This window comes from Ipomoea nil, unplaced genomic scaffold (assembly GCF_001879475.1).
Source record: "Ipomoea nil cultivar Tokyo-kokei standard unplaced genomic scaffold, Asagao_1.1 scaffold0276, whole genome shotgun sequence".
Classification (NCBI taxonomy): domain Eukaryota; kingdom Viridiplantae; phylum Streptophyta; class Magnoliopsida; order Solanales; family Convolvulaceae; genus Ipomoea; species Ipomoea nil.
In genome coordinates, this window is record NW_017616704.1 from 3,748,698 (window position 1) to 3,820,786 (window position 72,089).

The following is a 72,089-nucleotide window of genomic DNA, read 5'->3' on the forward strand; positions in this document are numbered from 1 at the left end:
TATCAACACTGCTTGCTACACACAAAATCGAAGCATGATCCATAAGCAGTACAAGAAGACGCCATATGAGCTTTATAAAGGGAGAAAACCAAATATTGGTTATTTTCATATTTTTTGATGCAAATGTTTTATTCATATTAATGATAAATTGCATCTAAAAGCTTTTGATGAGCGTGCAGATGAAGGAATTTTTCTAGGATATTCAGCTACCAGCAAGGCGTTCAGAGTTTTGAATAAAAGATCAATGGTGGTTGAAGAATCCATACACGTGGTATTTGATGAAAAATCACAAATCAAAAATGATGCTCTGGGCGAAGAATTCGAACAAAATGGTAACAAGTGTCATATTGATTTTTGTGATACTAATGATACGTGTGAAGATGATGTTTTGCAGGGAATGGATGAGTTGGAAATTAATTCTCTAGAAAATCCCATCCCTCATCCAGAAGAAGTAGGAAATTCTTTTAATAATGATTTTTGTGGTGATACCTCACGTGGGAATGAGGATGCTGTACGGGTTGGAGATCCAATTAGTGATCAAGTTGCATGTGAAGTTGGTAATTAATTTCAAGAAGAATTAAATGATGAAATTCGAAACAACACTGCCAGCTCACAACAAATGGATCCACCCAGTACCATGCACCCATTTCAACCAGATTTAAGATGGCTAAAAAATCACCCTCCAGAATTAATTATTCGGAATATCCATGAAGGCGTGAAAACAAGATCATCTACCATGGAAGCATTGTTCACGTGTTATCTATCTCAAATTGAACCAAAAGAAGTTGACGAAGCTCTAAATGATCCGGATTGGATAAATGCTATGCAAGAGGAGCTCGATCAATTCAAAAGAAATGATGTTTGGGAACTTGTTCCAAGACCGGCGAACCACAATGTTGTAGGAACCAAATGGGTCTTCCGGAAGAAAGCAAACGAAGAAGGCATGATTGTTAGGAATAAAGCAAGGCTCGTTGCAAAAGAATTCTCTCAAGAAGAAGGAATAGATTTTGATGAAACTTTTGCACCAGTGGCCAGACTCGAAGCAATCAGAATTTTCCTAGCCTACGCCGCACACAAAGATTTCACCGTTTATCAAATGGACGTGAAAAGTGCATTCTTGAATGGTCTACTCGAAGAAGAAGTTTATGTCGAACAACCCCCAGGTTTTGAGGTAAAAGGCGAAGGTGATAAAGTCTACAAACTTAAAAAGGCATTGTATGGGTTGAAACAAGCACCTAGAGCTTGGTATGATACTTTGTCAATGTTTTTGATAAGCTGTGGATTCACCAAAGGCCTTGTTGACAAAACTCTATTTAGAATTCAAGATGGTGATCATATTTTATTAGTGCAAATATATGTTGATGATATTATTTTTGGAAGCACTAACAATTCTTTGTGTGAGAAATTTTCGAAGCTTATACAGAATAAATTCGAAATGAGCATGATGGGTGAATTGAATTACTTCTTGGGCTTACAAGTCAAACAACTGAAAGAAGGAGTATTCATCAATCAAGCAAAGTACACCCGTGACTTGATAAAGAAGTTTGGCCTTGATGGAAAATCATCGATCAAAATTCCAATGAGCACATCAATAAGGCTAGACAAAGATGAAGATGGAAAGGATGTCGATCAAACAAAATATAGAGGAATGATTGGTTCTCTTCTATATCTTACTGCAAGCAGGCCGGACATTTCTTATGCCGTGGGAGTGTGTGCAAGATTCCAAGCAAATCCAAAAGAAAGCCACCTCACCGCAACAAAGAAGATCATACGATATCTGAAAGGCACAATCAATGTTAGATTGTGGTATCCAAAAGGTACAGATTTTACTCTAACGGGTTTTTCAGATGCGGATTTTGCAGGTTGCAAAATAGACAGAAAAAGCACTTCCGGGACATGCCAGTTCTTGGGGGGAAGGCCTGTTTCTTGGTTCAGCAAAAAGCAAAATTTCATCACAACTAGTACCGCCGAGGCCGAATACATTGCTGCAGGAAGTTGTTGTGCGCAAATTTTGTGGATGAAGCAACAATTGAAGGATTACGGAGTTAATTGTGATGATGTTAGTATTTATTGTGATAATACTAGTGCAATCGCTATCACTCACAATCCGATGCTTCACTCAAGAACCAAACATATCGACATTCGACATCACTTCATAAGGGATCACGTTGAAAAGAAAAATCTGAAGATCGAATATATCCCTATGGAAAACCAAGTTGCTGATATTCTCACGAAGCCTTTATGCGAAACGAGATTTTCTACGTTAAGGCACGAGTTGGGAATGATCGAAATGAGCTAAGTATCACTGGACTTAATCTCTCAATTTAAATTGATACTTGTGCTCAAAATAAATTGTTTTACGTGAATAAATTGTTTTATGTGTTTATATGCATGATTTTATTCGAAATGTTTATATGATAAAATTGCAATATGTGTTAGGAATTTAATTATGTATTTGCATGTGTTATTTAACGTGAGATCATATGTCATGCAAATTAATTTGATAAAATGTGCAATTAGTGTTTTATTTGATAATTAGTTTAAAATTGCATAATTTAATGTGTTAATCAATGTATGAGTATGTGTTCATGTTTTTAAAATTAATTAATCTGTTTGCATGAACAATTTGTCCAAAAAAAATGTGTTTTACCGTGTTTATTTAATTATATATGTGCATAACGTGATTTAATGTGTTTAAATCTTTTATTTTATGTGTTACATGCATATGCATATATGTTTATATAACTTGTTAAAATACTTTTTGTTAGTTTCTAAAATTTTTTAGAATCTGATTTGCATGTAAAAATATGTGAAGTTGTTTCTAATTATAAATTTAGAATATATGTGTTAATTTTGTTAATTTCCAAAATTTGTGTGTTTTAATTGGGAATTGCCGTGTGGATGTTTTAATATAATTGGTATGTGTGATTAATTATTTGTGAAGTAATTTTTGCTACTAACGAGATGTTTGAGTGTGATTATATCTGTGGTACACGTTTTTGAGAAGGAAATCAGGAGATAAAGGAGGAAAATTAGAGTTTAATTGGGCATCAAACCTCCACCCATAAACTCCTATCCTTTCTAAACCTCCACCCAACCTAAACCTCCTCCACCCAACCTAAGCCTCCCCCCATAATCCTCTCCTAGATCAAATCTTTCCAAACAGATTTACCATCTCTCTCTCAAATCGGCACCCCCATACCTCCTCTCAGCTAAAAAATCACAATCGTCTCCCACATAGCAATTAAAACCTAACCCCTCATTAAACTCTCCCCTCTAAACCGTTGCCCATCAAATCTCTTCCCATCCACCGCCATCTCGACCAATGAGAAGCCTTGCCGCTATCCATCACATCACGTAAACTCTAAATGACGGCAAGAAGAATTAATTCATCATCGGCAAGTGAACCGATAGTCTTCCTGACCGCCCTATATATTGGGAGACAGCCGAGAAATATTTGTTATGGAAGATTTTGTTGTTTGAACTCTTTTGCAATTACAAGATGGTGTCAAGTGAATCTCAGGAGAACGAGATGAGTAATCCAAATCAGAGAACTTGGGAGAAAGTTCTCAAGCAACCCCGAAGGGCAACACGAACGGACGGACGTAAAAAGGCTGGAGAAACACCAAGCAACCCTCTGGTGTTAATATCATAAGAAGGAGAAGAGCACGAACCAAATTCACCTCAAGTCCAAGCAGTTGCAGAATCACCACCGCGTGAACCTGGCTTCATATATGAAGAAGACGTTGGTGAAGAGAAACCGTTGGCAGAACAAGAGAAAGTGGAAAGAGCCTCTTCCGAAGTTTCCACCAAGTCTGGCAGTTCTTGCACCTCTTCCACAAGAAGTTCCTGCTCCTCCACCGCCTCCTCAGCAGATGCCTCTCAACCCGTTCATCCGACCTCCTGTGGACTTTACTAGGTTTTTCAATCAAACCTACTCATCTTCAAGCTCTAACGGGTCGATGTTCGAGGAAAGTGAGTCCAGTGGTGACTCAGGACCAGGATACGCTCCTTCACCACCAGGAGGTTATGACTCAGAAGATTGCATGAGTACTGGTTTCTCTGCCTGTTGAAGAAAGTGTTCTGTTATCTCTATCTCTCTCTCCTTCTCCCTAAGAAGGAGATAAATAAAATTTTATGGATGTTTTTGCTTCTGTTCTCTCTATATCTCTCTCCTAAAAATGAAAAATCCCTACGGTATATAAAAAGATCAAAAGTTTCGTAGCGAAAAAGATACACAAAAAAAAAAAAAAAAAATTACGAACAAAAGCAAAAAGGAGAATAAAAGAAATAATTAAAAATTCATTATGGCTACAAGAAGGGATAAAAGAAGAAAAGAATTAAGAGGAGAAGTGTCAGTACGAGAAGAAGTAAGAGAACAAATGTCAGAAGAAAGAAGAAGAGATATACCAGTGGAAGTTGCAGTAGAAGTTGCTACTGAGAGTAGACAACAAATCACAGAGAATTTATCCAGTGTATTGCCAGTACACCATACCGAGTCTACCATGCCTACCATGGACCCTGTTCTAGAAAATGAAGATTTTTTTGCAGACAATTACACGAGAACAGAAGTCTTAGAAGAAGAAATTGGTGATCTCAATCAAGAAGCCGAATCACCTGAAGAAGAAGGGATGCAACTTATTGATACAGTTGTTCTCACAGATCCGAATAGAAGTCCATTTGGATCCCCTCAAAACTTTGTGCAGATGGATGATCAAAATAATGACATATTTTCATCTCTATTTGCAAAAGTGGCCGAATCCAGTGATGTTGTTTGCCAAACAATTGGAGAAAAGTTGGTTGAACAAAACCAAATACTAGAACAACAACACACGGATACACGAGTCAATATGAAAGAACTCATAGAGCATCAACACAGTTTGAAGACTCAGATTGACAAAGCAGAAAGAGTCTTGAAAGGAGAAGTGACGAAAGTATTACTTGAAGTAATTCAACTCATGAAGAAGGAACGTGAAGCTGCCGAAAAGATTCACAACGAACGTCACTTGCGACAAATCAAGGCGATTCAAGACCAAGAAAGCCGAATCAACAAACTTGAAGTTGAGCTCGCAGTTACAACAAACAAGCTGGACAACGTACAAACCGTTTCCATTGAAACGCACAATAGTGTTGAAATTGTGAAAGCAAATCAAGACCGAGATTGTAAAACCCTTGCATTTTTGGTTGATAACGCCAAAAGGGGGGAAGAAATTCTCAGTCACTTGGCTTTGCAACAACAAGAATTTATTCTTGGAAGCCAACAACAGCCAGTAATATCTACTCAAGGTAGAGGCTGAAGCCGCGGACAATCCTCACAAGGACCATCTCAGATTGGTTTTGCTCATTTCGCGAGTCCTAGTCTTGGTACGAGTACATCGAAAGTTGCTGAAACTCGTGGCTGGTTTGAATGCTCTAAAGGTACCGCCACTCAGACAATAATATGGACTAAGGAAAATCTACCAAGCATGATCAAGAAATGGCCTGCAGCGGATCAAGCCCAATGGATCTCGGAGAAGAATAAAGAAGAAGAAGAAGAAGGCAAAAGGAAAAGAACCGAGATGTGGTATGAACTAAGAGATTTCACTGGAAATATGGGCATGAATCTTGGAGAAGAAAGAAGCTTCGAAGAATGTGTCTTATGGTGGGAAGCTGGAGTTCTTCCGGGCGACAATATCAAAGAAGTTTTTGAACATTACATGGCCGAACAACTTACAAAGAAATTTCAGAATGCAAAGTTCAAAGATGATTTCTTCAAGCTCAAAGAACATGTCAAGGAAATTTTGAAGAAAGACTCTGGTGTGAAGAAACCCAGAAGGTAATCTGAAAAATCTCTTAAGCTGATGTTTCTGCTATTTTCGAACATCTGTTGCGTTTTTCTCTATAAATTCGAAATATCTCAATAATAATTTCCCATGGTCTTTTTTGAGTTTAGAATTTTATTTGTTTGATGTAATTAGACTTTCGTGAATTAAGAGACAAGAAATATGTCAAACGCACATCAAAATTAAAAAAAAAAAAAAATTAATGATGATCAAAAAATAAAAATAATTAAAGATGCGTTTAGGAGCTTGTCTAAAAATTAATTCACAAATTTTCTTTTGATTGTGTCTAGAAAACCATCTGTTAAACTCATCTTGGCTTTGTCAAATAAAATTGATCAAAAAGATTATTTTTCAAAGACTTAAATCCAATGACTGAGTATAGGTTTTGGCATTATCAAAAGGGGGGAAATTGTTAGGAATAAAGTGTAATGGTTTTGATATGCCAAATATGTATTCATAGATCCCCCAATTTTATTTCATAGGTCTAGTAGAGTCTTAGACCATGATCGGGAAATTATTTAAATTTGAAAAGAGAAAAACAGAGGAAGATGCATGAAAATAGAAGAAGAAGATATAAAGCCTAAAATCAAGAATTTGTCTGGAGAAAATGACAAATTGAAGAAGAAGATGAATGATACAATATTCACGTCAATGCTACTCGAAGAAATATCCCAGAAGAATTTTCATGAAAGAAAATTAAGATTGGAAGAATGCATGAAATTGACTTGGAGATCAAGCATCTATGGAAAGAAAGGAGTACATCAAAGAAGATTGGAGATTTAATCAATAGTTGTACGGACGAAGTGAATGATGCTTGATATGTTATGCGAAATGGCTCAAGTTCGAATCTCATCATCAACAATGGCTTTGGGCCCAGAAATTGGGAAGCTCCTTACATAGGAATTGAAATTGGGAGGAATTGATTCTCAAGTCTGGGAGAGTTTGAAGTCTGAGAACACCCACACATGAGAATGAAGAAGATGAAAGAAGAAATTCTCACAAGGAAAAATACTAGTTTAACTAGTACGGGAAATTAAAGAATATTTTTAAATCCCAAAGAAACAGGGACCACTTCAGAGCTAATCAAAGAAGCCGTTCTACACCCCTAGCTAATCAAAGAAGCCGTTCTACACCCCTTTCTGACATCTTTGCAGAAGATAAGATAAGATCTCTGACAAAAAGATACAAGATTTCAAAAATGAGAGCGTCTCTTTCCAACGGACAGATTCTCATTACCAGCTATAAAATGATGAAGATATGGAGATTTGAAGATCACGAATTGGTGAAGAGCAGAGAGCAGAAAATACGAACTCATCAAGGGGAACGAATAGAGCAATAAAGCTTAAAAGAGCATAGAGCAAAAATCTCATTTGGTACAGAGCATACCAAAAATCTTCAAGTGAGAAGTGAGAAAAGAAAAAGAACTCAGAGAGCTTCAAAAGAAAATATTCTGAGATTTCTTAAACAGAGCAAAACAGAGCAAAAATATCAAGTGCTTTACTTGATATATTCAAAGAGAGAAAATACTCAGAGCTATCAAGAGAAATCATTCCAAAGTGTTTATCTTCATCAAAGAGACCTGAGCATCATTGAAGATCAACTACAGAGTCTCAGAAGTTGGAAGCAAGACAACACTTGTTTTGGAGCAAAACAAGAGAAGGGAGGAAAGTAGCACGGAGCAGTGAAATCCTGGATTGTCACACGGAGCTGTGAGATCCGAAGCAGCAGTGTCGGAGGCACTGGGCGTGATTAGTGCGGGCTTTGTGATCAAAGCACTAGATCACGGGATACGTTTCCACCGGAGTGTGGAAGACGGGGGGAAAGTAACGCGGAGTCGTGAAATCCTGGGATAGTAGCGCGGTGACGTGAAACCCGAAGCAGCAGTGTGGTGTCACTGGGCGTGATTAGTGCGGGCTTTGTTGGTCCCGAAAGGGTGGCGAGAAGTCTAGAGGGGGGGGGTGAATAGACTTCTCTAATTTTTTAAACTTTCTTCGAAAACACACAGGGCAAATAACACTTTGGTAATTTTAACTCTAAGTAACAAGCATCAACAAGATAAACAACTTAGAGAGTGCAGCGGAATAGATAGCGGCAAAGTGTTATGCTTAATTAGTGCGGTGCTTAAAGAGAATTGTGTGTTATCATCAACCGGTTCCCTTCTTGATCTTCTATTCTCTCGAAAAGAATTTCCTTGTGGTGATCCTTTGTTCTTTCGCATGAACTTCTTGAATTTCCTAACAAATAAGGAAAATTGTTCGTCAGATAAAAAATCGTTATTTACTACTGACCTTGATGAAGAAGGTTGTTCAGCCATTAGTGCGGATGTTCGTTCATCACGTTCTTCTTCAACTCGTGTCTTCATTTCGAACTCATACGCCTTAAGATCACTAAAGAGTTTATCCGTAGATAATGTCCTTAGATCTCTATGATCGTGCATTGCGGTCACCTTCATATCCCAATTTGTAGGTAGTCCGCATAACACTTTGAGCGATATTTCCTTCTGGGTAATGGTCTTTCCTAGATCCGTGATTTCTCCAAGAATTTTGATCAATCGAGCTTCCATGTCGGTGATGCTTTCATTCGGTAGCATTTTGAAATCTTCAAACCTCTTCATGGCAATGGTTAGTTTGTTGTCTTTTTCTTGCTCATCGCCTTCACCGATACTAATGAGAGTATCCCATATTTCTTTTGCTGTGGTGCACTTTCGAATCTTTGGGAATATGGCGTCATCTACCGTTTTGAACAAAATGTCCTTGGCAATATTGTCCAAGTTATTTCGCCCTCCATCTTCCTTTGTCCACTCCATTTTTGGCTTTGGAATATATCGTGGAGCATTTGGATCTCGTGGGGTAGCGGTATTAACTTCCATAATTTGGATAAGACCATTTGTGATGACTTCCCACATTTCATCATTTAAAGCAGATAGGTGCACCTGCATACGTATTTTCCAATCATCAAATTTATCAAGTGAGAAAAGCAAATGTTGAGCAAGAACCATATCTCTCTTCATCTTGAAGTTTCGAGATCTATCTAGCAGTCAAGAAATGACTCAAATAGACAACCGCTCTGATACCACTTGTTGGTCCCGAAAGGGTGGCGAGAAGTCTAGAGGGGGGGGGGGGTGAATAGACTTCTCTAACTTTTTAAACTTTCTTCGAAAACACACAAGGCAAATAACACTTTGGTAATTTCAACTCTAAGTAACAAGCATCAACAAGATAAACAACTTAGTGAGTACAGCTGAATAGATAGCGGTAAAGTGTTATGCTTAATTAGTGCGGTGCTTAAAGAGAGATTCTAAACATGCAACACGTTAGAAACACTTGATATGGTTCAAGGATAATGTACGCAAAGTTTGGCTTGCATGCAAACGTGGGAACTATCAAACCCAGACAGATAAAGATATGCGATAAATCGTAATCGGGTTAGTTCGCAGTTAGAATAAGCATGCACAAAATATATGAGCAGTATATAAATAGAGAGAGAGATTTATAGTGGTTCAGAGGTGGTGTAATCCTCCTAGTCTACTCTTCTCCTTTCACTTCAAAGAGGAAATTCACTATTCTTTGATCACCCAGATACAATAGTGAATAAGTGTCCACCGACACTTCTCCGAGTGCTTCGCATAAAGCTACACTCCTCCAAGGTTTTTCGCAAGCTCCTCTTGTTACTCCGCCTTCCCGAGTACTTCGCACCAAGCTGTACTCCTACACCACGAGAACTGCGCACAAAGCTACGTCCTCACAGGGTTTTCACAAGCTCCTCTTGTTACTCTGCCCTTTACAACGAGTGTTACGCACAAAGCTACACTCAACAAGGGTTTTTCACTCTCTCTAGTTACTCCGCCCTTTTTACTCAGTAGAGAAATCTACAAAGAGATAAAATTTCCCTCTCACTCAGACTTGAATGTAATTCTATGAAGCTCTGTTCCCCCGCTTTTCGGCTAATCAGAAATATAGCTTGTATCTTTCGCTTGTATGTCTTAGCCGTAGTTCAAGTCATTGAATTCTTGTTTGTCTTCAAGTCTGCTTGGGCAATTTATAGCCAATGAAAACTATTTGCCCGTTGATCAACTTTCGATCTCGATCGTCCATTTTGAATTGTAGTTGATCCAATAATATTGTCAACTTGATCTGAAATATTAGGTAGAAGTCATTTCTCCTTTTGTCAGATGATTTGAATAATTTGCCCGTTGCCGTGTCTTGAATTTTGTAGCCTCCAAAATTTGAATAAGTTCGGCGCGGCAAGCTTGATATTTCTTGTCCTTCATAAATGCTCTGACATGTCAAGTTCATCAAATAATTTATTTGCTGATTCTTGCTTGAGTATAAAACAATTTCTCCGCGAATCAGCCTTCTTCGAGCGTCTCCGGTTCCACCGTAAAAACTTGATGTTCAGATGAAAATATATCAGATATTTTCTCCTTCATGATCCTTGTAAAATAATATACTGGAACCTCTGTAAAAACTTCATAGTTGTTTAGGGTGAGATGCTCTGTTTCGATTTTAAGCTTGGTCCACCATACTTGGTGTGTTTCTCCATCTGGTCCATGGCTCTTGTGAGACTTGTGCATTCACAGTCTCCATGTTAGCTAGTCTCCCATACGACATTAGCTAGTCTCCCAAGCAAGGTAAAAATGCTTCACTTGAGATTCAAACTTAAGATCATTTGGCATAGCTCACACGCATTTCTTCCACCTCCTCTAGCATGGTTCTTAATGACTTATCCGCATCATAATTGTGTTAAGCTATAATCCCGCTTAACTTCTTCAAATAAATTATGATCTTCCAGACTTGTACATGGGTTGCATGATATAGGTGCACCATACTCCGTAGACTTAAGCTGACTCAAATAGAATAAAAATGGGGACTACTTGATTTTTTAAAAATACATTCGCCTCATCAAAATTTACAATATATTCCTAACAGGCTTTGTGATCAAAGCACTAGATCACGGAAATTCATTGTATCTTGGAACCAAGGAGTGGTAGATATAGTGAATTGCTCTTGGAGATAAGAGCAAGTGGAGTAGGAGGATTACACCACCTCGCGAACCACTATAATTGTCTTGTGTTCTTTACTGCTTTCTTTACTTACTGCTCTTTACATAATTGCTCTACACGAGATATACTGCTCACACAATCTCACACACACTTTATGTTTATTTATTTCCGCTGTGCACCATACTCTAACAATCTAGTTAATAGTTTTGGTTTATCTCTGGCTTAGCAATTGTTGTGCTGTGCGAAAAAGTTTGAAAGTCTATTCCCCCCCCCCCCCCCCCCCCTCCCCCTTCTAGACTTTCACCTTACCTCTTTTGGGACCAACAGGTTTAGGTGCGGGTATAGCTTCTCGTGCGGTTGACGCACCTTTAGCATTAAAATGGCGCACCTTAAGTACACAAATCACGCACCTTAAGCACACAGACAAAGCACCTTAAGAACACAAACCACACACCCTAAGTACACAAACCACGCACCTTAAGCACACAAACAAAACATCTTTAGAACACAAACCATGCACCTAAGGTTTTAAAATGACTCACCTTAAGTTTCACACAACTGACGCACCTTAAGTATACAAATCATGCACATTAAGAAGGAAAATCACGCACCTTAAGTTTCAACAACTACTCACATTAAGCACACAACCCAAAAACCTTAAGCACAAAACTCATGTACCTTAAGCACAAAAATCATGCACCTTAAGCACAAAAACCACGCACCTTAAGAAGGAAAACCACGCACCTTAAGTATCAACAACTACTCACATTAATATTTTGTAGGAGTGTAATATGATTCTGTATGAACAAGTATAGTGGTGTTCGAAACAAACAAAAATAAATTTATTGTTTATCGTCCTCAAGAATTGGGGATTGAGTTAGCCAATGAAGATTTAGACACAAGCACTAAATGATTTGTGGAAGCTAAGCAAATGGATTGGGGGTTGGGTTAGCTAAAGAAGATCAAGATACAAGCATTGGACGTGGAAGTTAAGCAAATAAGAACACGAAGGAGATATGATAACCATAGAAACGACCTAGCCCGGGGGCTAGGCAGCCGAGCAGTTTGGAGAGCATTTGTTCTTAACCTTTTATGCTCGGCCTCGACGTGGCTCGACCGAGATCCTGAGCCCATAGTATAAGCATCTACCAAGGAATACTGATAACACGAGCCCGATTACTATTGGCTAATAAGATATATTCCTACTCGTGGGTGCCTCTCCCTAGCCTCTAGGACCGCCGAGTACATGGAGAACACGTGGCATACATGTCTTCCTCCCGGCATGTGTCCAATGTCCCCTCCAATCTTCTATAAACACCTCGCTAAATACTTATAGAAGGGACTTTTGGTAACGATTATGAGCTCGGGAACCTCAGGCCTTCAGTCACAATAACCCGAGTGATTGTTTTCAAATATATGAATACCTATACCTGAGTGAATTTACCGCATCATTTTCAGAGATTAGTTACCCTCATTAATCGATTCACATTCACGTTATTACTATCTAATACCTCTGCTCTGAAATGTAAAAGCCCACAGTTCCAGCAAAACCTCTATAATATATACATTTTTATAAGCCAAAAATTAACATGGGGTGGTGGCGCAGTTGGCTAGCGCGTAGGTCTCATAGCTTCTTAGTAATCCTGAGGTCGAGAGTTCGAGCCTCTCTCACCCCATTAGGCTACTTCCACAACGCATTGCAAAATAGAAGCATAAAAAGAATTTCCGTTGTCGGGAATCGAACTCGGGTTTCTTGGGTGAGAACCGAGTATCCTAACCAACTAGACTACAACGAATTTATTATTTTATGTTGTCATTTTTAAGTATATGTATGCTAAAGAAACGTAAGATAAAAGTTAAAACTACAATTTCAAATCCTGTGATTACAAAACTGCTCCTCCTTATCAGACCAATAAATCAGTAAATATACCACCTGAATTAAATATTGCCACGAAAGTCATGATCTTATGCAGACTAAGTCATAATACAGATGCATTCAAAATAAAAAAAAAAGTCATAATACAGATTATTATACTTAATAATATATTCTTCATTGCTTAAAGAGTTAAAGTGAAGCGGCCAATTATTATATTAGCCGGGTTATAAAAATATCACACTTGTATAATTGTATGAGATCGTCTCACAGATCCTTATTCGTGAGACGACGGGTTGTGTCGGGTTGAATCTACATGCAACTGTTATATTTATATGCACAAATGTCCGCCACTAGAAATTTCGTGTTTTCCATCCAACGAATGTTTGGACGGGAAACGCGATATATTGGTCAAAAACGAGGCTTCTGTCTAACATATTACATACTGACCAAAAGGAAGGTTCGGAAAAATCATTGTCGGAAATTCCGTCCAACGAACAAAAATTGGACTGAAATTTCAGAGAGTAATTCATCATTCTAAAACCTGGGAATTTCCGTCCAATCACGTGCATTGGTCAAAAATTCCGTCCAACTACGTGCGTTAGTCGAAAATTCCGACCAACGTTGGACGAAAAACTCACATATTATATTTTGTCATTTTCCTAACAACTGTTGGTAGGAAAATCCTAAATCATATGGCATGTTTTTATTATTTTTGTATTACCATAATTTTATTTATACTTATTGTTAATAAATTATTTGTCATCAACAAATTAATGGACACACTAAATTTCAAACTCAAAATACATTTAAAAATCAAAATTATTTACAACAAAAACTATTGTCATGTCCATAGTACTTCCAACAACAGACTATTACCGTAATAAAAAAAATAAAATAAAATAAAAAGTCACGAAAATATATATTGCTTAATCAATACTACTTAAGTATGCTAGCTACACCAAAATAAGTCTCCAAATGGTCTACCTTTCTCTTTACAAACTGCAGGAATTATAATAAGAATCATGTTGCCCAAGTTCCCTGCTCATATGAAAGCAAGAATTTATATGTTATCATGCACACTCTAAGAGAGCGTTTGGTTCAGTTATATAAGACAACTAAGGTTATATTTACTTCGTAATATAAGATTATCATATTTGCAGGTCCGGCCCTGGACAAGGGTAGGCTAGGCCCTTGCCCAGGGCCCACACTTGGAAAGGGCCCACCACCTCACCCCACTATGTATATGCTATAGAGTGGCAATTTATATCCTGCACCAGGGCGCGCATTGCATTGTGCACCTTGATACAAAACGACGTCGTTTCAGTTTTTTTTTTTTTTTTTTTTTTTAATTTCGCTACCCTGTGTTGGCGGTTAATTTTCTTTAAAAAAAAAAATCTCAGGTTAAAAAATGTACATTATTTTATATTAAAATACACATAATTGTATACATGAATGTACATAATTGTATAACAAAATACACATACTTTAAAAAAAAAAAAAGAAAAGATAATACATATAATCTAACATAATAAATAATATACATAAACTTTTAACATAATATACATAAATTTTCTGTTTCGGATGTACATAATTGTATAAAAAAGATGTACACGATTATATAAAAAATGTACATAATTGTATAAACAAATACACATAATTGTATAAATAAATACCCATAATTTATAAACGAATACACATAATCGCGTCAACTCCCTACATGACTTACCAAAACGACGTCGTTTTGGGAGGCGTGGGACGCACAGTGTTATACGCACCGCGGTGCAGGGTATAACGATTGCTATAGAGTTATTGTATTAGTAATTAATATATATCATAACTTAATTGGTAGGATTCCATGTTTGCATGCAAAAGGTTAAGGGGCGAACTACCATGTGTTATTTTGTGACCTTTATATTTATTTTTCACTCCCTACTATTTAGAAGATGAATTTAGATATATTATTATATAGTATTAAAATTGTAACTTATCACCCAAAAATAAAAATTTTAACTTATATAATTTATTTCTATTTTTAATTTGTAATTTTGTGGTTTTTTTACCTTTCTATAATTATAGTGAGATTTATAATATAGATTGATTTGTAATTTATCTCAAATTTTGAATCTATTTCAATTCAAGTAATTTACTACAGCATGCTCATCAAACGGGTAAACCAAAACGATTCCAACGAATCTCAAAGACTCACATAAATCCAACGAATCACAAAGTTGGACTATTAGCATGATTCAAGACACCAAATCCTAACACGGATACTTAGGACCTCGTTCTAGACATACGAAACATCAAGGAGACACACAAAAGCTCAACAATCCAACAAAGGGAGGCCAAAACATCACAAACCAAAGGGTGAAACCACGGGAAAACAACACCCGCCATAATCCAACCGGTGTACCCCGCGGGTGGAACCGTGGGTGGGTACCTACCCGCGGCTTTGCCCGCCGGGTACACATCTCCACCCGCGGGTGGGGCGGCGGGTGGACAAGTGCCCGCCGTTCCGCCAGCGGGGAACATCCTGTACACCATTAATTCCCTTTGGGAAATTTCATCTCCAAGGTCAAGTTCAAGTCCAAAACACCAAAAATCTCACATACAACAAGGAAATGACTTGAATCCAAGAATAGATCAAAAGATAGCATTTAAGAAGCCTAGATACAAGCTCTAAACATGCATTATCACAAGATCATGCATCAAATCTCACATTAACACCAAGAATCATCAATAGAAGTCAATAATCATCCATAACAAGTAGAAAATAAGTTTTGTATAGCATGTGTTACCTTTGTAGACCAAGAAACTCTTCCTTTCTACACTCCTAAGCTTCAACCAAATCTTCTTACACAACCAAAACCACAAAGAAAACACTAATCTTAGATAAAGACTAGGTAAAGCTAATTAAAAACACTAACTAACCCTAGATCTTACCATTCCTTAAGCTTGGGAGATGGAAATGTGGAATCTTGCGAGGTTTCTTTGCAAGGATGGAGATGGTTCTTCTTAGCTTGGAGAGTATGCTAGGTTTTCTTTTTAGAGAGAAGGTAGAGCAATTGTAGAGAGAATATGGAGAGAAAGATCTTTCTTGTCTAGTGTGGGAAGAGAAGGGGTGGAGGGTGAAGGGGGATATCTTGGGTAGCAAGATAGGTTGTAAAATGTCTAGAGTAACCTTCCTTGTCTTCAAAATTTGTTAGGAAGAACCCAAGGGCTAGGTACAAGGCATAAGGCACAAGGTACCACTTGTTGACCAAGTCAATTGACTAAAGAGTCTAGTCAACTTAGGTCCTCCGACTATTGATTAAGGAATTTGCAAGACAAGAAGGAATTAATTAAGAAATTAATTCAGGTTTAAGGAATGAATTTTCGGGGTGTCACACTTGGCAAGTGAAAACTAGGACACAGTGGGACAATGGCTTGAAAACAATTCAATTGTTGTTGTCCTTGATTCCTTTCAATCCTTTGATCCCATTAGCCATCGGGTATAACTGTCAGTCTATCATATCATTAAACTTTTAGCCCTTTGCATTGATTAATTGAATCAATAGTGCATGGGTGTTATAGTCTTCTAAACATCTTATCTGGACATCTGGTATATCACTCTCCCTTATTCTCATTCTGTTTTTTTATCATTAGTATAGTTCAATAAATACTAATTGGTTATAACCTAACAGGGTAGCTCAAGTGGCAAATGAGTTCTTTTTGTGGGAGAGATTTTGGGATAACCTGGGTTCGATTCCCACATGTGACGATTCCCTTTGGGCTAGCTTCTGTGCCTTTCGGAGTGAACCGGGTTTAAAACGAATGGCTTTGGGTTGGTATGTTGCTCATTAGTTTTAGGTGGGTTGGTATGTTGCTCATTAGTTTTAGGTTCTATTCTAAAATTGAAGTAGCAATTTGCCTCCAATCCTACCTTGACATGAAAACATAGCAATCTAAGCCTTTTTCCCTTTTTTTACTTAACTGTGAAAGTGTAAACGAGTGAATTTGTGATGGTTATATTTAACTGAGTGAATTTGTGATGGTTATATTTAACTTGTGTTTTGACTTTGCACAGGAAGATGATGAATGTTGATTGCTTGCTGAATGATGATTTCTTCTTCATGTCTGTCATTTAGCCATTTGGGCATTTAACTTTTTTTTTTTTTTTTGGAAAACAAAAAACCAACTCATATTAAATATTCAAAAAGTCATCAAAATTGTTGTGTTTGCCTATTTGGGCATTTAAGTTGTAACTTGTATTTTGGTTAATTGTTCTGCTTGCCTATTTGGACACATTTGGTATTTTGGTAGTAATTATGTAAATTGTAAGTTGTAGCCTGTAAGTTACTCGTACTAAATATGTAAGTTTTAAATTAAGTTTGTTGTTGTTTTTTTTTTTTTTTTTTTTTTTTTTTTTTTTGGAATAAGGCTCAAATTATTCATAGAACAACGTAACGTGAAAATGTAATTGGACCACTCAACTAAAAAAAGTGCAATTAAATCATTCAACATTGTAAAATCATGCAATTTCTCCCGAGTGACTTGCAGTAGCAGATTACCAACAAGTAATTAATTAAAATTTTTAAAAAGAAATTAAAAAATTATTTTAAAACAAAAGAAATAAAAAAGAAGAAAAAGATACAGAGACCACCAGATCAGATCCATGGAGACTGTGGGCGGCGACTGCGAGGCGAATGGCGACGACATCAGCAGTAGGATGTTCGGCCATGGCGGTGGTGCTACTCCGATCTCCGGCTCGGCTCGGGGTGGTAGCGCTAATGGCGGTGTTTTGGGTGGACAAGAAGGCGCAGGAAGGACGATGGCGACAACGCTTTCTCTTCTCTTTGGGATGCTCTGCCCTCCGTCGCCGTCGTTGGCGGTTAGGTCACTCCAATTCCTTCCTCTTCTTTAACGTTTAACTGCTAGCTTTTCCTCTTCTTTTTTTTTTTTTTTTTTTTGTTTTTGTTTTTTGTTTTTTTTTTTTTTTTTGGGTTGCTACAGTATCTATAATTTTGGTTAATCGAGAGAGAAAACAGTAGTCTTGTTGATGATATGTGTTTTTTTGCTGTAATTTAGTATTTATGTCCGCTATTACTAGTTTCCCAGTATTTGATGATTGTTTTTATTAATGAAATTTAGAGTTTTGAAAAATCTTTAGTGTTGTAAGGCATAGTTGGGAGAGATTTTCTTCCTCGATAATCTGTCCTAGCAATATATGTATCTTCACGGAAGGCGCCTGTAATTTATGTTGATTTAAAAAAAAAAAAAGCTTTGCAGGGATTGTTACAAGACGGCCATGTCTGTGTGCCCGCCTAGTCCCGCTTAGATTCCGCCTAGGCGCTAGGCGTTGTCCAGACGCTTGACTAGCGCCTAGCACCTACTGCAATCATGCTTGGGACAAATTGTATGTTTTTACAATGTTAAATAGTCTAATTGCACATTTTTTTAGTCACGTTACGTTCAATGGTTAATTTGAGTCTTATTCCAAATTTATTTAAATCCGAATACATCTGAAATCTGAATCCAAATTGTCTGAATCCGATGTTTCAAAATCTGAATAGATTACCCTTTAAAAATTAACGAATAGGACTTAGAAATTACAAACCGAAATCCAAACGAGTGGGCGGTTCCAATATCCGAACCGCCCAAACCCGTCCGATGCATAGGACTACTTAATACTCCCTCCGTCCCATTTTATGTGTCTAGTTCGATTATCGAGACTTGACTGAAGTTATTTTTAATTCAATTTTTAATAATATTAAGTTTAGTACTATTATACAAAATTTATATATTTAGAAACTACACTAAAAGTATTATTAAACACAAAAAAAAAAAAAAATCAAATTTTAAAATAAGTAAAAAATACTAAAGAAAATAAACAAAAAAGAAAGAATTGATTTAACCAATGAATAGTTTCTATACTATAGATCCATAATTTCTATACTATAGATTCATAATTTATATACTATACATTCATAATTTTTATACTATAGATTCATAATTTCTATACTATAGATTTATAATTTCTATATTATAGATTCATAATTTCTATACTATAGATTTATAATTTCTATACTATAAATTCATAATTTCTATACTATAGATCCATAATTTCTATACTGTATAGTTATCAAATTATGATCATGTAGTTATGTGATTTGTGAATATAGAGTTTAACAATTGAAAATATGAACATTTGAAAATTATGAACATAGAGTTTTGTAATTGTGAATATAGAGTTCAACAATTATGAGTTTATAATATAAAAATTATGAATCTATAATATAAAAATAATGAATCCACTTTCGTATGCATCATGTATGGTGCACACGGTTACATAAAAATAATTTACCATGAATAATAAGTAGAACAAATAAAATGAGAGAGAGAGAGGGTAGTAGTTATAATTGATCTAAGTGGTTCATGAAGATTGGCCCAAAATGATGTTCAAATCCACTCGAGCCCCGTTTGAAGTTCAAGAAGGGTAACTTTCATATTTTACTATTCAAACCTACACCAATAAAAAGAAGTAAAGACGAGAATAAGGAAAGTTGTCTAATCATTTGCCACATATCTTGCCCAAAATATTCTCACTCCGTAAGAAATAACCTCGTACAAGTCTTGTATACTATATGATATCAAAAATTACAAAATCAGTACAAAATGGTTGGTAATTGGTTTACCCTGGTGTCATAAAACCCACACAAAAAAAGCTTGTACATATTAAGCTTTAGCCTTCATGAAGTTCAAAAGAGAAGCATTTTAGTAAAAACAGGCTACAGCTGCAACAAGCAACAAGCAACTGCACAATAGTCTACACCTAAGAGTATTTTAGAGGTGCAGTAGCCAGCCATATTAGGGACTCCCTGAAACCTCCTCTGTCAGTTTCGCCTCATCTGCAATGTGGAAGCCATCGATTTTGCGCGTAACTTCTTCTGCAGAGACCTTCACTTTTCCGTTTGCTGTGATTGCATCAGTGTCATCATTCGTTAAGGGGCCTGTCTGCCATATTCTGATGGTTCCGTCTTCGGATCCCGAGGCATATGATTCCCCAGTTGGCGCAAAGCGCACGCAATGCACCGGACCATGGTGACCCTTGTTGCATGCTGCAATAAACCAAGTATGCGTGAGCATGGAAGAAATTAAATGAAAATTTTCTGAATTGGCAAGTGCTTTAAAATAATATCTTTGGGTCTTTTGAGAATGAGAAAGTAGTTACTTTTAGAAAAAGAATAAATAGAAACGAAAAATTTTGTAAAAGTATCTAGATATTAATTTACTCTCTCAAGACACTCCAACTCATATAGTACTCGAGACTTTTTAGTCAAGAACTTGAGAAGCAGATGATAAGAAAAGGAAGGTTAGAATTCCACTTCTATAACTCTCTACTTCTATTTAAAGCAGGTGAGTGACCTAAAATCTGAAACTGACATGGTAGTATTTTGACCTAAGGTTCAATTCGGTAGCCCCCGCCACCAAGAAAACCCAAAAAGATAAGCACCAAAGGCCATACTTCTAGAGGATTTGCAGGTAGAACTCTTTATTGAGCCAGTAATTAAATTGCAAAAGTTCAAATGATTATATAAGACGAAAACAAAATAGACAATTAGACTAGGCATATGTTGTATAGCACGTACCAAGTTCTTCACCAGTATGGAAATCAAATACACGAACCCACATGTCTTCTCCCCCAGCAACAAATTTGAATCCATATTTTGGTTCCAAAGTAGCAGACTCCACCGTACATGGCATGTTGTAACTCTTCACCAATCCAAAGCTTCATAAACCAAAAAGTAAAAATTAAGATTAGGAATCCTGCAAAGAGGATAAATGGGGGGGCAAGGAACAGTGTAACTCACTGATTAGCATCCCAAAACTTAACACTGAACCCATCGGCAGTAGTTATATAACGACCATCTTGACTCACTTCAGCACTAGTAACAGGTGATTTTGTCTCTAGTGTGCGGACTATGTCGCCAGTTCTTACATCCCATAATCTGCAAAACCCAAGTTTATACTTGTAAGACTAAGGGAAGTTTCAAGACCTGCAATAGGGATTTTAAATCAAGATTTTTCTGAAGAGCATTCTAAAGTAACAAAGGGTTGACTATAAGCTGCGTTCCGACAACAATATACTGCTTTCTAACACTCGAACTAAACCAAAATGAAGAGGAAAAGATCTAGAGATGCTACAACATATTTACTCAAGTCATTTATAAGAATTAAGGGCCAGACAATCTCTGGTCAGTGTTTTATAAAATAATATACCTAACACCTCCCATATCAGTACAAGAACTTAATATTGTTTGATCGCTGTGGAGCCATGAGACGGCTCTCACTGAGCCTGGAGACTTAGCCACCTCTCTAGGAGGTGCATCTGGACGGTTCAGATCATATATTCGAAGAATTTTCTCAACTCCACCAGTCAGTAGAAAATTAGTATCCTGAACCAGATAGGTAAAACAAATTAGACAAGATATAGTAAATAAATGATCATGAAACAGAAGGATCCCTTCTACTCAGATCCACCAGCTGCGGAATGCACCTTATGCTACAGTCTTACAGTTATCCTAGATACATACCTCCGAGAAAACACAAGCTCGAACAATGTGCTTGTGCTCAAATGAGTGCAGTTCATCACCGGTCAATGCATCCCAAATTTTCCTGTGTGGGAAGATTAGAAACAAAGACTGAGATAGACAATAGAGGAACATGCTATGCCACTTAACACCATATATATATTTCTTCAATCAACATGTCAGCAAAGGATAATATGCACGTTAATGAGTTCTGACAACGGTTAAGATACCACTACTATTTATTTTTAGACTATGGCATAGATATTTCTGTATCAAATTTAGCTTATATATAATCATTATTCAACTTATTAAGTTCCACATACTATGGCATACGAAAAGCATGTGATACTACACTGACCCAACTTAGCTTGTGTATATGTATCAAATGTCCAAAAAAGACAAAGCAGTCTCACAAAACAGGGTTTTAACAAGAGAACTGTTTGAGATAATAAAGAGATTTAAGCAAAATGCATGATATGCTAAATGTAGAAATTGATAACAATGACTCCATAATGTGCAGGATTCCTAATCCAGACTACTTACACAGTTACACATGGTCCTAAAGAAGAAAAGCACACACAGTTATACCCCAATTTGGGGGCATCAAGAGCAACATCAGGATACTAAATAGATGTAAGAAAATAAAAGACACATTAACTATAGGGAAAGTATAAAATGAATTCTTCACATTCACAGAACAATGCAGAAATTGCAACATACGCAGAAAAGTCTGCAGAACCAGATGCTGCACGCAAAGCATTGGTGTCCAAGCAGCAACTCCACACTGCACCCTTGTGCCCTTCGAACGTCCCAATCCAATCTCCAGTCTCACCATTTCTAAGCATTGGCTTGGAATCTGAGTCATGGGAGGAAAGATAATATGTTTATATTGCATTATTGCTTACTGTTGGATACCCAAAGATCTAGAAAGGTTCCACTTATTTTACTTATTATTATCAAAATACAAAATCAGATCATTATCTTAACATTTTAGGACCACCACTGCCAATAGATAGAGTATACAGAGAAGGCAAACACATTATAATTCAACAAGGCTGGATTACTTCTACCAATATTTAACAGATCAGCACCTTTGCAAACCAGCTACCCAAAAATTGAGTAGAGTCAATCAGCCACCCAAACATTTTAGGACATAATTGATGGAAAATCTAACATAGAAAATTTGATATTGGCTATGTTTGGTAGTGCTTATAGCTTATTTTAAGCTACAAATAAGCTATAAGCTTTGTTTGGTAAAACAAGGAGAGCTTAAAATAATAGTTTATTTTGAAATGCTACCCTAAATAGGGTTTCAAAATAAGCTTTTAATCTTTCAGCTTTAAGCTAGTTTATAAGCTAGGTATGCCAAACAGAGTCATCATCTATGCCATAGATGTTAGCACACTGCAACATCTCCGATATTTTAAGGGAAAAGAGTAGCATTTTTCAATATTTTACAAGCTGCATTATGGAGGAAATGCTAATAATAATACAGCTAATCTCTCTCTCTCTCTCTCTCTATATATATATATATATATATATATATATGTTAGTGGCTTTCATAAATAACTTTGCTTCCAAGTTCTAATAATTACAGAACCTAGATTTTTGTTGAACAAGAATCAGGCACTAGTGCAGAAGATGCAACTTGGAAGCCAGTAGTGATGAAAATATAAGGATCCTCACAAATCTAGGTCAGTAGTTCACAACAAACCCTTCCCTCAGCTGATGAACAAATCATACCAAATGAATTGAATAAAACTTTTGATAAATTATTAATTTATTTAACACTTAATTACTCTTCTTTTTGTCCACAGGATCATATGCCATGTTGATCGTTTCAGTTAGAGCTTAATTATTTGTATACCAACGAGTCACATATTCATCTGCTATGTAGTAAAAACATCCCTCAGCATACCAAAACTAGCACTCTATGGAATCATAAAGATCTTATCACAAGTATGTGTCAAAATGAAATCATAAAGATCTCACAGTTACACCCAGACCTCTCAACAAAGGGTAGGGGGCAGAAACATAAACTATTGAAGAAAAAACACATCTACCATGGAATCTAGGAACCTACCTGGGATGGACAAAGTATAGCGAGGTGGAAATGGAAATCACAAGTAAAACTATATGATGACTCCAAGACTAGTGTCAAGCCTTTCCAATCACAAATAGGTTTATCAAGATACACATTACACTTCTGCCATTTAGTTCTACTACTTGTTTGCAGAATGCACACAGAAAATCTATTTGACACAAAAACAAGCCAATACATTACGCTTTCTTATCTGCAACCTTGCCTACTAATGTTTAACACTGCAATAGAAAATGCATTGCACTTCAATCAAATAAGATTATGAAGATACACATTACACTTCTACCATTTTAATCCTATTACTTGTTTGCAGTTACTACCTTCTAGACACTGCTGTGTCAGATATGCTTCAAGTGCACATCATTTGAGTGTAGAGTCTATCCTTTGTAGAAATCTTTAAATGGATCCAAAAAAAAAAAAAAAAAAAAAAAAAAAAAATCCCTAGGAAAATTATAAAAACTGCTGATTGCCATAAGCACAGGCAAATCTATCAAGTGATAGAAAAGGATTCAAAGTAAAGCAGGCAGGGTACTACAGAATTACCAAAGATGCAGAAAACAGAATAGGCAATGCATATATTTAGGAAAAGAAAGAGAAAGAGAAGGAAAATACATATCATACCCTTGCTAGCACTAATGAGGAAGACCCCATCAGGGGTTACAGGACTATAGAACAAATCAACCACGGGCCGCGAATGTCCATGGCAAACCAAAGGCACCACCACTTTCTTCTTCTCCATTTCTCACCCACTTCAACACCAAACACCAAACACCAAAACCCTAACTCAAACTTGCACCCCTCAGTGCAACTACTTTTTTAATCAAGCTTTTCTGTTACAATATTTTAAAATTTACCAAATCAGACGAAAACAATCAAGGCCCCCTCTTCGTGGTTAAGAAGACATACAAAAACAAAGATTGAGTCTTGAGATCAAAATCTAGAGTCAACATTAGCTTAACGTATGGGTCGAAATCGACTTTCTAGCCCTGTATGAGACTTCAATTTTTTTTTCTTCTCTCTCCCTTGTAAATAAAATGTAGTGTATCTGAAAAATGAAGAATTTAAAGTGAGAAATGGGATTTTACAGAGGAGAGGAAGGGAGAAGGTGTTTCCCTTATTATGGTGTGATGTGAGTTTGAGTTGAGGTTACGATGGCATTCATTAGTCATTATTGGTGTGTTCCGATGTAGTTATATAGGAGCGAGGATTAATGGGCACTGTCGTTTTGCTGTAGTGTGATTTTTTTTTCTCCAGTACATTTTTAATAGATTAAAAATATATTATTTGTACTGAATATATACACATTATTTGATATATAGAAAAGTAATATATTTTTAATACTTAAATAATGTATTTTTTACTTGTAGTTCAAACAATTGTGTAGATTATACTCAATAGAATAATGACTAGTATATCACTCTTCTTTCTTCCCAAACTTCTGTCGGACATCACAACAGAGTAAGAGTGGCGGAACCACAAGGGGGACAGTGAGGCAGCTCCTCTCACTCCCCCACCCCATCCCATTTATATATACAGTAATATGTATAGGTCCCTTTTATATGCATAACTTATAAATATTAAATTTATATAAGATTAAGAGTTAATAACCGATTTGGTCCTCTGACTATTGCGAAACTACCGATTTGATCTCGACTATCATTCTTACCAAATTAAGTCTTCAACTTTACAATTTTTGTCTGATTTCGTCCTCCGTCACTTTGACTGTGTAGCTTCCGTTTGAACCAAGGATAGTAAGGTAAATTATATTGACAACCTTACGCTGACTATTGACCACCTTAAATCCTTAATGATATCCCAAAACCACCGACTGTAGCATTAGTCCCAATGCTCCAGCGCGAACACCTTTTTCCGGGTTTTTGACTGAAATAGGAATGGGGCTAGGCTGATTGACAAGAATGGGAATGAAAATTTTTTTTTGACAAAAAGGAGAAAACCGAGTTTGGGAAACGCGGTTGGGCTGAAAACTGCATTTTCCAAACTCGGTATTATTTAATGTCAACATCAAATGCGGCTGTAGTATAATATACCACAACCGCATTTCCCAAATGCGGTTGTAGTATAAAGCAAATCCGCATTTGGGAAATGTGATTCTCCTATTATATGAGAAACGCATTTCCCAAATGCGGATTTGCTACTGACGGGTCGCGTCAGTCGGTATATGACTGACGTGACCGGTCACTGCTTGATGTGACCGGTCACTGCTTGATGTGCCGGTCGCGTCAGTTGTCCTATGTTTTTCCCATTATTTTTCATTTTTGTGTTGCTCCTTTGTCATTTTTAAATAAAAATTTTAAACTATCTAAGCTAGCTGATTAATTTTTATTTGTTATTTTAAAATTTTGTTCATCTCAGTTGAATCATATGTTAGATCACTTGGTCAGCCGGAATTGCTTGACTTGATTGTTCAACCTCCTGAAGATGTTAATATGGATGATGTTGAGGACTTGAGGCCTTCAAAGAGGAAGGTCATCTACAGTGACGTATTTTGCAACTAAGGTTATTTCTCATGCTTGGCTTAATGTAAAGTTTATGTGCCACAGTAATTGTTGTGCTTGTATAAATTCCTTTGCTATTTGTGTTTTGTGTAGCATAAACCAATGTTCATCAAGCAATGACCGATCACATCAAGCAGTGACCGGTCACGTCAGTTATATATCGACTGACGCGACCCGTCAGTAGCAAATCCGCATTTGGAAAATTCGTTTCTCGTATAATACGAGAAACGCATTTCTCAAATGCGGATTTGTTTTATACTACAACCGCATTTGGGAAATGCAGTTGTGATATATTATACTACAGCCGCATTTCCCAAATGCGGCTGTAGTTGACGTTGGCATTAAATAAAACCGAGTCTGGGAAATGCTGTTTTCAGCTCAACCCCGTTTTCCAAATTCGATTTTCCCATTTTTGTCAAAAAAAAAAAAAAAATTCATTCCCATTCTTATCAATCACTCTAGCTCCATTCATATTTTAGTCAAAAACCTCCTTTTTCCTTCTTCCCATTGTCGTTGACTTCTCCGCCGTAAACCTCCCTCGCCATCCAATCCGTGTCGTACAACAGAAAGGGGAACCACGCAATCCAGTTAAGAGCCGTGACTAAGAGCAGGATGAGCATGAGCCTGGGGAGATTCCTAAAGGCCCCAACAAGTTCCCCGGCCCGATGAATAGCACACGCGCAGGTTATGGCCACCGCGGTTATGACTAGTAACAGGATTGCGGAGATGATGAAACAGCTCTTGAGGTTGGCGCAGTAGACGTCGCATGCATTGGTGTGTGAGAAAGGCACCGGCGGCATAGCCCCCAATGTTCCCAACCCCCATGAAGAAGGGAGAAGAGAGTGTTTGCTTCCATCCCCGCTGGAGAGATCTGCCAGGCCAGCAGCACTCTGCACGGCCCTTGTAGCATGTTGTTGGCCACGTCACTGTTGGAAATTAATGTTTTTCCGACCTCATTCCGACCACCAAAAAAATTAGTCGCAAAAAGTAATTTTTTAAATTTTTTCTGACGAAAGCGAGGGTGGTCGGAAAGTAGTAGGTATTTTCGACCACTATTTAAATGGTGGCAGGAAAGTTTCGTCCAAAATTAGTTTTTTAAAATTGGAGTGTTGTTGCAACCACCCAACTAGTCGGAAATGTTTTTTCTATAGTTTAAAATTTAAATTAGACTCTTAGTCTATTAGAGACATGGTCAACACTCAGCATCAGACAACAACCAACACTCCCCAACCACTAGCCCTAGATCTCTCTTCGCGACTTCTCCTCCGCCATCGTTATTCCGCCTCTCATCGCCAGTCGCCTATTCCCCCACCGCCAGTCGCCTATTCCGCCACCGCCAGTCCGCCTATTCCGCCTCCGCCACCGCCAGTCCGCCTACTCCGCCTCCGTCACCGCCTGTCGCCAGACCGCGTAGACGCCAGGTCGCCAGTCCAGTCCGGCAGTCGCAGCAGCCCTCCGCCTCACAGTCTCAGCAATCCTCCAGCTTCTTTTAGATCTTTCAGGCAAGGCTATTTACGATAGAGAATCCAGAAAACAGTATTTTCACCTGCATTAATTCTTAAATTATAATTATAATTATAGCTTGGCATAAAAAATGTAATTCTGTTAGGATACATCATAAAATTGTTATTAGACTATGTTGTAAAACTAACATTTGCAATTTGAACAGTGACCATTAACTGCGGCTAAAAGCACTCTGGAAGTCATTTTCTATTTTTCTTAAAAGAGTCCAAATGTAGATGTTCTACCAAAATAATTGATTAAGTGACTATGCATATTTTCCTCTTCAATTAATGAATGTCTTTGATGTTATTGATTGCTTTCTCTGGCCATTTTGTCATGCTTGTTATTATTGATTTTGTCATGCCTGTTATTATTGATTTATTATTAAGAACCCTCCAATCCCATCTTTTATCCAATCTTAATCTCAATCAACTCCAGGCTCACAATTCCCCTAATTTATTTCTCATTTTCTAGAGTAGTATGTTTGAATATACTCTGTATTAATTTTGACAGAGTTGGTTCTCCAATGGGCTTGTAATTCCAATTACATTGTTTCTTTTGTGAATATATTGTCATATTATTGAACATTCTTGAAGTTTATCAATAATGAATTTGAGAACTTGTTAAGTGTAATTTGAAAGGAATGCTAAGAATTTTGTGTGATTTTCTTTCACTTGTAGTCACTATATATCTTTTGTGAAGTTATTATTATCAGTTGTTAGAAATGCCATCCAAATTGCAGCATTATTAGCTAAGGAGCATATCTGCGGTTCAACACTGCTAGGACGTATACCCCCCATGTATCACTACTCCTTCAATGAACCATGAAGAACTCTTGTTGCATTTCATAAAATAAATCTAGTTCTCATTTGTTGTCTAAATGTGTTCTGAAGGAGCTTCCCTACCTTCTGTAGGTTTTGGGTTGGTGAAGGGGCTCGAGCATGGGCAAACTCCAAAGGTGTTGCTTTAACAAAAACAATAGCAGAAGCTGATGAGGTATTATTCCTCTTTCCAGTAATGTCTATATGAACACTGTCAAGTTTTGATGCTACATTGATTTGTGGATCTACAGAGAACAGCAGTTCACAGATTTTGATCACTTCATATGGGTGTTTGCTCTTTAATCATCCACAAGCTAATCTGTGTAGCATCCTGTTTTGGGTTCATGTTGTAGTCTTGTAGATGGACACACCTTTAGCATTCCTGGAATCATAGTGTGGTCCTTGTATTAGCATATGGAATGTTTTGATTGTAGGAAGATTTCATTTACTTTAAGCTTATTAAAGTTGAAGAAGTGAAGGTGAAATGGTGCACTAGAGATTCTGTGTATATTGATGTTTTATGATGTAATATCGTCATTAGACAACTGCTTGCCCACTCTTTCCTTGGTCAATGTGGCTTTGTTGTTGTTATAAGTTGCGTTTATTTTTCATGCATAAGCATACAATTTATACCCTGATATGCATCACACGAGGTGCAATTCTCAAATAGGCCTTAGCAGTAAATCCAGTAATCTTGTTTTATTCTTTGTCATGTCCTATCTATATTGGGCTGTTTATGTGATGCTAAAGGAGATCTCTAAAGCCAGAATTTCTGTTTGTGGCAGGTTGAATCTTCCACTGCGGCAAAGACGAAAATGTGTACATGTCTCTATCTTTGTAAATATTTACTGTTTACTATACCAATATACCTAAAGGATAATATATGCTAACGTTTTTCTTTTTAAGCCATCAGATTTGAAGGATTTTTTTTTTTTTTTTTTTTTTGTGAGGGTAAAGGAGGATACTTGGGGTATGCAAGAGAAATGACAGTAAGTTTGTTTTGGTTGCATTAAATTTTTGTCACTTTGTTGCTGTTGGTGCCACTAATTCGACCTTCTTTTAGGTAGAAGCCGATGATTCTTCTACATTAACAAGGATTAACTGCTTTCTCAATGATGCATTACAATCTTCATGTGAAGGAATTATGGTTAAATCTCTTGATGTAGATGCTGGGTATACACCATCAAAGCGCTCTGAAGCATGGCTGAAGGTATTATTTTTAACATGTTATTGTACAGTTTAATATAGTTTCTGTTACTGAACAATCTTTTCAATTTTGCAGGTTAAGAAAGATTATATGGAAGGATTAAGTGACTCCCTCAACTTGTCTTGTTTTGAATTGTGAGGAATGCCCCAACAATCATACAATCTTTCAGTGTGGATGGATCAAGTGGACAACTGATTGAAGCTTCAAATTTTGATCTATCATCAGGTTACGTGACAGACGAAATTAAACTGCCAGTCTCTGCATATACATTTTTGGTGTTTTTGGTCAGTTTTGTGATTTACAAAATAAGCTACTTATTTAACTTTTGTAGAGGCTTTCACTTGATTTTGTTTTTAATTAAACATTCTAAGTTTGTCAATGATGGATTCCTTCTTCAACAAAGGGATCAAAGCAGCCCAATGGTAACCGTTTCTTATTTTTCTTTAAAATTTCAGTTTTTTTTTTTCCATAATTTACAATTTTTATGTGGATTTTAATTTGAATATTATGTGCAGAACAGGTTTTGATTTGCATTTCGATTTACTGTAAGAACTGATTGAAATTACTGAACAAGGTTTTGAATGTGTGTATTAGAATGTGATTTTTCACTTCGAGTTGTGAGTGATGGCAGTTATTCATTTTGATTTACAGTAAAACCTTATTGAAACTAGCGATTCCTCGAATTAAGCATCTAAGGAACCGGAGAGAGATTCAGATGAAGCAGATGCGTAGAGAAATAGCAAAATTTCTTGAAACTGGTCAAGAAGCTACTGCTCTGATTTGGGTAAAAAACATGATTCTTTTTGTGGTTATATATTTCCATTGATTCCATTTCGTGAGTGAAATGATCATAAGTCAAACAGTTCATTGAGGTGGTTTTTTGTTTTATTTCAGGTAGAGCATATTATAAGAGAAGAGAAAATGATGGCTGCACAGGAGATAATTGAATTATTTTGTGAACTTATATCCATTCGCCTTCCAATTATTGAGGCGCAGAGGTAAAGATTTGGTTTTCTGGACTGTACTTTCAATGGAGAAAATGAGTTTTTATTTTGTTCCTAAACCATCTTCATGTCTTCTTGTACTAATTGCCTTTCAGAAAATACTTAATTTGTATGTCTTATAGAATTGAATTGCCCTGCCTTCTTCAATGTTCCAGGGAATGCCCTCTGGATTTGAAAGAAGCGATTTCCAGTATATGTTTTGTTGCATCGAGATGTGCAGATGTTACAGAGTTGGTGCAAGTTTAAATGTTGTTTGCTGGAAAATACGGGAAAGAATTTGTTGTTGTTGCGGCTGAACTGATGCCCGAGTGTGGTGTCAATCGCCAGGTTATACACATTCTGGTTTTATGACATAGCTAAAGAAGCAGCTCAGCTGAGCTTCATATAGTTTTTAAAGGTGTTTTTATTACTGCGTATTTGCAGTTAATAGAGCTATTATCTGTTCGAGCTCCTGGTCCCGATGTGAAACTCAAGCTGCTAAAGGAAATTGCTTTGGAGCGTGAACTAGAGTGGGATCCAAGTGCATCTGAAACTGAATTATGGAAACTTTGTGAAGACCTACTTGTATGCTTTATCTTCTAACCATGTCATTTTGCCTTTATATTTAACGTTTGTAACCTTGATTGTGCTTCTGTTTCTTGTAGAATGGACCAACGCAATTTAATATAGTCAATTTGTCAGTTTTGTCCAAGTTTTTGAAAGTGTATTTCAGGAAAATGCTTGACACAGAAGATCTTGAAGAAGAAACCTAAGAAGTCCCCAAGGATGAAGATGGGACATTGATGAAGGTTTTCCGCCCTGAGGAGATTAGTGCCATGATTCTTACTAAGATGTAGGAAACATACAGATGAAGCTTATGTTAGCTTGGAAAGACAATAAGGATGCAGTTAGTTGTGACCGTTATGTTCTAGGTAAAATTGAGTAATGCTTTATATGGTAGAGAATTTATTTTAATTGAAGTTACATTTGAGGTTGATGCTAATGGCGTCTTGAACGTTAAAGCCGAAGACAAGCCCTCTGGCCGATCTGAGACATCCAATTATCAGCGTTGTGTATCAGAGATCTGGTGGAGCCCCTGGAGGTGGTGGAAGCAGTGAAGACTATGATGAATGATTATTCTTCCTCTTATTATTTTTTCTATGTATGAGAAATTTTATTGATGCGTAGCTAGGATAGGCTAAAGTAGGATAATGTTGTGTATTTCTGGTTTCCCTTCCCAACTGAAACAATTGCTACAATCTTATTAGCATGTTTCGTTAATATTTTGACAAATGTATTTTTTATGGTGAAATAATTGCTACACCTTGATTTAAATGATTGAACAATCTTTGATTTCCCTAAATTGCTAATTGTATTGTAGTGCTGAAATTTGAATTTCAATTGTAACAGGTCAAATTCAATTGATATTTGTAGAATTTTAAATTTTATTTTTTTGTTAGTAAATCTTACCGACCACTTTAGTGGCCGGTAATTCAAATTTTAATTTTTTCTTTGTAAATTTTACCGACCACCAGTGGATGGTAATTTCGATCAATTACCGACCACCAATGGTAGGAAATATGCTCCCTTTATCCGACAATTACTAGTTCCGACGACCTAAGAAAGAAAGTCGGTATTTCCGACCACCTTGACTAGTTGTTGGTAATAGCTAGGGCTTTTTTTTCGAATCCATAAAGTGGTCGCTAAGTTGGTCGAAAACTGCATTTCCGACCGGAAATGCCCCTTTTCCGACTACTTTTTGGTGGTCGGAAAAATGCAGATTTCCAGCAATGCGTCCAGGATCCTGAAACCATATATGGGGAAGCTTGAGCAATCTTCTGGGTCTTTAGGTCTCGGTCCAACACTAACTTCAACTAATATTTCTTGATGTATTAGCTCTCCAGATTCTTTCATGCAAGAATTTGGGTATCTGCACAGTCCAAAGGACTTTGTCTGTCCCATTATTGGTCACATATTTAGTGATCTAGTGACTCATGAAATAGGCCGGCCGGCCAGACTTATGAAAGAAAAGCAATCAAAGAATGGCTTGACAGGGGAAACTCCACTTGCCCAATCACGCGACAGAGCCTGCATACTACTCGACTACCTAAGAGGAATCATGTGCTCAAACGCCTCGTTGCAAGCTGGCAAGAAAAGAATCCAAGTTCAGTTGTAGCCAGGGAATTAGGCGTTTAGATTTTCGTAGCAATAAGACGATTGACAGCTCTGCTAATGATATTCATCTCGCTGTCACCTATCTTTGTACATCAGAGATTCTGAAGGAATCTGAACTGGCAGTCCTCCAGCCTGAACTTCTCCTCCTCGCCGGCGACAACGGCAGGCCGGAGTTACCATACAGAACTACGAAGACGGTTAACGCAGATGTTCTGGCGCTGCAAGACGTGAAGGCGGAGGAGGAGAGAGAGAGATGAAGCCGCTGTCGGATTTGGCCGTCGGGCTGGGAATGAAGTACGCATTTGCAGAGAGCGGCGCCGGAGTTCGGGAATGCTGTGATCTCGTCTTCAATTCGTTGTCGGCAAACATAGCCGGACTGATCTTCCACTGTGTAATTACATTACTATCCTTAATTTAGACGGAGGTTTCACGGTTAAAGAGACGAGGATGAAATCGGGCAAAAATTGTAAAGTTGAGGACTTAATTTGGTAAAGATCATAGTCGATGAGTAAATCAGTAGTTTCGCAATAATCGGAGGACCAAATCGGTTATTAATTCTAAAATTAACTAAAGGATAAGTTAGCTTAGATGGTAAGATAATTAATTTTTCCTAAATATTAGGATTTCAAATCCTACAACATGAATTATGGTGAGATTAATTCTAATTGAATTTTTTATTTATAACATTGTGTTTTTTTTAATCTTATTTTTTAAATATTAATAGTGATATTAGTGATTTATAATATGTTTTCTATTTGAACTATTTTATCTAATTAATTATATTTCATATTTTGTGGAATTTTTATTTGTAACATTGTGTGTTGAATTTTTTATTTATAACATTGTGTTTTTTTTTTTAATTTTATTTTTTAATATTAATAGTGATATTAGTGATTTATAATAAGTTTTCTATTTGAACTATTTTATCTAATTAATTATATTTCATATTTTGTGGAATTTTTATTTGTAACATTGTGTTTTTTACTCATTTTTAATATTAATAATGATATGGGTGCTTTATAATATGCTTTTTATTCAAATTATTTTATCTAATTAAATATATTTCACATTTTGTTTTGAGTATTTTTTTTAATCTCATTTTGATGTATTTAAAATTTTCATCCTATTTAACAATATTTATGACTCTAAGTATTTCTGGATCTGCCCCGTAAGAGTAAGGGAAAGTTTACCAAAAAAACTTACATATCAAAAGTATTTATATTGCTTGCTGTCTGATAGATATTTTTATTTTTATTTATTAATTTTGATTTGTTTTACTTTTAATTATTGGTTTTAAAAAAATGTTTTTTTTTTTTTTTTTTTTTTTTTTTTTTTTTTTTTTTGTAAACAGAAGAGGGTGTAAAACCCATGGGTGAGGACTAAGCGCCTAGCTATGCAAGGCACTGGCAAACCACATCTGCACCAGCGTTATCCTCCCACAAAACGTCCTCAAGAATCTCCGGTTTGTCCAGCAATTCTCTCGCCCCAAGCTCGTGGAGGAGGGCTGTTGCGGCAAGGCGATCTGCAGCCTTGTTCTGGTTTCGTGATATATGGTCAATCGCCAAGGCCTGGAAATGCTGAACCTCATGAACACAAAGCTGTAGGATGTTGCATCTAATGTCTTCCCCATTTTTTAAAGCGGAGAAGCTCTGAACGGTCCCCAGGGAATCACTTTCGATGATGAGGTTTTGCACCCCCCATCTCGCTGCCATCCGCATGCCTATAAGAATCGCCCAGCGCTCCGCATGGTCAGCTGAACAGGAGCCCAGATTGCACGTGAAACCTCTCTCCCAATCTCCCTGGGAACAGGAGCCCAGATTGCACGTAAAAAAATGTTTCATCCACAGTAGGGTGAAATTTCTTTTTTTCCCAAAATAAGAGTTATTGTCAAAAATGTTCTTTCAACTATTTTGAAATATTAAATTAATCATTGTCTTTTAATTTGACCAAATTAAATTATTGACTATATGTTTTGTTTTTAGTATTATCCACTCAATTACAATGTAGTATTTGTGTGAACACTCCCACCACCGGAGTTCGATTCTGTGACCTTCCATCAAAGAGAGTTACAGAGGTGCCAACCGAGCATAAAGTGTTTCCCTATTGACTATATATTTGTTATTTTTTTAGAAAGCATATATTTGTTATACTTGCATGTAACGCTGCAAGAGATCATCCCCATGGGAGGCGGAGCCCATACGGCTGGACCAGCAGCTACTTGAAGAGACGGCATATGGACAACATTCATCTCACGCCACGCTATAACTAGGGATGTGCAAACTTCGGATAATTTTCGGTTAACCGACCGAACCGACAAAGTTCGCTTAACCGTTTTCGAACTGAACTTTTTTTGGTTCGGTTAATGGTTAAAGGAATTTTAAAACTTTGGTTAATTCGGTTCGAAAGGTCGGTTAACCGAAGTTTTTAATATATATATATATATATATATATATATATATATATATATAATATAAATATAAATACTAATTTGAAGTTATGGATGTTTAGAGTTTATAATTCATGTTTTTTATTTTTTTTTCTTATGAATTTATTATGATATGTATTTTATTTTAATTGGATTTATTATTTTAGGTGTTATTTTTAGAATTTTAAATTTTAACTTTAAAAAGTTCGGTTAATCGGTTAACTGACCGATTAACCGAAAAAATTTCGATTCGGTGAATTCGGTAGAGCAAACTTTGGTTCGGTTAACGGTTAAAGAAAAACAAACTTTGATTAATTCGGTTCACGGTTAACCGATTGAACACCCCTAGCTATACTTAATGAGGCCACCTTATTCTGCATGGCAGCAAGATTCCACGTATTACCATTCCATACTAGGTCATTACGTACCATCTAAATCACCCAAAACCTTGCTACCATTTGCACCGTTGCATCTGTTGGGGAAAATAGCAATGTCAACACACGATCTGGAAGCCTTTTAAGAAGCACGGATACTATTGGTGTATGGTTGAAAGGAAATCTGTGCCGTGTTACAATAACACTACCTTAAAAGCGTTATTTGCTCGGTAACGGTACAGTTAGAACCCTGGCACGCTTTCGACAGGCTACACAGACCTACTACGGATAGCTTGAACTAGCAATCACGTAGGCGAACCTCACTATTGCTTAGACTTGAACAGGCAAGCACAGAATTATATATTATAATATATATTATATAATATATATTAGTATCGAAGAAGGAATGAAGAAGAAGATATTTCTTCTTGGTGTGTTTTAGACAAAGGAGGGCTGCCCCTTTTATAGTACAGGACTAAGAGACATTCAAGCAGCCACATCCACACACTAGCACAATTCATGCTGCCACATAATTATGTCCGAAAATGATGTCCTTTGAATGGACTATTTCCAACAATCCCCCACACATTCAAAGCAGAAGGCTAGGAGGCAACAATGTCTGAGCAATTCAAATGAGTTGATCTTAATGTCAGTGTTTGAGAACTTGAACTGACACGTAGTGACACTGAGTAATTTTCTTCCCGGGAGTGATGTGAATCTTGAACTCACCGATTAGATAAACTTTGAACTTGAATGCACACACTAACTCAAAAGGCAGGTCCTACAAAAGTCAAACTCTTTGACTTCTTATGAACACCCTTAGTATTAAGGAATGTTACGTCTGTCTCAAATATAGAATTCTACTATACCCTGTCAAAGTCTTTCACAACATAGACTTTTAACTCTGACAAGTCTTACAACATTATAGATTTTTACGTCTTGTGAAGTCCATCTCAATACAGACTTTTAACTCTATCAGGTCTATCTCGGTATAGACCACCATTAAAGGCTTATAGAGTAGTTAAAGACATAAATCAGTTGTAAGTCTTTTCTTTCTATCATAGGCACTGTTATTGGCAACGCAAATGACAGTTTGTGAATCACAATGTGGTGAAGGTGTTGGACACCCCCACAATTACACGGTTATCACCATGTTTCTTAGCCACTCGGCTTCTTGGGATAACCCCATTATCTTTCATAAGAGGCGGTTAACCCTTTTCCACTCAAGTTAGGGATCTCTTTAGATCTATCTCAACATAGACCATCCCAATTGAGTATAAGGCACCAAGAGCACTTTGTACTCATGTCATTATGCGGTGAATTCATTAGGTTTGTCTCAACAAAACCACCCTTTCTCAAAGAGTTATGAATTCATTAAGAGTTGTAGCTCAACCTCACAAGTACACACACTATTGGAATGACCAACTAGTGTACTATTTTGTAACTCTTTTCATGGCTTCGTTTGACCACAGAAGTGGGATCCACCACGAATTCATTACCACTTGGACTTTAAGTCCTTCCAATGAGTCAGTGACTAATCCTCATAATTAACCCTTAAGTAAGTTGATTCTCTTGACCAAACTTACATGCACTTTGACGAGTACTTCGTTTACTCGTAAATAATCCCTCGAGATTTTCATGTTTAACATGAAACATTCTCTTTCATCATTATTCTCAATACCACAGAGAAACTTTTGATGAAAATATAAGGAGTTTATTACCCCCAAAATGCAACACTTGCAAATATTTTTTTTTTTTGTCAAATGTATTTGATCTCTTACCCAGACTGATCTTTGGTGCCCAACATTGGCTCCTTTGTAGACTGAGTTTGGCCGATTTGCTTTGTGGAGCATTATAGAAACTTCGCACTCTGCCTGATACAAGCTCAACAATTGAATATATTTCACCAAACTTGGTTATCTCAATTGATCACAATTACCCTTTAACTAGGAATTATAGGTATTTCAATATGACTCAACCAAGAGTTTAAATAATATATATACAAATGCTCATTGTTAGTAAGCCATGGAAATAATATTGTCCACATGCTACATCAAGTTGAACAACATAATCACAAATTTCACATCATATTCTTATAAGAAATTAATCTCATACAAAAGGAATATGTTTAAGCTCATATTTATTCGGAATATCTCTCAACAATGAGACTTCAGAGTTGCCACTAGCACAATTTTTCCTTCCCTCAAGGAATTTAAAACTCATATAAAGCATTCATAGGATGCAGATCAATATTACTATTGCAGTACTTCAACAACTTCTATTGCAAGGCTTTGATTGTATTAGCAACATATGAAAGTCATCCTCATTTCAGGTGAAGATCAAGTGGCGCTCTAACTAGCCTGTATGATCAACACCCTACTTCTTAAGTACTCCCAGGTCGAGTGGTGAAACCGAAGTTTACTTAAAAACCATCTTCCTAGACAGAGTGTTCAAGAAGGATGACTTTCCCATGTTCTCATTAAATTACAATTGAAGCCTATGATATATGCTCTGATTCTTTATATAAATAATTTTAATAAAAAGTTTGAGCAATATCTATGCACATATTATTTCAATCAATGTCATTAGTATTCAACATACTAAAGAAGTAAGTACTACCAAGTAATCAAAATCTAGACAACTCAACTAGAATTCAGTACTAAGATAATTATACTTCATGCGAACCCTTAGAACTAGAGCAAATATAGTTACTCAAAAATAACTACTTATTTAAAGAGACTCAATACTCATCTTGCTCTGTCAGACTGATTTTTGCTAGTTTTACCATTGTGATGGTAGCACTGGTGTGCTCGGTGTCCTTGCTTTTTGCATGTAAAACACCTTCCTTTGAACTTCTTGATTTTTCTACTCCTTTTGTTGTAGACAGTTCTGACACTTTGATTTTCAGTTTCATTGGAACCGTACTTTTCTGACAGTGTTTCCCAAATGACTTTTGCCGAGTCTTGTTTGACATAGATGTCGAACAAATCGTCATTCATTTGAGACAGAAGGTATCCTCTGGCTGCCGCATTGTCATTTCTAAACTGCATCAGAGTTACACCCGGTTCTTGACCCGGAATATAATCTATTTCAGGAGTGCTTTCTCTCGATTCTTCACCCGGAGTGTAATCAGAATCATGGTTAGCTTTTGTAGCACCAAAGGGAGAGAACACTGTTGGAGTAGGTTCAGGTGCAACTGAATATAGCACGTAAACCACCTTTAATTGTTCAAAAAGAATAAGCATTCTTTTAGCCCACCTGCTGTAATTTTTCCCATCAAGCGCGGTGATTTTTGATAGATCCGGTATGACAGAAGGTGCCATAATGCTAAAGGTTGACTGTTGCAAAATAACGCTTTTAACTGTTGGGGAAAATAGCAATGTCAACGCACGATCTGGAAGCCTTTTAAGAAGCACGGACACTATTGGTGTATGGTTGAAAGGAAATCTGTGCCGTGTTACAATAACACTACCTTAAAAGCGTTATTTGCCCGGTAACGGTGCAGTTAGAATCCTGGCACGCTTTCGACAGGCTACACAGACCTACTACGGATAGCTTGCACTAGCAATCACGTAGGCGAACCTCACTATTGCTCAGACTTGAACAGGCAAGCACGGAATTATATATTATAATATATATCATATAATATATATTAGTATCGAAGAAGGAATGAAGAAGAAGATATTTCTTCTTGGTGTGTTTTAGACAAAGGAGGGCTGCCCCTTTTATAGTACAGGACTAAGAGACATTCAAGCAGCCACATCCACACACTAGCACTATTCATGCTGCCACATAATTATGTTCGAAAATGATGTCCTTTGAATGGAATATTTCCAACAGCATCTGTATCAGCTAATTGCAAATTGGACTCCACAAACTCAATAAAGGATTTCCCTTGAAGTACATCACTACAGGCCCAAACCTGCTTAGCAACATTACAATCACAAAAAAGATGAGATATAGTCTCCGCAACAGAAGAGCATAAAGGGTAGGCTCCCCCAATCCACACAAGTTTAGTCCTTAGCACATCACGTACAAGTAAAGTATTACGCACACACCGCCACAAGAAATTCTTTACTTTGGGAGGAACTCGTTGACAACTCAAAATTTTATTTTATAAATTCAGTTTTAAGAAATTTTAAAATAGCCATTTTTCACTCTATAAAAATTTTTGCGATCAAATAGGTGCTTGAATAAATTATTTTGAACCACTTTTAAATAAATTCAACACCGGGACTTATTTTAAATCTAAAATCCTAAATTATCGTGTACTTTGCGTACCTAATTTTTGATCCGAAAATTCAATCTGAGTGAAACTGAAAAGGAACCTGTGAAGCCCGAACCAAGTGTCTTAACTAGAAAACATTTTTAGGAAACCTATTTCTAACCCCAAGTTATTCAAAATCACTTTTTAGATTATGGTCCATGATGCAAGGTGAACCAAGATCCATTCTCAGACTTTGTCTCATCTTAGTAGAAAGCAAGCCAAATTCCTCTTTTGCCCTCAACCAATCATTGGCCTCCTACCTAGGGTTTTGAACCCATATAAATAGAACATATTCTCCTTGTTTCTCCTGATCCATTCCATTTGCCTCTTCACTCCAAGCCTTAGAAGAAATCACAGTAAGTGTTCTGCCATTCATTCCTCCATCCATTTCATTTCATTTCACAGACTTTGTTCATTCTCTGCCTCCCATCTTTGAGTTGCCTTAAGCTTAGTATGCATGTGTGTTTGTTTGAGGAAAATAGGTGGGGGTGGGGGGTGGGGGGGAGGTAGTAATCTCTGAAGGAGAAAGGAGAAGGGATCTACACAAGAAGAAGAGGAAGCTAAGGTATAACCCCATGGACTCCTACTTTTAAGTTTTGACTCTGTGAAGCCTTGTTTTATAGGTAGAACTGAGTATAAATTCTAGATTTTTAAAGTGTTTGAGCTATTAAGTGATCTATATTTGTCTATGATGTGTTGTTGATGATTTGAGAGTGTTTGGTTGCCTGATTTTGTCTTACAGATGAAGGAGAGACTCACTAGTGCACAAACCAGTGTGCACCAGATGAGACACGGGACTAGCCAACGGCCTTAGGCAGGGACCGTTGGTAAGTCCCGTGGAGGAGCGGCCCCAGGGCACGGCTCCAGGTCAGAGTTGTGGCCCTAGGCCGCTATCGAGGCGGTCCCAGGCAGCGGGGCACCTCTAGCCCCGCCGCAAGCCCCGTTGGTTGTGTTCTGTGCAGTGGCCAGGCCCTTGTGGCTCAGCTACGTGTCGTTTTGGACCGGGTGTCACGGGACCTTGTGTAACACCCCGTGTTACGACCCCTAAAATCAATTAATCATTTAACCAATTATCCAAAGAAAGAATTAAATTACAATAATTAATTAGGAAAAGGGCCACCATAGTCCGTGGGCCCTCATCTCTAAACCCAACCCCTAGTCCTAAAAGGAATAGAGTTAGCAAACCTATAGTATTTGGGCCCCAATTAGGACTCTTAGATATATAAATAGGGGACATAGGAGGCACCTAGAACCCCCACCACAATAATCTCTCACCACACAAGGAGTTCCAAGAATTCCCCTAGGAGAAATCAAGAAAGAAGAAAGACTTAGAGAAAGACCCTTCATAGCCAAGGAAATCAATTAAGGCTAAGAGGTAACCCATGTCTCAACAAAACCTATTTTCTTAGTTATGATCTCCATCTTAGGCATTCCCCTATATCCTTGTGTCTTGATGAATTGTTTATGATATTGATGGTGTGATCTTGATAATTAGTGATATGGTTTATCTTGATAATCTTGATGATGATAAGGGTTTCTTGATGATTGTGTGATATTCTTGAGGAATTCGGATTCGTGATAATTATGTGGTATTCTTGATGAATTGTATTGGTTCTTGATATTAAGGGATGAATTACGTTCTTGATGATTTAAATATGGTTAGAGCCCTAGGATGTAACGTGAAACTTGTGTGGTGTCATTCTTGATATGTTGGGTGGGAATTCGCATGTTTAGGCATTAATTGTATTTAGGAAGCATGATAGAATACGTGCCTTACGTTTCTCGCTTTTGATCCGTTAATTGTCTACGTGGTGTCATCGATTGCGTTTAAAAGTGTCTTAGCATGGTTTTGGGTTCCACAATGGATCCCGGGGCGTTTATTGTGAAAGAGAGTCAGTGGGGGGTAGGTGGAGGTAGGGGACCCGCCACCTACCCGCGGCCAGAATCGACGTCGCCGGCAGCGGGCAGGCGACTGCCCGCCGGGCACCCGCTGCCCGGAGTCTCGTCGCCGGCGGGCAGCCGGTGGGTGACTCTTCACCCACCGGCTACCCGCTGGAAACTCCCCCACTTCGGGATCCCGGCTTCCCCGTTTGATGTCCCCCCGACCCCCGTGGTGTCCCAACGGACTCCGTCTATCGTGCCTATGTCTGGTTTGATGTTTTGGGTACCATTCGTAGGATAAACGAGTCTTATGTATTGCATGCTAGTCGAAATGTCTAATTGGTATCCCATTGACCTAGGTGAAAGAAGTATGAACCCCTTAAGATTATTCCTAGTATGTGAATGATCATGCATTGGTTTCATTATACGATTTCTCCCCTTCCCATTGTGTCAATGTGGGTTGCATGTACTTGTTATGTGTTACGTGTGCATGATACCCCAATTTGGTTGCGATCAAATTGGTTATTCCTGAGCTGCGGTTCAGAAGCTGGCTGCGATCAGATTTACACTCCCGGGCTGCGGTCCACCGTTTGGTTGCGATCAAACGTTTTACATGAGATGCGATTCATATTCCTGGCTGCGGTCAGATGACTACTCTTGGGCTGCGGTCCACTGTTTGGTTGCGATCAAACATTATGATGAGCTGCGGTTCATCGGTCGGTTGCGATCGACCCCTTCGTGTTGTGATACGAGGCAGGGTGCTGCGAGGTCGTGTCAGAGCTATATGCGCTGACCCTCATGTTTATGTATTGATACTATTTGAGGATTCTAGAAGTAAGCCTGTGCACCTGAGTTCTCTAGCTCAGGTGTGGCATAGCACCCTGTACTCTTATGTATGTTTTGGGATTTATGAGCATTTACCTTTATTATATAAGCGTCAAAAGTTTAAAATTTTCGGGGTGTTACAGTTGGTATCAGAGCCTAAGTTTGACCCTACGATAAGACTCTTAAGACTAGACTTTAAGACAATAGGCTTGAACTTTAGGTATTGATGAACGTAGGACTCAAGAACTTTAGGACGCACGGTAAGACTGTGAAACCTACACATAATTCTCCCTCACTTTACCCTTCACTTATCTAAAGGGAACTTTCCTCCGCTTATCACGCCAAAGTAAGGATACAAAACTCTCGCCTAACATCCCTATAAACATTGACCCAGAAGGACGACGACATGGCACCAAACAGAAGACAATCAAGGACACCGGAACCCAACATACACGACCCTCTAACCCAAACCCTGCAGCAACTGACACAAGTCACCCAAGCACTAAGCGACGTGGCTCTTCGCAATAACAGACCCCCACCACCTCCATCAAACACGAACTCGGACGTCGCCCGACAAGTTTCGAATCATCGACCCCCCACGTTTTCAGGAGAAGAAGACCCCGTGATCCTGGAGGAATGGATCCGGACCCTCGACAAAATTCTAGGGCTAGTGGAATGCCCAGAGGAACGTCGCGTGGAGATAGCCTCGTTCTACTTCGGACACGAGGCAGACCTTTGGTGGATCCACGAGGGACTCGCTTACCGACAAGAACAAGGGTTCGACTGGGAAAACCTCAAAACACGTCTACGAGAGCGATTCTATCCAACACACGTGAAAGCATCTATGCACGAAGAGTTCCTCCATCTGAAACAAGGAACGACCACCGTCATGGAATACCATAGACGATTCCTAGAACTAGCACGCTTCGCACCAGAACTAGTCCCCACAGAGGTAACCAAAATAGAGAGATTCGTATCGGGCCTCAACTTCGAAGCCCGAAAAGCACTAGTGGTAAGCAGACCCCGGACCCTCAACGAGGCTTACTCCAGTGCCGCAAATCTCTATCGAATCCAACTGCTACAACGAGGGGTTCAAGAACAGATACGGAAAAGAAACATCGGAGGTGGGACACCACCCGTAAAAAGGACAAGAAACGACACCAACACAAGACCAAGTAACCTGGCCAGCCAAAGACCACCCCTAGGAAGCAATGAAGCTAACACAAGAAGCTTCCCTTGCCCAAAATGCAACAAAAGCCATAGAGGCAAAGACTGCATGAGCAATCCCTGGCGATGCTACAACTGCGGGGAAGAAGGACACAAGGCCTTCTAGTGCACTCAACCCCAAAGGCCACGCACCACCACCATGGGTCAACACGGGGGCACCACTCACCAAGGAAACTACGACGCTCCCGGAAAGATATTCGTCATGAGCCGCACCCAGGCCGAACTCGGATGGACAAGTTAAGGAAAGACCTCTAAGTTGAAGTCTTAAGAAAGACAAGATAAGAAGGGAACTTTAAGTGGAAATCTTAGAAAGGATCAGATTAGGGAAAGAGCCCTAAGTTATGAATTTGAGATGAGAAAGACTCTAAGTTCAGTGATTAAGTATGAGAATCAGAGTTAAGAAGAACTCTAAGTATCAATTAGGAACGCGGTGAGGTTGTGAGTTTTCATTGCGTGTGCTTAACTGTTTATGTGCTTTATCAATGTGTTTAAAGTGCTTTTGCTTATCTTTTGAAAGTAAAGTAGAGAAGTTATCAGTGAGAAGTTGAAAGTGAAAAACCAAGAGTTTGAAAGCTAAAAGCTAAGAGTTTGAAAGTTGAAAGTAGAAGTGAAAGCTGAAAGTGAAAAGCTAAGAAAGCTAGAAGTTAGAATGTGAAAGAAAAACCTTGTGAAGTTGATAACAGTAAGAAGTATACAAGTTTATACCTATGTGTGTTTATGTGATTTGATTTGCTTGTTTAGATCTGTGGTTGTTGTACCTTGTTAATGTGCACATAAGCTCCTTGTTATTCATTCCTTGTTATTGAGCTATTGAGCTAATGCTTCGAGATCATCTCTCTTTTATATCTTCCTTTGGAATTCACGAGTGTCGATCTATTACTTGAGATTAAATCCTTATTGCATCTTTATTTGGAATCCGTTAGTATTGAGTTATTTCATTGAGATTATTCTTTGTTGTGTCCTTCTCTAGGAATTCGATCCACAACTTTTGTTTCACAAGACTTTGTAGAATCTTAGAAAATCGTGACTTCGATAATCATGACTTTGGTTGTAACCAATAGTACTCTCGAGTTTCAATTTGGAAACCTCTTACTTTCCTCTTCTGTGAAGTCAAATTCAACATGGTGTCGATAAACGAATAAAACAAATGAATATTCAAAGTAATGTAAAACCATTAAATCTTTCAATTTAAACAAAAGATAGAAATTTAAATTTTTAAATATAAAATCAATATGCTTATTTGTACAGTTGACTGAATATGCTTATTACCAATTAATTATATTACCAATTATATTATAAAATATCATATATATTATTACCCATTATGCTATTATGTTATTACCTAATTAATATATGTTCTACGCGGTATTATCAATAGCATATTTAATTAATTGACTATAAAAGTTTGACCGGAAAAATGAAATAGGATATATATATATATATATATATATATATATATATATATATATATTAGGTATTATTTTTATAATTAAGGTATAATATTATTAAATTGAGATTATTTAAAATATATAGATCCACGTTAAGAAAAATCTTATTAATTTCGGATATTAAAACTACGTATTTATATTAAAGGTGAAATTATAAATAATTAAGTTTCAATAAGTTTAGTTATTTCCTAAGTTATATATGGTTAGTAATGAATATTTTCCTATATTAGATTATGCTTATATATGATTTGCTCGCATTAATCATCACTATATTAGATATATATATATATATATATATATATATATATATATATATATATATATATATATATATATATTAAATCTAAATATATGAATAATATTTATTCAATATTATTATGAAAGTTTTACAATTATAGCTTTGTATATGAAAAACATTGAAACTTGAGTAGCTTAAATCAAAATTATTAAAAATAATGTGTGTACAGTACAAAAAAATTATACTTGCTTTAATAATTAATTATTAATATAATTAACCAATATAAATTTACAATTATTAATAATTATTTATGGTAATTATTCGACATTAAAAAAAGATAAATAAAAAGAATAAGAAAAACAGAAGAGGAAAGAATATATAGATGCCATATGATATCTTACATAAGGTGATTAGGATTACGTTATACAATGATCAATCACTTCAGGATTACAGATAGGGAAATATATATGTCGATTAGAGATACACACATACTAGAACTATAACACCATAAGAGTCCTAACACGCCCCCTCAAGCTCAGGTGGGAGCAACAACCTGCAGCTTGTCACGCAAGAACGCAAAACGCGGAGCAGCGAGCGGCTTTGTAAAAATATCGGCCAATTGGTCTTTAGTCGAAATAAAGTTCACCTGAAGGTCACCCGCAGCTACTTTGTCACGAACAAAGTGATAGTCAATCTCAATGTGCTTTGTACGAGCATGGAAAACAGGATTGGCACACATATAGGTGGCACCCAGATTGTCACACCATAACTTCGGGATAGGCACAGGATCCACACCTAATTCACGCAACAAGGACACAACCCACGTGACCTCAGCACAAACATCTCCAAGTGCCTTGTACTCAGCCTCAGTAGACGACCTGGCAACTGTGCGCTGCTTCTTCCAAACCCAAGAAACAAGATTAGCACCTAGAAAAACCGCAAAGCCACTGGTAGACTTCCTATCCAGAGGACAACCAGCCCAATCCGAATCAGAGAACGCATGAATATCACAGTTAGAAGATTTACGCAGCTGCAGACCGTAGTGAATAGTCCCCTTAACGTACCGTAACACTCTCTTTAGCTGAGACCAATGAGCCTCAGTCGGGGCATGCATGTGTTGACACAACAAGTTCACCGCATAAGACAAATCCGGACGAGTCACCGTCAAATACTGCAAAGCACCAGCTAGACTCCTATACTTCGTGAGATCGCCAAACGGCTCATCGGCACCCACTACAGGGCGTGAAACAGGAACTGGAGTGGCTAAAGGCTTACAATCAGACATCCCTGCTCGTTTCAAAATATCTGTCATATAACGCTTCTGAGATAGAAGCATGCCCACACTAGTCGGAACTGTCTCAATGCCCAAGAAGAACCCCGGAGCACCCAAATCACGAATCTTGAACGCAGCAGACAATTTGGATATGAGAGAGGAGACCAAGGACGGATCACTCCCCATAACCAAGATGTCATCCACATACACCAACAAGTAGACCCTCAGATCACCCTGCGAGAAAATAAAAAGAGAGACATCCGTCTTGGATGCCCGAAAACCAACGGATAGCAAGAAAGTGTGTAACCGTGTAAACCAAGCCCGAGGAGCCTGCTTTAAGCCATACAAGGACTTCTGCAAAAGACACACATGACCAGGAAATTCCTTATCTGCATACCCAGGCGGTTGATGCATGTAAACTGTCTCAGCAAGCATTCCATTCAGAAACACATTATGCACATCAAGCTGGCGAATGACCCAGCCAGAGGTCAGCGCCAAAGACAACAGCAACCGAACCGTGGTTGGCTTGACCACGGGACTGAACGTATCAAAAAAGTCCTGTCCAGCCACTTGGTTGAACCCCTTAGCCACCAATCGAGCCTTGTGCCGCTCAATTGTGCCATCAGCTTTCCGCTTGGTGCGAAAGACCCATTTGCAGCCCACAACATTCATCCCTGCACAGTGAGGCACCAGCCGCCACGTCTGATTCTGCAACAAAGCATTAAATTCGGCATCCATAGCCCCCCTCCATTCCGAAAACCGAACGGCCTGTGTATAGCAAGTAGGATCCGAAGGACACACCTCTGCAGACAAAGCAACCAACACCGCATCGTCGGTTCGAGCCCTGCTCCTAGTGACCACAGGAGCTCGAGCAGGAGGCTGAGATCTAGCTCTGGGTGCACGACGGCGAGCCGCAGGAGGGGCACGAGGGCGAGTCGCAGGAGGAGCACACTCATCAGGCACAGGAGGAACCACAGAAATCACACCCGGAGCCCGCACACGAGAGACAGCCCACGGCTCGGGAGGCATAACAACTGGCGGCTGCAAAACAGAATTAGAAAAAGGGAACACATGCTCCTCAAAACGAACATGCCTGCAGACAAAGACCTTGTTAGTGCTGAGATCCATACAACGATACCCCCGAAACGAATCTGGATACCCGAGAAAAACACACGGGGTTGACCTGAAACTCATTTTGTGACGGTTATAGGGACGGAGGTGAGGATAGCACAAACAGCCAAAAACTCGCAGAAAAGAATAAGACGGATGAGACCTATGCAACATAAAATGAGGACTGGAATTGCACAACACCCGGATGTAGGCATTTTGTTGATCAAATACACAACAGACTCAAACGCATAGTCCCAAAAACGAGACGGAACAGACGCATGAGCCATCAAGGTAAGCCCAGTTTCAACAATGTGCCTGTGCTTACGTTCAACACGACCATTCTGTTCGTGAGTGTAAGCACAGGACTGCCTGTGATGAATACCCAGCGTAAGAAATAAAGAGCGCAATTTCTTATATTCGGCACCAAGATCGGATTGAATAGATTTAATACGACAACCAAAGGACCGTTCAACTAAGGCACGAAAACGATCAAACACATTATATATGTCAAACTTTAAACGCATAGGATAGAACCAAGTAAAACACGAATAATCATCAACGAAAATGACGAAATAGCGATATCCATTAACCGACAAAACAGGCGCAGGGCCCCAAATATCTGTATACACCAAGTCTAAGACACGAGTACTAGTAGACTGAACACGAGACAGGGGAAAACGCGCAGATTTTCCCATCTGACACGCAGTACATAAAAAAGGCAAACGACCGGACTGACTGACCGAACAAGATTTCAAAATATGAATCTGAACCCGTCGATGAGGGTGACCCAAGCGCCCATGCCAAACAGACGCCGACGCACGAGCAGACAAGAAAGCAGATGAAGATGAAGACGAAGAAACTGGCAAGGTATAAAGACCACCCGAGCTCTTACCCCGGAGAAGGACCGCCCTGGTTATGATATCCTTCACAACAAAAAACGAGGGGTGAAATTCGAAAAACACATTATTCTCAGAGGCAAACTTCTGAACAGAAAGTAAGGACGCAGACAATTTAGGAACGTGGAGAACACGAGACATAGTGAAAGACCTGGAAGGGGTAGAAAACGAAGTATGGCCAACACGTGAAATAGACAAGGCCTTACCATTACCAACCCATAAAGAGTCAGGACCCACATAATCCTCGGAAGAAGTGAGAGCACTAATGTCGGGCGTGGCATGATCAGTGGCACCCGTATCAGGGAACCAACTCTGAGAGTTCAAAGAAGAACCCGAACCCGGATCATCGTGATAAACCATATTGGCTCGGGCACCATCTGAATATCTGCGGTAACACGTTAAAGCTGTGTGACCAGTGAGATCACATATTTGACACCTTGGACCATCACGCCTAAATTGCTGCTGATTGCCACGTCCACGCCCCCTGTTGCGATTCTGCCCAGATGAATCACCAGAATTGTCGCCTCTCCACTGTCCGTTCCCACGCGTCGACTGGCCAGAGCTACGCTGACCACCACCACGCCATCCCTGACCAGAACCACGCCGACCAGCACCACCGCCTTGCCGCGCAACATGAGCCACCGGATCCAACGTAGCACCGGCAACCACCCACTCATCAGCCATCACAAACTCCTGCGCAGTGAGAAAATCAGCCAACTCCTCCAAAGTTGCCGGCGTCGCTCGAGTGGAAAGAGAAGCAGTGAGCGACCGGAACTCCGGACGGAGACCACGAAGAACATACAGATTTTGTTCATCCGCAGACACCGTCCGGCCAGCCAAGACCAAATCCTCGATGAGCATCCTCGCCTTGCCTAGATAATCCGCAACTGAGGCGTCACCTTGACGAAGACTTTGCAGTCGGCTGAGAAGATTCAGAGCACGCGCACGAGATGATGAAGCCAGCGCGGTTTCAATCGCCGTCCAAACCTCCATGGACGTCTTCCTCCCAACAGCTAAATGCATGACCTCCTCCGAGAGAGAGGAGATAAGCATAGAAAGTATAGCCTGATCTTGCTGAGTCCACAGGCCATACGCAGGGTTGGCAGCAACAGTCGAAGCAGAGGAGACCTCTCCAGCCGGTAGCGGCAACACCGGCGGCGGACACGGGATCGAACCGTCAACGTATCCCAACAAATTTTGACCCCGGAGAAACGGGATAAGCTGCGTCCGCCAGAAAAGGAAGTTGCGATTCGTAAGTTTGATACTCACAAAATGGTGAGCAGTAGAAAGTGAATTGGGTGGAGAAGGAACGGCCACATCAGAGATCGTTTGCTCAGAAGACACAGCGGCAGAGCTATCGGCAGCCATGAGGGAAAAAAAAAAAAAGACGAAGTCCTGGCAACTGATACCAGATTAGGATTACGTTATACAATGATCAATCACTTCAGGATTACAGATAGGGAAATATATATGTCGACTAGAGATACACACATACTAGAACTATAACACCATAAGAGTCCTAACAAAGGTAAATTGATATCAAATTTAATTTGGAATTGTAGTAGGAATAGGAAAGTATGAAAGAATATTTGTAGTAGGGATTGTATTACCATATTTGTACAATTGTAGTACGAATAGGAATTGTATTACCATATATTTTATAATATTACGCAAACCTTAATAGTGTAGGAGTCTTTTGGGCGGAAATTAAAATATATGATTTTGTTTGTATATATAGTATAGATTACTAATTGTTTTAATAAGCTTATTATTATTAAATTTGGACGATTAATTATTAATATTCAATTTGGTTCTATTATTTTCGCACAATCTTCCTTTTAAATTGTTGATACTACCTGTTTTTCATTTTCACTTTTTAAGGGAAATAATCATATTATTAATAAAAATTTGTGCTGGAAATTACACAAGAGAATTTTATTTGTATTAGTAGTATAGAAAATTTTAATTTCATTAGATTTTAAATAAATGTCACCATAATTATATGTAGTAATTTGTCATATATGAATTTTTTACTTTAGTAATATTAATCATATGATAATCTATTCTATTAATAAAAAATAAAATCCTCCTGCATAACACAAAGAGAACAATAAAAAACACCATTAGACACTCAATACTTAAAACACAACCCACAATATATTTTAAAAAATTGAATGGAACAAATAATCCATACTCTAAAAACAAAAAATATAAGAACATTGGTTTTTTATAAGAATTAAATTACAGGAAATCAAGTTTAGGTCAATAAAAGCAAAAAATACTAAATGGTACTTTCAAGGATGCACATACATGGATATTTTAATCTACTGGCCTTCAATTCTTTCTCAGAATCAGAAGAATTGTCTTCATCAGATGAAGAGGAACCGTTTTCCACCACATTCTTCTGAATCTTGCCATCGCCAATTTTTTTTCTTCTCTATAACTTGTTTTAAAGTTGAATCATTTTTCTGCATTTTTGCGCTGGCCTTCTCGACCGCAGCTTTCGTTTCTCTCTTAAATACAAAGTCACCAAAAAACAGTGAACTCGGGTAGTATCCCCTACAGACTCTATAATCATTGCATCGCACAAATAACAAAAACCGCGCCTGAAAATAAAATATGTAAACAATATTACAATATTATTGTTTTAAACAAAGCAATAATACGAAAAAAAATACATATAATACAAAATTTTAAAAACAAAACAAAAATTAAAAACTACGAAGATCAACTATAGACAAAAAAAAAAAAAAAAAAAAAAAAACTAGAAGGGAAATTGTACCTTTAATGCTTTGAAATATGCATATTAGTTTGAGTGGCTATTGAACCACAATGATTAAATTGATAAATGGGTGATTAGAGAGTCCTCTGCAAAGGAAAAGATGGATGCAAGGTAAAATGAAAACTCATAATTTTTTTAGTTATCAACTCATTGTATTTATGGGTGAAAATATGAGAATTATAAATTTGTAAGATTTTTCAAAAGAAAAGTGTATTTATTTATTTAAGGTATTGCTATAATCAATTCATTATATTGATATTCCTAATCAAATCATTATATCATTATATTAATATTAATATTCCTAATTAATTCATAAGATTGATATTACTAAATTGCCCTTAAGTTTGAGCGGGAAAATGAAATAGGAGGATTTTGTTTATATATATATATATATATATATATATATATATATATATATATATATATATATATATATATATATTAGTTAATTATAAATAACAGTTTTTTTTTTTTTTTTTTTTTGTATATTTCCACTAACTTTACATTTTATAAAATATATAATCGAGATTAATATTTCTTTCTATCTTAGCTAAACGTTAAGATGCAAACTTCATTTTACATATTTATTAATACATTTTATACCAGCTACTTTTATATTTTTAGTAACTTATTAATATTAAAGTATTAATATTCATTTCATTTTTCAATTGGCCTAATTTCAATGAAATTTTTTATATTTTCAGTAATTTATTAATATTCAAGAATTAATATTTGTTGGTTTTAGGGTTTTTGGGCCCAGGGAAGTCCAACACAACCTTGGCTGGTGGATTCACATTTCAATAAAGCTAGAAAAATAGAAATGAGTGAATGAAAGTAGAAAAAGTGTTCTTCTATTCTCTGGGCATGGACTCGCCTCTTTTTTACATCTTTGGAGGGGCCTTTATATAGTAGGCCCTCCTTTAATCCGGTTTTTAAAGTACATTAAGGTGTCATGAATGCTAATTATATCGCAGGGCCGTTGGGCTGCCGTTACTGGGCCTCCCAATGGCTCCTTGGCTGGGCTCTTCAATGCCCTCTTTAATGTCTTCCAACGGCTCTCTGCCCTCCTGGCCGAGTCCTCGTCCCGCTCCGAACTCGGTCCGAGTCTCCTTCGGGCCTTGCTACTTCACGGACTCCCACTCCTTGGGCCGTCTTTCATTCTTCTTGGGCTTCCTTATTTTCCTCTGGGCTTCTCCATTCTTTTTGGTTTTTCTCTATCCCTCTTGGGCCGGGGTCCATACCCCATCAACTAGTCCCTCACTTTCTAATATCCGGTCCTCTATCTCGGATATCGGAAAGTAGCAGCGTTTATTTCCTTAGTCCACGAATCTCTCTCTATCTATTGCCCTTAATAGACGAGTAACGCCCAGATCTCTCGTGATTTGCCTGATTCGCCGGGGCCGTTCAGATTCCTTCCTTCTCGTTCGAGACCCTATAAATAGCGCCCTACTCCTTGTGTCTCTTCCCACTCCTTTTGATCAACCATGGATCGCTCCCCTATGAAAGGGAAGAAAATTGACTTCGGGTCACCGCATCGCCCCCTTCCTTCTAAGCGGTCAAGACTGGAGAAAGAGGGCAAGAAGAAGGCTCATCGTCCTTCCTCCAGAAGGCATCATGTCGGTGCCACCTCCTCTGTTTCCCGGCCGTCGCCTGAGGCTCCGTCCTCTATGGCAAACACTCCATCCTTGGCCAACCCCCCACCTCCGACTGTGGCTCGAGTCACTGCACAGGACAGATCATTCGTGGAGGTGGCGGTTCCAGAGCAGTTCAAAATGACTTTCACCATCCCTCTCGACGACTTGGACGGGCCGGCGACTGATCTGATGACCGATGCCGACTTCGCCCGCTACCTTGAGCTGTATCCGGATGACGAGGCGCCCGTCGTTCCGCCTCTTATGCCAGCCTTCTGGGATACGTTCTTTTCTTCTCCTACCGGACCATCGGAGGAGATGCTCTTTCAGGACGAGCCTTCTTCCCCCGACGAATGATTGTGCCATTCGCGGTCTGTCAGTAGCACCGAGTGAAGTTTTTAAAGGGAAGCTGCACAGGAACATTTATATAGATTTTTATATGTCGGTGTGTAATAAGTTCCTTTCTTGATGTACCGCCTTTCTGAATAATAATAATAAATCATGCGATTTTTGCTCTCCGACTATGCTCGTTAGTCGGCTGGTCTCCGAGTCGGCTTGGTGTCTTATCCTGATGTTTGACAATTGTAATCTCCTAGCATCCCTGAAAGATCTTACTTTTCCAGTTTAAAGTGCGAATCTTGTTCTTCCCAAGCGGATTCGATGGAACTCTTCTCTGACAGAGATTCCCGAATATTGTCCAATCCGGCCCGAGGATGGCAGTTATGATTTCCTTCCGTGATTTTCGCCGGGATATTTTCCCCCTTTTAGGCTATATAAAGGGATTCCCTTCCATTCACGTTCTTCACCACCTTTCAATCCAGCAACTTTGATCATGAGTTATCAAATCGGCGATCGTCGTTTCTCCATCCGTCATAAGGAACATGCTCGACTGGAAAAGCTAAGGCAGCAGAAGCTGGCCAATGGTGGTCGCTTGGTGGGCGACTCTACCTCCGTTCCCATTGTTGTACCGCCGGACATGTTGGACTTAGTTCATGTGGACCCGACTGAGCGGCAAGTGGAGCCGATAGTGGAGGAGCCGGCGCTGGACGAGGAAGAAGTGTGGGAGGTTCCTCCTCTTTTTGGGGTGGCCATGTCTCCCAGCGCCCTCGAGAGGCCCCTACAAATGATCGATGATGGGAAACTGGCAGTTTACTTGGACGAGGTGCCGGAACCGGATCCGACTTCGCCTACTTTCCGCCCCCAACTGTTCTTAAAGGGTCCGCCTCCTGCTCGCCCGGCGGAAGAGAAGACTAACCCCTGACTCATCTTTTCATATTCCTCTTATCTTGTACGTGGCCGAGTCGTAAGCCTTTATCCATCCATGATCAATAAACTGTTCTGCTTCATTTCTTACTTGACTTATACTGTCACCAAACTATGCTTTTAATCGCCTTTGTTTTCGTTTTTCGTCGTGACATGAGGTCGGCGTCGGCTCCTATGTCGACCGATGGACTCGGCCTGGTTATTTACTCGCCTAGAGTTGTTCATGCCGACCGATGGGCCTGGCCCAGCGATCACTCTTTAGATGACTTAGCCTATACCCGGGCAGCCCAGAGGCCGTGGCCAAGGATGGGCCTTATGTCAGTAGGCCGGATCACTTTGATTCGTCCTAGGCCTAGGGTTTATAGACGCGCAGTCTTAGGCCAACCCTAGGTTCAACCATCGTTCCGCCTTTCGAGGGCATTTATTGCAGCCGTCCCCTCACATCCCATCGACCATCTCTATTCTCTAGTAGATGATCGACACGTGGCAACCCCTTGGGATTCTCCCAAGTTTAAATACTTCCTCACCCTTTTTCCACGCACTTTACCCAAAACTTTCCTCAAAGATTCTCAAATCGATCTCAACTTCTCTCTTCCTCCTTCCCTTCGTGGGAGACTTCCCAGGTTGGTGCCTCCGACTATGTCTTCTACTTCCTCTTCTTCTTCTTCCCGCCACTCGGCGGGGTCTTCTACTTCAACCTCCTCCTCCTCCTCAACTTCATCTTCTTCTTCCTCACCTCGCCGTATGGAGATTCCGTCTGTCCCTCCATCGGCGTCTTCATCTCAACCGACTCCTTCTTCTTCAGGGCGGCTACTCCTTTGAGCCCGGCCCCCCTTACGACGGTGGCGGCTCTTCCCAATGGTTCCCAACGGTCGAGGGGTAAGTTTGACCCCATATCCTGGCTGACGGGGTCTCCGTCGCTAATCACCAAGGCGGACCTCAATATGGCCCGCTTTCTTCTCGGTCCTTCTACCGGAAGGCCAGTCGATTTACGACCCGCCGGAGGGTTGCGTTGGCATTCACCTGCACTCGGTGGCCTTTGGCTACTGAGTGCCACCTTCTCCATTTCTCTCTCTCTTCTTTCGCCATTACAACTTGGTCCCGGGTCAACTGGTGCCAACTCGCACCGCCTTCTCGTTTGTTTCATCACTCTGTGTCACTGGTGGCTTTGCGAGCCCGACCTGGATCTCTTCAGGTGTTTGTTCACGGTGAACAAGGTCGAGTCGCATTCCCCAGGGTTTGTCCAAGTCTCTGCCCGACCCGGGCGTCAACTCTTCGAGGGTCTTCCAGATTCCATAAAGGACTGGAAACCCTATTTCTTCTTTGTTCGTCCTTCCTCTTCTACCTTCACCTTCCCCACCATGTGGCCGACTGCTCTCTTCAAACCCTGCTCCCGACGCGCTGTCTTCACCTAGGACGCGATCCAGGGCGCTGAGTTCTTAAAGGGCATGGGGCCCTATTCCGTCAAACATTGGTCCCGTGTACGGGCCATGGCGAAATGGGGTCTTCTGCCAACTGGGGTGGCCACCATAGGTAGCCTTTCATAACTCCTTCTCACTCTTGTTTCTTTTCTGGGCCCGACTGCTAACCCTTCTAATCTGTGCAGGTCCCTACGACTCTGACTCCACAAGCTCAGACGAAGCCGAAGCTCCGACTCCAGCCATGGCCGACCGTGCGGAAAAGATGAGGCGCCGACGATCGCAGCGGTTGACAGGTACTCCAGCAGCTTCCTCCTCACTCCCTTCTCCGGCTCCCTGGGCGACTTCAACTCCACCAAGGAACGTGGTGGACTTTTCGCCGTCTCCTGTCGCCTCGCCTTCCAGGCTTCCGCCTCCGGCCCCAACGGAGAGCCCAAGCTCCAAGCGTCCGCTGGAGCAGTCGGACACACCTCCCTCCAAGAAGATCCGGCTGAGTTTGGAGCTCAAGGAGGACGCCAGACATGGCAGGGCAACTACTCGGTCCACAGATGCAGGATGAGTACATCCTGGAGACCTCTCTGTGCCAGTTTTCCCTAGTGAGCTCTCGCTATCTTCTTTACCCTTTATTTTCTTCTGGTTATTTTGATTTTCTACTAACGTGTCTCTTTCCCAGAACCTCACTTTCCAGTTGGAGCTGAGGAAGCGTATGCAGGCACTCAAGAAAACAATGCAGGCCCCCAGCAATCACCTGCACTAGTCGGAGGAGGCTCGCCGAGAAGAGCAAGCTGTTTTCGTCAAGGCGAGAGAGGTCCACACGACCGAGCTTCTGAGGGTCACTCGCCAGTGGGAGACGGAGCGAGATAAGGCCGCCGCCGCAGCGACTACCGCCGTCGCTGAGTACAAGCAGTCGGCTGCTTTTGAGGCGGACGTGAAGTCGACAGTTGAAGGTCGTCGAGAGGCTCTGGCCAAAGAGTGGCTGGCGACTCCAGAGGGAGACGATTACCTGTTGGATCTCGGCGAGCGCGACTATCGCATGGGCTTCCGTGAGGCGCAGCTGGAGATACACAGCATTCTTCTAGCCCGGGATCCAACTTTCTCTCCTGAGGGTTGGGGCTTCAAGCCGGTGCTGGACCTTCTGCCGGTCCCTGAGGCGGCTGTGGCGACCACTGATCCTTCTCTGGCGGCCCTTCCTGTGGCAGATCCGGTTGTGCCGACTTAGCCGCTGCCTTCAGCAGATGACCCTTCGCCTACTCCTCCAGCTGGAACATCGGCAGAGGAGCGAGTCGAGGAGGTCGACGCTGATGTACCTTCCCCCGTAGCTTAGGTTTTTTATAATCTGAACTTTTATCTTGTAAGGGTTAGTCCCCCTTGGGACTTTTATGAATGAAAACTTCCTTTGGAACTCTTCTTGCAATCTTCAAACTTACGCAATTTCTGTTTATGCACTAAGACTCCCTTTGCCGAGTCCTTACATCGAGGCGATTCCTAATACCCGACGTCTTCAAAAAAGTTAGGGTCAATACCCTGGCCTTCTTTCTCCTTTCTAACTCGCCGAGTCCCTCAGTCGAGGCAACCACTTGGGCCCTTTCTTACTTATAAGCTATTTTAGGGTTAGTGCCCTTTCGTTTTTCTCTTTTCTCGTCGAGTCCCTCAATCGAGGCGACTCCTATAGGTTTTTCCCCGGAAACGTCTAAGGGTCAGTGCCCTGGTTTCCTATCTCTTTCCGCCGAGTCCCTCAGTCGAGGCGACTCCTATAAGTTTTTCCCCGGAAACGTCTAAGGGTTAGTGCCCTGGTTTCCTATCTCTTTTCGCCATGTCCCTCAGTCGAGGCGACCTTTTAGGTTTTTCCTATCTCAGAAACGTCTTGGGGTCGGAACCCTAGTTTCTCTCTCTTTTCTTGCCGAGTCTCTCAAACGAGGCGACTCTTATAGGCTTTTTCTCGGAAACGTCTAAGGGTCCGTGCCCTTGTTTCCTATCTCTTCTCGCCAAGTCCCTCAGTCTAGGCGACCCTTTACGCTTTTTCTATCTCAGAAACGTCTTGGGGTCGGAACCCTAGTTTCTCTCTCTTTTCTTGCCGAGTCTCTCAAACGAGGCGACTCCTGTAGGCTTTTTCTCAGAAACGTCTAAGGGTCAGTGCCCTTATTTCCTATCTCTTCTCGCCGAGTCCCTCAGTCGAGGCGACCCTTTAGACTTTTTCTATCTCAGAAACGTCTTGGGGTCGGAACCCTAGTTTCTCTCTTTTTTCTTGCCGAGTCTCTCAAACGAGGCGAATCTTGTAGGCTTTTTCTCGGAAACGTCTAAGGGTCAGTGCCCTTGTTTCCTATCTCTTCTCGCCGAGTCCCTCAGTCAAGGCGACCCTTTAGGTTTTTTCTATCTCAGAAACGTCTTGGGGTCGGAACCCTAGTTTCTCTCTCTTTTCTTGCCGAGTCTCTCAAACGAGGCGACTCCTGTAGGCATTTTCTCGGAAACGTCTAAGGGTCAGTGCCCTTGTTTCTTATCTCTTCTCGCCAAGTCCCTCAGTCGAGGCGACCCTTTAGGATTTTTGTATCTCAGAAACGTCTTGGGGTCGGAACCCTAGTTTCTCTCTCTTTTCTTGCCGACTCTCTCAAACGAGGCAACTCCTATAGGCTTTTTCTCGGAAACGTCTAAGGGTCAGTGCCCTTGTTTCCTATCTCTTCTCGTCGAGTCCCACAGTCAATGCGACCTTTTAGGCTTTTTTTATCTCAGAAACTGTTGCCAGTATGCGGAAAGCCGTAGGCATTTTATTCAAAGTCGAATTTTAAACGAATACACGTGACTAACCTTTCATTGATAATATCTCTTCAAGTGGATTACATTCCAGATCCGATCGATGGGCCTTCCTTCTAGGGTTTCTAGCTTGTATGTGCCAGCTTGGACCACAGCGGCAATGCGATAGGGCCCCTCCCACTTGACAGCGAACTTTCCCCCCTCCGTGGGTTGACTAGCATGTCGATCTCGCAGCATGAGGTCGCCCACTTGGAAGGTTCGTGGGCGAATTCATTGATCTCGATATCTCTTCACAGTCTGCTGATACTCTACCATGCGGGTATACGCGGCCTCCCTTCGTTCTTCTAAGAAGTTCTTCTCAATCCTGAGGCTTTCCTCGTTTCCCTCATCCGAATAATTGCGGACTCTGTGAGTGGGCTCGACGACCTCTACATGTACCTTGGCTTCGAAGCCATATGCCAAAGAGAATGGGCTCTAACCAGTCGCCCATCTTTGGGTGGTCCGATACGCCCATATGACTCGGTCAAGTTCGTCCGCCCAGTTTCCTCCAACGTCTTCTAACTTTTTCCGGATACCGTCCACGATCGTGCAGTTTGCATTTTCAACTTGCCCGTTGGCCTGGGGGTAGGCGACCGACACTTTAGTGTGTCGTATGCTGTGTCGTCGGCAAAAATCGGCAAATGGTCGGCAGTCGAACTGTCAACCGTTGTCACTGACTATGTGTTCGGGTAACCCGAAACGACAAATCACCTTCTTCCATAGAAAGCATCAACATTGATACTCAGTGATGGTGGCCAGCGGCTCGGCTTCAATCCACTTGGTGAAGTAATCAATAGCTACCATGCAGAACTTTAGACGTCCGAGAGTGACCGGTAGAGGACCCAGCAGGTCAATATCCCATTTTGCGAATGGGATGGCCGTGGTGACTGGCGTGTAAAAGGTAGCGGGCTGTGTATCTTTCTGGGCAAATGCTTGACAGACTACGCATTTGGCTATCCACTCTATGCAGTCTCGCATCATAGTAGGCCAATAGTAGCCTTGAATGACTAACTTCCGGGCGAGTGTGTGTGCGCCTTGGTGGGCCGCGCATATCCCACGATGAGCTTCATCCATTATCATTTCCGCCTCCGTTCTGAGCAAGCACTTGAGGAAAGGACCCCCGAATGATCGCTTATACAACTGCCCATCTATGATCTCGAATGAAGGAGCCTTGCGGCGGACTCGGGCAGCGACCGCGGGGTCGTCTGGCAGTTCTCCCTTCTCTTTGTAACGATGAATGTCTTCTATCCAAAACATTTCTGGGTTTTTGTCACGGTCCCATTCCTGGGTTGTCACTTGTTGAATCTTAGTGGTTGTTTCTTCTATGTTGGGTCGAACCAATTCCTCCTTCTGGCAAATTCTCACAAGATAGTCTGGCACGCCTTCCAAGGCGATATTCAATAGTATAACCGCCTCCATGTTGTCGGCCCACGCGATGTATTCTATCTCGTAGGCCACAAATCCCTTCAATAGTTTCGCTGTCTTCTCTTTGTATTGAGCCATCCGGGCGTTCTTGGTTTCGCAGGTTCCGGACACTTGTCCTACTACCAGGCGCGAGTCAGTCTTGATCCGCAGGCGATCCGCCCCTAATGTCTTGGCGAGTACTGCCTCGTACTCGGCCTCATTATTGGATGTCTGAAACAAGTAACTCAAAGCGTAGTAGAGCCTGAACCCTTCGGGTGTGATCAGCATGACTCCACCGCCGCAGTGCTGGCGACTCGCTGCTCCATCCGCATGCATCTCCCACCATTCGCCGGGGCCTTTCTCTGAGGTCGAGATCTTGTCATCTTCTCCCGCGGTGCACTCGACCAAGAAGTCGGCCAAGGCCTGGCTTTTAATCGAAGGGCGAGGCTGGTACTCGATTCCATATTGGGTTAGCTCTATTGCCCATTTCACGAGTTGTCCGGATGATATGGGATTTAGCAACACACTTCCTAGAGGTTGGTCTGTCAGGACTCGAACGGTGTGGGCCTGAAAGTAAGGTGCTAATTTTTGCACTGTGATCACCAAGGTATAAACTATTTTCTCCAGAGGCGTGTACCGAGTTTTAGCCGACTTCAGGGAACAACTCACATAATACACCGGGTGCTGGGTCCGTTCTTCCTCTTGGACAAATACTGAGCTCACAGCATTAGGGGACGTCGCCAGATATAAAAACAAAGGTTCGCCGACCTGGGGGGGGGGGGGGGGGGGACAGCACTGGAGGTGTGGAAAGGTATCTTTTCAGCTCTTCAAAGGATTGCTGGCACTCAGTCGTCCACACGAAACCCTCTTTCTTCTTCATGACCTCGAAAAAGGGCGGGCGGCCAGTCGACCGGTCAGTCGTTGCAGATCCTTAACGGTGTTGGGAGGCTGCATATCCATTATAGCCTGCACCTTCTCGGGGTTGGGCTTAATGCCCCTCTTGGTTACCATGTATCCCAAGAACTCCCCCCCCCCCCCCCCCGTTGTACGGCAAAGGCACATTTCTTGGGGTTAAGTCGTAGATTATACTTAAGCATTACCTGGAAGCGGTCGGCTAGGTCCCCGGCGTGACTGACCTCTTCCCGACTCTTTACCAGCATATCATCCACGTATGCCGCCATGTATTTTCCCAACAGATCCTGAAACAGCCGGGCGACCATTCATGTATACGTGGCCCCCGCGTTTTTGAGTCCAAAGGGCATGATCTGGTAGCATTACACGCCATCTGGGGTTAGGAATGCCGTATTCTCCTCATCGGCCTTGTGCATGTAAATTTGGTGATACCCTTGGAAGGCATCCATGAAACTCAGTAACGCTGACCCTGCCGTCTCGTCGACCAACTGGTCAATCTTGGGCAAAGGAAAAGGGTCCTTTGGGCAGGCTTTGTTAAGGTCGGTGTAATCTACACACATCCGCCAGGCTGGTGGTTTTGGCACGAGTACCACATTAGCTAACCATTCCAGATACGTGACTTCCCAGATATGGCTAGCGGCCAACAACATATTTACTTCCTTTTTTACGAACTCTCTTCGATTGTTAGCCAGGCATCGCTTCTTCTGGATCAAAGGTCGATGACCAAGGTCGACGGCGAGCTGGTGAGAGATGATAGACCTGTCTACTCCGGGCATAACTTCGGGTCCCCACGCGAAGACCAACTGGTTTTCTCGAAGCACTCTTATGACCTCTTCTCGCACCTCCTCTCGGAGGCCGACTCCGATCCTCACTCGTCTTTCCGGTCGCTCAGGATCAATCTCAACTTCCTCCAGCTCCACGGCCGGCTCGGGACGAGGCGGCATCGTCTTCTTCAGGGGTCGCTTTGTGATCTCATGAACTTGCATCTCCCGTTTGCCCATACCCCTGCAAGCTTGCAGGTAGCAGTCGCGGGCGGCCCTCCTATCACAACGCACTGTACCTACTCCGCTCGGTGTGCGGAATTTTAAGCAGAGATACTCGACGGAGATCAAAGCTCCCAGATCTTCCAAACCAGGTCGGGCGAGGATTGCATTGTGGGAGCATGCCACATCGACCACAATGAATTTCATGTCTAGCTTCTGCACATCAGGATAGGTACCAACCTCGACGGGTAGAATAATGGATCCCTCAGCTTCCTCGGAGTCGCCTGTGAAACTGGCTAGTGGCGTCTTGACTGAGGCCAGTTGTTCTCGTGCCAATCCCATTTTGGTGAAAGTCTCGAGGTATAGGATATTGACGCTGCTCCCCGTGTCTACCAGGATTCGCCGGACGACCACTCTGTTTACATCCATAACAATGACTAGGGCGTCGCGATGCGAAGTTTCTCCCGTAGGCGAGTCTTTGTCTGTAAAGACGATAGGCTCTCGGCATACCTTCTTCGAGCCGCCTTCTCGCCCATACACGGTCCCTACGTACAACTGCCGAGCCCAAGCCTTTCGAGTGTTGGCAGAGTCGCCTCCTTCAGGTTCGCCAACTATCATGTTGATAACCGGCTTTTGTCTCCACTGGGCTTCACCTTCATCGGTCTCCGGCTGCTTACCGCGGTTGCCTTCGACCGCCTCCGAGGGGTCGTTGTCCTCCCGGGTCGCAGATCTCCTTCGCCACTGATTGGGAGGCGGCGTCCCTTGCTGGATGATCCCCTCCATAATCTTTTTCAAGTAATAACATTCTTCCGAGTTGTGGGTGTATGACTTGTGGTAACGACAATACATAGACGTCTTACCCGTGTCTTCATTCACTGCACGCTCCTTGGTCGGAGGAGGCGGAGGCGGCGCGACCGCTTGCACCTCGTGCACCGGGTGCTGTGGGGTCGGCCTATAAGGCTGGATGCTAGGCCTATCGTATGTGCGCTGGGCTGGATCTGGACGTCTTTCCCGTACCTCCGCCCGGGGTTGTTTCCCCCCGGAGGATCCTCCGACTTCACGTTGTCGTTTATGTTTTACGGCTTGTTCCGTATTGGCTCGCTTGTTGGCAAGGTGAATAGCCTCCGCATAGGTGGCGGGCCGGTTGTCCCGAAGGTCGCGATAAAGTTGGCCGGATCGCAGCGACTCGATGAAGAAGGTGAGGGCAGTCTGGTCCTCTACCTCTTCGATGGACTGAATCTCTTTTTGCCATCGGGCCAGGTAAGTTTTGAGAGATTCGCCCTCCTCTTGACGAATATCTCCCAGATATGTTAAATCTTTTTGCGGTTTGACGTTAGCCGCATAATGACTCATGAAACGATCGGCCAACTCTTCGAAGCTGCGAATTGAGCCTGGGGGCAAGGCCATGAGCCATCTTTGCGCCAAGCCCTTTAGCGTTGGCAGGAAAGCGCGACACATGACGGGATCCCGAACCCCCAGCACTTGCATTTTGGCTTGGTAACTCAAAAGATGTTCGCGCGGGTCGCCGGATCCGTCGAAGGTGGCCTGTTCCGGGAACTTAAAGTCGCCGGGTATCTTGTATGCCATAATCTCGGCCGAGAAGGGCAAGGCGGTGAGCAACGTCCGACCTGGGGACTTGGTTCGACCTTCCATTTGCTCCTTCAAATTCCGTAGCTCTTGGGCCAAGTGGGCCACATCTTCGGCGCTTCGGGTGTGATTTCCTGTGGACTCGGTACTTTCTCCTACCTGTGACTCGGCCTGCCGCTCTTCATTGCGAGTAGGTCGCTCGGTCTGTCGTGCCCGAGTTCGAGTCTTCCTGGTGCGGGTTTTCTCTCGGGTGACCTCTCGATTTCATTGGTTTGCCGGTGCGCGGCTGGGCTCTCTTTCCCCCAATCATTCTCTCGCCAATTGGCGCGTCGCATTCGGGCCTAACCTCGAATGGACTGACCGCGTCGGCGGATCCTCTACTCGTCGATCTCCTCGCCTGTCTCCATCCGTCCTTTGGTGTATTTGCTGGTCGCGTGGCGGTGGTCGTGAAGTCGACAGTTCTCCTCTTTCCCGGTTCTCAGTAGCGATCGCTCGTCCAATGGCCCGAATCTGCTCAGGGGTGAGAGGTATCATTGGCGGGGGTTGGTTTCGGGGTGGCGAATCATTTTCCTGACTTTGCGAATTTCGATGGTTCAACCGATCTCTTAAGTCGGCTTCCGGCTCGCGGTTACGGTTGGAGGCACGACTTCGTCCTTCAGACATCCTCTCGCTCGCTCGTCTCTCTTTCTCTGTGAATTCCGATGCTCAAGAGTGGACGTGACTCATTGTTTTGATCCCCACGGATGGCGCCAGTGTTGGTTTTAGGGTTTTTGGGCCCAGGGAGGTCCAACACAACCTTGGCTGGTGGATTCACCTTTCAATAAAGCTAGAAAAATAGAAATGAGTGAATGAAAGTAGCAAAGGTGTTCTTCTATTCTCTGGGCATGGACTCACCTCCTTTTTACATCTTTGGAGGGGCCTTTATATAGTAGGCCCTCCTTTAATCCGGTTTTTAAGTACATTAAGGGGTCGTGAATGCTAATTATATCGCAGGGCCGTTGGGCTGCCGTTACTGGGCCTCCCAACGGCTCCTTGGCTGGGCTCTTCAATGCCCTCTTTAATGTCTTCCAACGGCTCTCTGCCCTCCTGGCCGAGTCCTCGTCCCGACCTTAGAGTCGGCCCGACTCCCGGACTCAGTCCGAGTCTCCTTAGGGCCTTGCTACTTCACGGACTCCCACTCCTTGGGCCGTATTTCATTCTTCTTGGGCTTCCTTATTTTCCTCTGGGCTTCTCCATTATTTTTGGTTTTTCTCTATCCCTCTTGGGCCGGGGTTCATACCCCATCAATATTCATTTTATTTTTATTTTTTAATCAAGTATTAATATTGATTTCAATTTTTGCATTTGAGTCAATTTCGAAGCATTTTTAATTTTCAGTTAATTATTAATAGTTATTTCTTATTTTAATTAGCCTAAATTCTATGCCATTTTTATTCTCAGTTAATAATTATTTTTCAAATATTCTTTTAAATACTATAATTTCACCTATGAACATGGTATGAATAAACGAATAAAACAAATGAATATACAAATTAATGTAAAACCATTAAATATTTCAATTTAAACAAAACACAGAAATTTAAATTTTTAAATATAAAATCTATATGCTTATTCGCGTAGTTGCCTGAATATGCTTATTACCAATTAATTATAAAATATCATACATATTGTTGGTTTTAGGGTTTTTGGGTCCAGGGAGGTCCAACACAACCTTGGTCGGTGGATTCACCTTTCACATGCGGCTTATAGAAAAATAAGTAGAAACAAATATAACTCAATGCTTTTGTACGTGGAAACCGAAAGGAAAACCACGGGCCTTTTTGGGCGGTGCCAAGCATAACTCCACTATGTATTTTGTAGGTGTCTTTGTACATGTTGTATGGCTATTTTGTATATAGAGACATTGTGTAAGAATAAAGTAATCTGGGATACCGAGAGATGGAGTATGCTTCTTGGTGGGATGGTGGTGGAGTCTTCTCATATGGAGTCTTCTTCATGTGGCCTTCTTGCTTGGATGAGTGGAGAGTGGTTGTGGAAGAGTGCATCCTCTTTGGGAGAGTGATGGAGTTTTCTTGAAGATGAAAGAATAGTGAGTGGTTGGATAGTACTTGGGAGAGTCCTCTCACATGTAGATGAATGAGTGGCGTGGGAGGAGTATTATTTGTTTTGTGATGTGGCGTAGTGTCTTTTCCATGATGAAGCCCCCCCTTTGATCTTGCTGCTTTCCTCCTTTTATAGCTCAAGGAAATTAAAGACGTTGGGGGGTATTTAGTAGGAATTATGGGTATTAAGTTGGGGGGTTAGGATGAGGTAGTTTAATAGGATATTTACTTTGGGGGGTTAGGGATATTAAATTGGGTAGTGATAGGATAGTAATGTGGTAGGTAGATAGGGTAATAAATAGGAGATTAATATGAGTTAACGGCTAGTTTTAGGCCGACCTTCTACCCGTGCCGATCCCATACTCGCCCCGACTCCCGGGTCGAGCGGACTCCTCGGTTTGGCTCGTATCTCTTTTAGGCTTACTCCATTTTCCTTTTGGGCTTCTCTTCTTCTTCTTGGGCTTGATCTCTTTTCTTCTTGGGCCCCGAGCCCATGGGGTTCACACCCCATCACATATTATTACCCATTATGCTATTATGTTATTACCTAATTAATATCTGTTCTACACGGTATTACCAATAGAATATTTAATTAATTGTTTGAGCAAAAAAATGAAATAGGAGGATTATATATAAACTAGTTTTTTACGTGCATTGCCCGAATGGGATAATGCCCAATGTTTTATTTTTAATTAAGTACTTTAAAGTATATCAATGTAAGATTATATTGGAATTGTTCATGCATAGAGAATTGAATGTTAAATTTGCGTATTTAAATAGGCAATTCTAAGTTTACAAATGCAAGATAATATAGTCAAGATTGATTATAATTGTCAATAAAATAATTGTATAGGTATGGTTGAAACCAAATACGGGACATAAGGGAGAGCAAATAAAAATTAGCGCATAAAATATTAAATATATACTAATATTGAAGAGTTAACTGTCGATTGCCAAACAAGGACATTGCGAGATAGTTTCCCACTTCAAATTGTTGTGTGATTTGAATACTCTTTTTGTCAATAAATCCCAAGTAGTTAATATGATTGGATTAATTATTTTTTATTATTTTTTAAAAACAATTATTATTATTATTATTATTATTATTATTATTATTATTATTATTATTATTTCTCTTATTTAATTTATTGATAATGAATATTTTTTTTTAATAAAGACATTGTAGACACATAATTCTAAATTAAAGAAATGCATATATATATATATATATATATATATATATATATATATATATATATATATATATATATATATATATATATATATATATTGTTATAGCTACTAAATTATTATTTAATTTAATAAGAGTAAAATAGAGTACTAATTATGCCAACTTTGATTGGGATGAGGTTCGAACCTAAGACCTTACTTATTATCAATGAGTAAGTTAATGGTGAACTAACAGAAATTAACGGAAAAGATAATATTTAACGGAAAAGTTAACGGATAATCATATTCATTAAGGATAAATTAGGAAATCTTAAGGAAAAATTAAAATCTGATCAATCTAAGCCATTCATTTGATTAAAAAAATTGACCGCCATTTTTTCTACGCATTATAGGCCTAACTCTCTTGGGCTCTTATTAGTATATATAATAACTAGTTTTTTACGCGCATTGCGCGATTGAGATAATGCCCAATATTTTTTTAAATAAGTATTTTAAAGTATATCAATGCAAGATTATATTGGAATTGTTCATGCATAGATAATTGGATGTTAAATTTGTGTATTTAAATAGGCAATTCTAAGTTTACAAATGCAAGATAATATAGTCAAAATTGATTATAGTTGTCAATAAAATAATTGTAAAGGTATGGTTGAAACCAAATACAGGATATAAGGGAGAGAAAATAAAAATTAAGGCGTAAATTATTAAATACTCTGTATATACTAATATTGAAGAGCTAACTACTGATTGCCAAACAAGGACATTGCGAGATAGTTCCCACTTCAATTTGTTGTGTGATTTGAATACTCTTTTTGTCAATAAATCTCCCAAGTAGTTAATATGATTGACTTAATTATATTTTTTATTTTTTTATTTTTTTAAAACAATTATTATTATTATTATTATTATTATTATTATTATTATTATTATTATTATTATTATTATTATTATTATTATTATTATTATTATTATTATTATATCATCATACCCTTAGCTCATTTTAAATGTTAATCTAAACAACTAATTTTTTCAAATATCTTTTTACCAACCATTGATATAATTCGCTGGTCAAATTCGCTAATATAATCCGCTAACGCTAACCGCTAACTGCTGATTGTCAAACAAGGATATTGCGAAGTTGTTCTCAGTTCAATTTATTGTGTGATTTGAATAGTCTCTTTGTCAACAAATCCTTCAAGTAATTAATATGATTAGCTTTATTAATTATATTTTTTTTATTTTTTTCATGGTATTAATAAAATACTTGGTAAATAAATATATAGCATTATTTTGTATTATAACTTTGATATTTAATTTAAAAAATAGTGCACAAAAAAAGGTAATAGACAATGTGTGAATATAATCAATTGATGAATTTGAATGTAAAGAATTTTTACATTGGAGAAATATAAAGACAATATAACTAATAAAATTATTTCTCTTAATTAATTTATTAATAACGAATTATTTTTTAATAAAGACATTGTAGGGACAATGTAGCAAATATAATCAATTGATGAATTTGAATATAAAGAATTTTTATATTGGAGAAAAATAAATACAATATAACTAATGAAATTATTTCTCTTATTTAATTTATTGATAATGAATAATTTTTTTTTTTGAATAAAGGCGTTGTAGACACATAATTCTAAATTAAAAATGATATGTATTATTTTTTTGTTGTAGCTACTAAATTATAATTTTTAATTAATTTAATAAGAGTAAAATAGAGTACTAATTAAGCCAACTTTGATTGGGATGAGGTTCGAACCTAAGACCTTTAAATTCTTATTAAAATCAAGGGAAAATGGCACTTTTTACCCTTGAGTTATATACTTATAGCACTTTTTCCCCCTCAATTATTTAGGTAAGCACATTAGCCCCCTCAATTATTCTAAAAGTGGTGCCTTTTACCCCTAATATATTAAATTGACATTTATACCCTTAAAGTAAACATTTTATTTATTTTATTACTCCAACAAATTATTGCGTATACGTAGGGATGACCACGGTTCGGTTTGAATTGAACCGGATACTAAAGCAATCAAATTAATAGTTTACGGTTATAATTCAGATCTAGAACCCAATATTTAAATGTCAATTTATTAAAATTATGTATCAAAAAAAATTGAATCTTGAACCGTGAACCGGCGGTTCCGGATCTGATTCGCGATTTTGAACCGTCTTTATTTTAAAATTTTATTTTTTATTTTAAAATAGTCTAAATTCAACAATAAATGTATTTTATTTTTTCAGTTCGGAACATGAACCGTCCGTTCTGGTTCACGATTTTAATAAACTCTAAACATCGAATTTCGATTCTAAATTGTAATTGGAATATTTCGGTTTGGTTGCTATAGTGTTTGTTTAGTTTGAACCAAATTATAGTCATAATTTATTGGAAAAAAAATAAATTAAATATTTAGTTTAAGGGTAAATATGTCCATTTAACATTTCAGGGGGAAAAACAACCACTTCAATAATTTAGGGGGAAAAAATGCTATAGGTATATAACTCAGGGGGAAAAAGTGCCATTTTCCCTAAAATCAATGAGTAAGTTAACGGTGAACTAACAGAAATTAACGGAAAAGATAATATTTAACGGAAAAGTTAACGGAAAATCACATTCATTAAGGATAAATTATGAAATCTTAAGGAAAAATTAAAATCTGATCAATCTGAGCCATTCATTTGATTAAAAAATTTGACCGCCATTTTTTCTACCCATTATAGACCTAACTCTCTTGGGCTCTTATTAGTATACTAGTTTTTTACGCGCATTGCGCGATTGAGATAATGCCCAATGTTTTTCTTAAATAAGTATTTTAAAGTATATCAAGACGATATTATATTGGAATTGTTCATGCATAGATAGTTGAATGTTGAATTTGCGTATTTATATTGGTAATTCTAAGTTTACAAATGCAAGATAATATAGTCAAAGATTGATTATAACTGTCAATAAAATAATTGTATGGGTATGGTTGAAACCAAATACGGGAAATGAGAGAGAGCAAATAAAAATTAAAGCATAAAATATTAAATATATACTAATATTGTTTGAGGAGATTCCGGCAGTAGGAATGTAGGATTTGTGGTTAGAGTTCTGTTAAGACTTTAATACTACAATTAGATTAATGTTGTAGTTATAATTCTATATTAGACTTTAATATTAGAATTACACTAACGGTAAATTAACGGTACTTAATGAAAAAGTTAACGGATCGGATATAATCATATAATTAAGGATAAATTAAGAAATCTCAAGGAAAAATTAAAATATGAACAATCTGAACTACTCATTTGATTTAATAATTTAACGGTCATTTTTTCTACGCAATGTTTATAATTAAATAAATATTTGAAAGTATATAAATGCAAGATTATATATGAGAAGTTCAACATAAGTAATTTAATGTCTAATTTGTTTATTTAAATATGTAATTCATAGTATATGAATACAATGTAATATAGGAGATTCATTATAATTGTTACTAATTTTTTTTTTAAATAGTAACCAAGTATTTTTTTTTCAAAGGGTTCTAATATATTTAATGAATGCACATATATACAAGATCAATGAATGAATCAACGGTACCAGTCCTTTAGGTGTTTTGCTCTGTGTTCATTTAGTTCAACCATTATTGTTGAATAAATTATTATGGATAAAGAAATTCCTAATTTAAGGATTTTAGATGTAGTATAAATTTAAAATTTTTTAATTATAATGAAACCCAAAGATATTGGACGATTGAAAAATATAATATAACCCAAAGATCAAAATGCTAAAAAAAGTGTTTTGGTTATTCAATAGTTTGAAGCAACAATTTGTTCCAAACCACTGAAAATACAAACATTTCAATTTACAATATTTTCACTTAGTGTTTTTTTAGAATGATTTTCTCAAAACACATCTATATTTAAAAAAAAAATAATTAAAACAATTATTATTATTATTATTATTATTATTATTATTATTATTATTATTATTATTATTATTATTATTATTATTATTATTATTATTATTATTATTATTATTATACCCTTAGGTCATTTAAATGTTAATTTAAACAACTAATTTTTTTAAATATCTTTTTACCAACCGTTGATATAATTCACTGGTCAAAACCGCTAATATAATCTGCTAACACTAACCGCTAACTGCTGATTGTCAAACAAAGACATTGCGAGGTAGTCTCTCACTTCAATTTGTTGTGTGATTTGAATATTCTCTTTGTCAACAAATCCCTCAAGTAGTTAATATGATTGGCTTTATTAATTTAAATTTTTTTAATTTTTTCATGATATTAATAAAATACTTGATAAATAAATATATATCATTATTTTGTATTATAACTTTGATATTTAATTAAAAATTAGTGCACAAAATAGATAATAGACAATGTAGTGAATATAATCAATTGATAAATTTGAATATAAAGAATTTTTACATTGGAGAAAAATAAAGACAATATAACTAATGAAATTATTTCTCTTATTTAATTTATTGATAATGAATAATTTTTTTAATAAAGACACTATAGGGACAATGTAGCAAATATAATCAATTGATGAATTTGAATTTTTAATGTAAAGAATTTTTATATTGGAGAAAAATAAAGACAATATAACTAATGAAATTATTTCTCTTATTTAATTTATTGATAATGAATATTTTTTTTTTGAATAAAGGCATTGTAGACACATAATTCTAAATTAAAGAAATGCATATGTATTATTTTTTGTTGTAGCTACTAAATTATTATTTAATTTAATAATAGTAAAATAGAGTACTAATTATGCCAACTTTGATTGGGATGGGGTTCGAACTTAAGACCTTTCTTATTGAAATCAATGAGTAAGTTAACGGTGAACTAACAAAAATTAAGGTAAAAGATAATATTTAACGGAAAAGTTAACAGATAATCATATTCATTAAGGATAAATTAGTAAATCTCACGGAAAAATTAAAATCTGATCAATCTGAGCCATTCATTTGATTAAAAATTTTAACCGCCATTTTTTCTACCCATTATAGGCCTAACTCTCTTGGGCTCTTATTAGTATAGTAGATATATAGTAGATAGATATAGTAGATAGTAGATAGTGTATATACTAAGGTATAATTTATATATATATATATATATATATATATATATATATATATATATATATATATATATATATTAGGTATTATTTTTATAATTAAGGTATAATATTATTAAAATAAAATTATTTAAAATATATAGATCCACATTAAGAAGAATCTTATTAATTTCCGATATTAAAACTATATATTTATATTAAAGGTGAAATTATAAATAATTAAGTTTCAATAAGTTTAGTTATTTCCTAACTTTATATTTTATAAAATATATAACCAAGATTAATATTCTTTCTATATACTGAGTCAGTTTGGAAGCATTTTTCATTTTTAGTCAATTATTAATAGTAATTTCTCTTTTTTTCTTTTTTAAAATCATTTA

At 39.0% G+C, this 72,089-nt stretch overlaps 4 protein-coding genes, 1 long non-coding RNA gene and 1 other non-coding gene across 7 annotated transcripts; 3 read left to right on the plus strand and 3 right to left on the minus strand.

The window, feature by feature from the left end:
• The first annotated feature begins 12,415 nt into the window (after positions 1–12,415).
• Positions 12,416–12,500, plus strand: TRNAM-CAU. The gene is given in 2 exon segments: positions 12,416–12,453; positions 12,465–12,500. It is a non-coding gene; the product is annotated as a tRNA-Met (tRNA).
• Positions 12,501–16,510: 4,010 nt separating this feature from the next.
• LOC109156627 lies at positions 16,511–16,627 on the plus strand. The gene is made up of 2 exons (XR_002050082.1): positions 16,511–16,549; positions 16,580–16,627. It is a non-coding gene; the product is annotated as an uncharacterized LOC109156627 (long non-coding RNA).
• Positions 16,628–19,266: 2,639 nt separating this feature from the next.
• On the minus strand, positions 19,267–24,540 carry LOC109156610 (serine-threonine kinase receptor-associated protein-like). 2 transcript variants are annotated; one of them, XM_019304466.1, is made up of 8 exons: positions 24,330–24,540; positions 23,993–24,201; positions 21,991–22,126; positions 21,274–21,355; positions 20,960–21,135; positions 20,551–20,688; positions 20,329–20,468; positions 19,267–19,797 (listed from the first exon to the last, which is right to left on the minus strand). In XM_019304466.1, the coding sequence occupies exons 2-8, from the start codon at positions 24,108–24,110 to the stop codon at positions 19,547–19,549; spliced, it is 1,041 nt and encodes a 346-aa protein (XP_019160011.1). In that variant the 5' UTR covers positions 24,111–24,201; positions 24,330–24,540; the 3' UTR covers positions 19,267–19,546. The 2 variants fall into 2 exon arrangements, with proteins under 2 accessions (XP_019160011.1, XP_019160016.1); XM_019304471.1 differs by lacking the exon at positions 23,993–24,201.
• Positions 24,541–27,059: 2,519 nt separating this feature from the next.
• Positions 27,060–29,236, plus strand: LOC109156621. The gene is made up of 2 exons (XM_019304477.1): positions 27,060–27,389; positions 28,305–29,236. Exons 1-2 carry the CDS (start codon positions 27,076–27,078, stop codon positions 28,417–28,419), a joined length of 429 nt encoding a protein of 142 aa, XP_019160022.1. The 5' UTR covers positions 27,060–27,075; the 3' UTR covers positions 28,420–29,236.
• A 29,914-nt stretch (positions 29,237–59,150) lies between these two features.
• On the minus strand, positions 59,151–61,045 carry LOC109155798. Its single transcript, XM_019303456.1, has 2 exons — positions 60,926–61,045; positions 59,151–60,392 (listed from the first exon to the last, which is right to left on the minus strand). The coding sequence occupies exons 1-2, from the start codon at positions 61,043–61,045 to the stop codon at positions 59,151–59,153; spliced, it is 1,362 nt and encodes a 453-aa protein (XP_019159001.1).
• Positions 61,046–61,099: 54 nt separating this feature from the next.
• Positions 61,100–63,373, minus strand: LOC109155808. The gene has a single exon (XM_019303465.1). The coding sequence runs from the start codon at positions 63,371–63,373 to the stop codon at positions 61,100–61,102; it is 2,274 nt and encodes a 757-aa protein (XP_019159010.1).
• Positions 63,374–72,089: the final 8,716 nt, after the last annotated feature.

Excerpts from the sequence above, each read along its gene's own strand:
- LOC109156610 (XM_019304466.1), bottom strand. The coding sequence starts at position 24,110 with ATGGAGAAGAAGAAAGTGGTGGTGCCTTTGGTTTGCCATGGACATTCG. Across the intron at positions 21,356-21,990 it reads GGTTCTGCAGACTTTTCTGC|GAAAATTTGGGATGCATTGA; the intron begins GTATGTTGCAAT and ends CTTCCCACACAG. Across the intron at positions 19,798-20,328 it reads CCATACTGGTGAAGAACTTG|CATGCAACAAGGGTCACCAT; the intron begins GTACGTGCTATA and ends GGTTTATTGCAG.
- LOC109156621 (XM_019304477.1), top strand. The coding sequence starts at position 27,076 with ATGGTCAACACTCAGCATCAGACAACAACCAACACTCCCCAACCACTA. Across the intron at positions 27,390-28,304 it reads GCTTCTTTTAGATCTTTCAG|GTTTTGGGTTGGTGAAGGGG; the intron begins GCAAGGCTATTT and ends TACCTTCTGTAG.
- LOC109155798 (XM_019303456.1), bottom strand. The coding sequence starts at position 61,045 with ATGGTCGCCCGGCTGTTTCAGGATCTGTTGGGAAAATACATGGCGGCA. Across the intron at positions 60,393-60,925 it reads ACCTAGCCGACCGCTTCCAG|GCCCACACCGTTCGAGTCCT; the intron begins GTAATGCTTAAG and ends CCTTACTTTCAG.
- LOC109155808 (XM_019303465.1), bottom strand. The coding sequence starts at position 63,373 with ATGGAAGGTCGAACCAAGTCCCCAGGTCGGACGTTGCTCACCGCCTTG.